Source organism: Amborella trichopoda, chromosome 4, assembly GCF_054954075.1.
Source record: "Amborella trichopoda isolate Santa Cruz 75 chromosome 4, AtrichopodaSantaCruz75HAP2 v2.0, whole genome shotgun sequence".
In the NCBI taxonomy this organism is placed as follows: Eukaryota; Viridiplantae; Streptophyta; class Magnoliopsida; order Amborellales; family Amborellaceae; genus Amborella; species Amborella trichopoda.
In genome coordinates, this window is record NC_142339.1 from 55,348,694 (window position 1) to 55,409,641 (window position 60,948).

A 60,948-nucleotide genomic window follows, 5' to 3' on the forward strand; every position below is an offset into this window, starting at 1 on the left:
TGAGAATAAAAACTCAACGAAAGTCAATTTTTCTTGCCCTTTTTTTTTTGTGTTCTTCAATGTTTCAGGAAAAATCCGACAAACTGCAGATTGTGGCGTTGTTGTTTTATTGTTTCTCGATCAAAATAGGGGGCTTTTGTGGATGACAGAGATGTTCAGACTATTGAACTCCTAATTTCATCGAAAATCATATATTTGGGGCTCGATTTTAGGGGTTTTTGATAAATTGGTTTTTCTAAAAAACAATTATTTCGCATATAAAACTATGCTTTATGATGAATATGAGAAGTGTTTTTCTTTTTTTTTTAATAAATTTATGTTGTTTTGATAAAATTACATTTTTTGATAAAAAAATATATTTTTGGATGAATATGACAAAAAATAGATTCTTCTATTTTTAATGTAAAAAAAAAAATGCATGATAATGCTGCTCGATTTTTTTTTGCCCGATATTTTTAATGTTTCAGTGCATGATAATGTTGCTTGATCTTTTCCTTAAATTTTTTTGTGCTCGATATTTTTAATGTTTTATTACTTTTGCTCGATTTTTTTTTTTCGTCAATTTTTTGCATGATATGTTTTTTTTTATATTTTTCTTAAGTGCAAGATATAACCAAAAATATGCATGCTGACAGAGGGATGGTAAATGAACTAAGACTATGTGATGCTCCCGATCTCTAAGATGTCTTCAAGATGTCAATATTATGACAGGTTGCAGTAACATAAAAATCTTTTTTGATCTTTACTTGAAACCTCTTCTCTCTCTCTATAATTGTATACCCATACTCTTATATTAGAATAATACGTATTGTATAAGTTGAAACTGGAGTGTGTACTTATATTTTTCAATAATAAATATAGGAGTTTTTAAGTTTGAAAGTTAAAGTTAAAACTTTTCTGCCTTTTTCAAAAATTTTATTGAGTGAACCCTAATAGCAAGACACAGCAGTACCTTAACCCCCCTAGCTACTCTCTTTACTACTAATATTGTTATTTATACTTTGTAACTCCATCAATTGAATTAATGTTAAATTATAAATTGTTTTACATATCTCCATAATATTCATATATTAATTTATATAAAAAATAAGGTTTCCGGTTCTGACCACTCCCAGCCCCATAATTGCACGCTAAGTTGCTGAATGATGTTTATGGTGATCCAATACTTTGTGTTCCCCCAGTTATTTGCTACTTCATGTAAAGGGAGGCTGTAGAACTTGGTTGTGAGGAGTGAGAAGTTGAGGCGTTCTTTTTGCTGTAATTGATGAGAGCTTGAGGCTTGCTTCATGGAAGTTTAGTCTGCCCTTTCCCTAGCTACATCCTGAATAATTGTAACAAGGTAACGTGGATAGAGAGAGATATAGAGAGAGCTACAATGAATCATAGATGAAACACCAATCGGCACATCGGATTTCTCAGAACCCCCATTTTTGTACGAAAAGCCATCATTCTGTGGAGCTTCATCTGAAATTTACAATGGTTGAAGCCATTTCTTATCACTTAAGATACATAGATCAGCAAAGTCCTTTTCATTTAGGTGCTACTAGAAACAAAACTGCAAATACATACAATCTTTCAAAAAACAGAAAAAAATCATCTCAGTGCCACAACTGCGACGAGTTTCAATGCTATTAACAGAGGACTCTAGTTCATCCTAGTTCTTTAGCTTTTTTAGAACCCAATCCTCAAGCTTTTCTCTGTACGATGAATAGGCCAATTCTCAAGCACTGAGAAAACCAGAGATAAATTACAGCAACCCAAGAGACTTCAACTGCTGAATGTGTTCTGGAGGGAGCTGGGGAGGGCTCCAATTAGGTTCCATCGGCTCACCATCCACATCCTGCACCACATATTCCTGCAAAAGCCGCCCAAACTCTAAAGTCAATGTTACTTGGTCTACAAATGAATCAAAGCAATTTTTCGAAACATTTCCATTTTGCACAAACTTTGTTGCATGACTAAGTCCTATATGGAATATTGTTATGAGAGAGAGAGAGAGAACAAAAAGCGAATACAAAAAGACCTCTGACTCACTTTTGTAAGCATCCTTTTGGCAAGAATATGGTAATGGCGCTGCCAAATCCTCTGCCCCACCATGGTAGCCACGAGCACGCTGTAAAATATCCCTACCACAGTGAAGAGCCCTAAGATGATGATCCCAACAATTAGTAGTATAGGAAGCCCAGCTTCACCAGCACCCCCTAAGCAGGTTCCACATTCCCCGACAGTGCTTGCACAGCTCTCAAAGCAAGCGGCACAATCAGTCCACATGCATATGGTGCCTGGTAAGTGGCAGTCAGCGCAAACTCTGCACAAAAGATACTATGTTTTCATTATATATTCAGCGGCAGTTAAGATAACATAAGAGATACAGTCAACTGTGGTATACGATGCTCCAAGCAATATCGAACATCTCTTTTGTTGTAGAACACTTGGCAATTTACTATCATTCTCGAGTAGATGTCTCCGTGGGCACACTTTCAATCAATCTCCAGCCATCCGTCAATTGGGGAGTTAATGCAAACTGAGAGTACCATATATATACCATGGTCCATTACACTGTGGTATGGTCACCCTAACAAAAAAAAGCATGAACCGCACTCCGCATAGAAGTGGGGTAAAACTAACAGTAGATGCCTGTACATATAAGGGGAGCTATAGAAAGTAGATCATTCCAACTGAAATAATAGTTCAGCAGTGAAGAGATTCATGATTGCATAAAAGAACATCTGAGAGAGTTCAAAGAAAAGAAGAGAATCAGGAATCATTTTTTCAATAGCTTAGAACAAGGATCATTAAAAAATAAGCATGAAATGCTAGGACAAGTTATATTCCCAACACTCCGCTTCTCCGTCTCCTGTTCCTGTTCCTGAATAAGCTGCCCCTTGTTCTGGTTCTCACCTACCGGTTCATTTACTTTACCTCCCTGAATATCCAGTTTTGACTCAGCGCTTGTGGAGGTTTTCACCGTGTTTTGAGAACTCTCTAAATGGGAAGATCAATTACATCCAAACTTTTGATAATCCTTTGAGCAAAGTTCCTTTAGAGAGATGTTTTGATGCCGGCCAGGGCTTATTTTCATCTCATCCACTCCCTGTCTGGGACTCCCTCCACTGTACCACAATTATTTTCATCTCATCCACTTCAGAGCCCCTCCCCTTTCTCCCCCCATTAACCACCGGCAAGTCTCCATTTCCATCCCTCCTCCTACCCTGCTGCCGTCTCAGGCTACCACCCCCCTCTCTCCCTATCTCTGATTCCATTAGATGCTCGCCTAACCCCCCCCCCCCCCCCCCCGTCAGAGATGACTTCAGAAGTATAAAAAGGTGGGCTCAGAAACTGTGAACCTTGGCTGCTGCCCTCTCTCGAGCGGTGATCTTCTATTCTCCTTCCCCTCCAGGGCTAGCTCAGACAGAACCCTACAATGGAAAAACCCTTCTTTCAAAGGAGTTTTTCTTTCGCTCTCCCCAAAGGATCTAGCTTCGGGTCACTCACATCCCTTCACAAGCCTGGCATCAATCGACTCTCAAGATTATTGATGCTTGTGGGACCTTCATTTCTACCCACTGGAAATCCCTAGGAATTCTTGCTCCTCGGATCCATCCAGATACTCATTGTTCCTTTGCCTCATTATTGAAGGCCTCTTCTTTCGCATATCCCTAACCTGGTACCCAGCCTCATCCTCTGCAATTCGCCATTTCTAGGACCACCATCCTGGACCACACAAGAGCCCCAAACCCGACCATAGTAAATTGGTTGATCCAGAAGGGTGGACTACCCGTAGGTGCAAGAAAAGTGCCCATCACAACCGTAGATCATCAGAATGCCCACATCGTGCCACCTAAGCTGCCCGTGGATGTGGCTCACCACCCTTCCCCTGCTCCTGCTGCCACGCGGAAGCCGTGGTCAACATGCCTTGTCTGCCTCCTGCCCACAATGCTCTGCTGCCATCGTCCCTTCCTCGAGCCCCTCTACCCATCCTATCCCCTCATCCTGGTAGCCCAATCAAAGTCGCTGTCCCACGTGCCTTTCCTTTCACACCCTGGCACTAGCCTGTCGTCATCCACTCTCCCCCCATTCCATCTCCTCATCCTACGGTGCTCCTCTCTCCTCCCACCCTTCCAATCCTGGTCCCTCCACGTGCCCATCAATTCTACCACTTGCGGGTCCCGGGAGCCCATTTGCCTCGGCCGCCAACCCTCCTTCTCTAATCTCGATCATCCATCCTAAACCTAGGGACTTCGCTCCTTGTTCTATTGGCCCCTCCTCTCTCTCCTCTCCTATCCTATCCTATCCTTCCCCTCTCTTTCTTCAACTGTAAACCCCAGCCAGAGACTATGCTCCCGCTCCAACACACACTCTCACCTGCTCCCTCTCCTTCCCCTCTCTTTCTTCAACTGTAAACCCCAGCCAGAGACTATGCTCCCGCTCCAACACACACTCTCACCTGCTCCCTCTCCTTCCCCTCTCTTTCTTCAACTGTAAACCCCAGCCAGAGACTATGCTCCCGCTCCAACACACACTCTCACCTGCTCCCTCTCCTTCCCCTCTCTTTCTTCAACTGTAAACCCCAGCCAGAGACTATACTCCCGCTCCAACACACACTCTCACCTGCTCCCTCTCCTTCCCCTCTCTTTCTTCAACTGTAAACCCCAGCCAGAGACTATGCTCCCGCTCCAACACACACTCTCACCTGCTCCCTCTCCTTCCCCTCAGTTGCCACTTCCACCCCCCCTTCTTGCCTCCCCATCCACCAACGGCTACATCAGCAAGCAGACTGCCTTGGCCTCACCCTGCTCCCCCCCCCCCCCCCCCCCCCCCTCTCGTCTGCTATCACACTGCTGGAAATCGCCTCCCTTCGAATGTTGCTCGCCTCTACACCTCTTGTGGCAGTGGGCTTATGGCTCGACAAATCTCCTCCGTATGTCGAGGCTCCCCAGGTTACCCCTACTTTGCTTGACAACCAGCCCAAGGTGATACCCCTTCCACCTCTCATTGACCTCAACTCTTCCTCCCCCCCCCCCCCCCCCATTTCCCCATCTCCACCCCTGAACTTGGAGCCCTGGTTCCCCCTTCTACTCCCCAACCCTCCCACCATCGCGATGAATCCTTAACCACCCCCCCTCTCTATCACGGACTTCTTTTATGCCGCACCTCTCCTTTTCTCACCCACCTTTTCTTGGCCCCGACTCCTTCAATGGCCTTCCCCCTCCCTTCCTTACCGAAGTTTATCCCTCTATCCTCTTCAACAACCCCACCCTCCCCCCCAACCGCTCCATACCAGGCTTTACTATCCATTTCAACCTCACCCTACCCAAACGGCTAAGTATGCCCTCTTCAAACCCTTGCTCTGCACCCCTCTTTCAGTCCCACCCCAGTCTCCATCTCCCACTCCCCCGACCCTGGGGCGTTCCTCCCCCCAAGATGACCCCCGTGCCACAGTCAGTGCAACCCAATCCCCATGCCCCAGCCCATCTGCAGATGGTTATACATCTAAGACCTATCCCACTTCTGAGTGATCTAGTTTCATCAAGGCACTGGATAATGCCCAAGGGGATGTCAACAAAGTTATGAAGGTTATGAGCCCCCAGTGGCAGCACCCAAGAGGTCCTCAAAGCATTCATCTTCCAGATGCCAACCGTCAACCCAAGATTCTTTTTGAAGGCAAAAGAGCGCAAGCCAACCTGGCATTTGGAATTAACTATGGCTCTGCTACAGACCTATATCAAGGGACCTCCTCAGTTCTCCCCCCCCCCCCACACACACACACACTCACACCTAGCGGTCCTCCAGACATGCACCCTCCCCCCGCCATCCATCATGAAGATTTTGACATGAAACATTAGGGGTTGGGCAAACCCCAGAAACGCATAAACGTCCTCAACAATATTTCCTTACTCTCCTGCCATCCTGGCTCTAATAGAAGCTAAACTCCTTGCCCCATGTCTCCCTCCTGTTTGTCGAGTCTGAGGGTCAAGACCTTGCCATTGGATGCCCAACGGGCCTTTGGAGGTATCTAGGTTATCTAGGATCCAACCCTCCACAATATCACTTCTTCAACCGTAGGTGCCTTCTCAGTCTCCATCTCCCTTGAGAGAGTGGCCGACGCCTTCCCTTGGAAATTTACAGATGTATATGGTCTCAATGCTTCCTCTCTCAGACCCCATTTCTAGGAGGAATCGAATAGGGAGGCTCTAGCTTCCCCCCATTGTTGGTTTGGTGGGGATTTCAACATCACCCAATGGTCATTCGAGCGAAACTCCAATTCCTTCATATCCCAATCAATGGCGGACTTTTTTGACCTCATGTCGCGGTTAGAATTACTCAACGTTCCACTTCAAGGGGCCTCTTTTACTTGGTCGGACCATTCTGCCGACCCCACTCACTCTAAGTTGGATAGGTACCTCATTTCCTTGGATTGGGATGATGCGTTCCTAAGGACCCATTCACTCACCCTCCCCAAACCCATGTCCAACCACTGCTCAATCTTCCTCGACACCTTCCCTGCCCCTCGCACCTCCAAACCTTTCAGGTTTGAGTTGGCTTAGCTAGAGGAACATAATCTTCCCTACCTCATTCACTTCTGGTGGACCTCTTTCTCAAACCAAATCCATAGTTGGGCAGGGTACCACCTCCAAAGAAAGCTTCAGCAGCTCAAGGGGTCCCTTAAAGCCTGGAGTGCTCAACTTTCGGGCAATTTTTGCACCCCAAAAGCATCCCTCCTCCACGATATTCAATAGTGGGATTCCACTGAGGAGCATCGCCCTCTCTCTCGGCTGATGAGAGAATGGCTCGATCCCTTGGCAAAGTTTGAGTTCCAACACTTGCTTAGGAAGGAGGAGATATACTGGTCACAGTTTTCCAGAGTTAAATGGCTTAAACACGGTGATCTCAACACTGAATTTTTCCACAAAATAGCCAACTAGATGAGGGACAACATCATCACCCAGATTAAAGTTGGGGAAGTAGTGCTCGACCAGGCACCTCAGGTTGAGAATGCCATTATAGACTACTTTCATAACCTTTTTGAGGCTTCCAGGGGGAGCTCAAGACCCACCATGGCAGACCTGATCGTTCAAACCATTCCCCCAAACTTGGCAGCCTGGCTAGAACGCTTCTTCGACGAGGCCGAGATCCTTAAGGCCATCTTTGACCTTGGCCAAGATAGAGAGGCCCAGGACCTGACGGCTTCACAGTAGTCCTATTTAAAACCTTTTGGGACTCTTTTAGGGGGGATTGCTTCGTCTTCTTCCAAGAATTCCATGCCAAAGGGATCATTAATCGAGCAACAAATTCTACTTTCATCGCACTATTTCACTAAAGATAAAAGAGGCCAAAGAACTCAAAGACTTCAAGCTGATTAGTCTCATCAACAGCTCATACATATACTCTCCAAAGTCATCGTTTCAAGGCTGCACGAGGTTCTTGGCTGGGTGATCTCTCACCCAGGGAGTTTTCATTAAAGATAGACAAATCCTCGATGGCACCTTTGTAGCAAATGAGGCCATCCATTCTAGGCATCTCGCCAAATCCCCTGGTCTAATCATCAAGCTCGACTGGGAGAAAACCTACAACCATGTAGACTGGTCCATCCTAAACGAAACCCTTCTTCGTATGTGATTTGGGGCCCGGTGGAGGACCTGGAGTAGAGGCCCTTTCTCCATTCTGATGAACAGTTCTCCAAAAGGCTTCTTCCCCTCTAAGGGGCTCTGCCAAGGAGACCCCCTCTCCCCATTCTTGTTCGCAATTGATGCTGAAATCTTCAGCAGATTGATCTCGAGAATGTACCAAGCCAGCGTGCTCAAAGGTTTCAAAATCAGCCCTTCGGGTCCACCGACTTCCCACCTACAATATACCGATGACACCCTGCTATTTTGCAAAACCTCTGCCGAACAGCTAGAGTCCCTCCACCTCGTCCTCAAACTGTTCGAGATGGGCATGGGCCTATCGGTGTGGCTATGGACCCTTCTCTAGTTAGAACTCTAGCCTCTCAATGGGGTTGCTCTTCCGATGGGTTGCCTTCCTCTATTTGGGCCTACCATTATGCCTTGGCAAACCTAGACTCAACCTTTGGAGCCACATTATAGATAAATTCGACTAAAGGTTGTTTGGAAAGGTAGATTCCTATCATCGGCAGGTCATCTTACCCTCATCAAAACCACCCTCTCTAGCATCCCTATTTTTCAGATGTCTATTCCATATGCCGTCCTCGATGGCCCAACTCATGAGGAACTTCCTATGGTCGAGCAATGGGGGTAAGAAAATCCATCTTACTTCATGGCTTAATGTCTGCAAACCCAAGTCTCTAGGGGGCCTAACTCAAAGACAACAACCTAGCTCTTCTCAGAAAATGGTGGTGGCACCTTGCCACTCAAAGCAACAACCTCTAGCAGGAAGTGATCTATTCTAAATACCGCAGTTTAGACATTTCTTGGGTGCCCTACCCCCACAGTAACTCCTCTAGAATATGGAAATCCCTACTGTGCTCCTATGACCACTTTCCGTCGAAGATTAGATACAGGCCTCGGCCTGGTGATAAAACTCTCTTCTGGCTCGACCCTTGGTTGGACCATCTTCCTCTGAAGGTACAATACCACAATCTTTTCCTACTGGCCTGAAACCCCAATGCTACGGTGGAATCTCAGTTTGAGAGGGTGGGCAACAGGAGGGTGTGGAGCCCCAACTTTAGAAGGCCGTTGACTGATTCCGGAGTGAAGCTCTATTTAAGCCTCTCTGCAACTCTAAAATCAACCTTCTTTCCTTTTCCAAGGCCAAGATAATCTTCATTTGGAACCCCAATCACTCTGTAAGCTTCTCGGTGGCTTCCTTCTACTCATCCTTAGCCCACCCCCAAACCCTAACCCTCAACCCCCCAGCCATTCCCATTGTGACCGAAGTTGGGCTTCCCTGGTTCCACCCAAAATCCAGTTTTTCAGCTGGATTGTTGCTTCCAAGAGAGCCCTCACAATGAATCTACTGCAAAGGAGGGGGATCCAAATCCCCAACAGGTGCATCATGTGTCTCAAGGAAGAGGAAAGCAACACCCACCTCTACATCCATTGCAAGTTGCCTCTTCCCTTTGGGCTGACCTCATTCAACCCTTCCATTGGCAGTGGGTAACCCCACCCAATGTTCCCCAACTCTTTCTCATAGCCTTCTCCCCTCCTTGACCGAAGGCTGGTAGACTGCTGTGGAGGGCCTCAGTGGCTGCCACCTTTTGGGTCATTTGGAATGAAATTAACGCCAGAATTTTCCGCATCCAACGGTCTACTATAGAGGTTTTGACACACAATGATTAAATCTTCAATCATCTTCTGGGCCACCCACCGCTACCTTTTCAAAAACCTTTCCCACTCTGACTTTCTCCATAGCTGGGTTGGGCTACCATTTTGACCTTTAGACCCCACAGAATACCTCGTTCATTGTTTGAAGACCACCTGATGAAGGCCAAATCAAATTAAATTTCGATGGGTGCACTTTCGGCAACCCTGACCAGCAGGTATAGGAGGTCTATTTCGCAACAAAGACAACACTACTCTATTCTCCTTCTCTCTCTCGATTGGGCATGGGCATTCATATTCTATCACCGCATAAGTACTAGCCCTTCGGGAAGGACTCAGGAAGTATGATCCTTCTTGGCGCCAATCCCTCAGTATCAAAGGCGACTCTTTCTGTGTTTCTCATGGGCCTCAGGCTCAGACTCCTGGCCTTGGAGACTCAATAATATTTTTGAAGAAATTACAGCTCAATGGGATCTCCCATAGCTCTTGGAGACACAATTGGAGAGAAGCTAATGGCGAACCGACACCCTCGCTAAGGCAGCTGCCTCACTTTCCCAAGCCAATTTTCTTACCACGCAAGCAACCGTTTGAGCACACGTTCCCCCATTCAGCTTTGGTTCTTACTATTTTTTGTTGTTAAAATGTCGTTGTAAAGCATTTGTCCAGCTAACTGTGAATTTTGAATAGGGCACCTGCGTGTGGGTAGCCTGTATTTTGGGCTGGAACCCGTTTGTGGGTGGCCAACCCCTTCGTTATGTTTCTCCCTTTGTACTTACGTTTATAGAGTTAACATATTAAAAAAAGAAAAAGAAAAAAGACTAAGTATTTAATGGAGCGAGCAGTTGACAATCTAAGGCATGGTCGTCAAATCCTCGTCATAACACAATAAGGGTTAAAAAATGCTACCCATTTTTATTAAGTACAAGTATAGAATATGATCATTTACTTTTGGTGCAAAGAGATTATAATTACCATTAGCCGTTGGATGTCAAATCGGATGGCATGGAAACTACCATTAATGGGCGCAAAGTCCAAAAGAAAGTTTTTGGAGACCCATGACATACTCCATGCTGTTGAATTTCACACCTTACAGAAAGGTTTAATTGTGATCTCTTTGTAATATAGGTGAATCCTCTTGTAGTATACAGTCCCTTATTTTCTGAAAATATATTTTGTGGCATGTTAGTAAGTTATACAAGGCATGCAGTGAAACTCTTATTGCATGACCATTTGAAACCAAGCACCAAACAACAGACGGCCAAGGAACAAAAGAAACTGTCAATCAGTTCAAATAAGTAGACGGAAAAAACCATACCCAGGATGGCAGCAACAAAGGCACAGTTCTCGACATGGTTGGGCGAGGTCATTCTGCACTCGTCTATCATAACAAGTTATAAAGCATCCAGATAACCTGAGAAAAAAGAAAAACAATAAAGCCCCTGCATCAATGCAAGAATCAATATAAAACATTATATCAGAACCACCAAAGACGGGAGAGAAACAACGAGGCTAAAGAATAAAATGCCTCAAAAGCAGTCAAAGTTAGGAACTCTAGCATCAATGTCATATGCAACATGCAATCCTATTTCTAGCACATGTCAGCTCATCAAGAAGGCCCTCGGAACCCAAGCCAAAGCCAGACAAAATACGCATCCAAAGCCAACAACAGAAGGGCAACGAGTCTTGAGGAGTTGCTAGCTGACTGTTTGAAACCTAAATGCCAGAACGGCATACAAAACCATAATTTAAATAAACCAAATAATGAATGGAACAATGTGACTCACTATGACTAGATGGATCTGATTTGTTTTTTTTTTTGAGGAAGTAGATGGATCTGATTTTCATGGCAGAATATCAAAAATATTTAGTATAGCAGTTGTGTTTCTTTGGCTGAAATGGGTGGTGCCAAGGGACGTAGATAGGAGGCAGTAGTACAATAAATATACACCTGCAATTACTTGAGAAAAGTGGTCGTTATTAAGGGAATAAACAGGCAAGGACTTGCGTAAAACTTAAGATTTTTTGCCTAAAATTTCAATGATCATGGACTCATGCACAATGGCTTCCATCACAGGAATTAGGAAGATCCATTACAGTGACTTGGAGCGGATCATAAAACCATCCATAGACTTCACCATCTACTATGGGCCATAACACCTAGGGCCCTTTTGGGTACCTGGAGAAGCCTGTCCTGAGGGCAGGCTTTTCCTGGAATGGCTTCTCTTGGAATTGGCTTGTCCCTCGAATAGGGGTGTCTGCTGTTTGGATAGCACCTAATAGGAAACATGGAATATGCCTGTCCACTGTTTGGATTGCCTAAAAGATGTGAATCCATGGAAATTCAGTTGCAGTTTTACTTTTTTTACCCTACATTTAATTTTATACAAATTAACTTCTCACATTCATTACAAACTTCGATATTATTTTTACCCTACTAGAATACATTTTTTGAAAATTATTTGACATAGCAAATGTATAATACAACCCTAAAGACATCATCATCTCCATTTATAGGCACATCACTAAACAAATCACTAAAGACAGACAAAGAACTTGTCCCCATATCATCACAAAGCACACCGAGGCCTTCAAACGCCAAAGCAAGAGAATGCCAAGACGACACTTCCTGTGATGTAATAGGAACATAAGGGACACACATATAAGAGTATGTATCTGTAACCAATTTTCTTATATAAAAGGTATGCACAAGCTCAAGCAAATGAAGTAGGTTCAAGCAACTGAACAAATAATTTAGTGCATAATAAGTTCGCAGCCTTGTAAAAACCAACTGACTCAAAAGCTATACATATGTCCAGCTTCCAGTAGACATATTATGGCCTTCTTAGGTATGTTGGGTCCGTTTGAAAGTACGTAACTCCTCATCTCAAAGTTTTGCTTGCCTACATAAAATGTGTTGAAAGGCTGTTTCTACTTTTTTTTACCATGGATTTTCTTTAGATTCATCATCAGATTACTTTGTACTACACTTTATTTCATGTTTCACTGCCAGTCCTCAATGGTTCTTCCCTAAATTGCCTGTGTTCAAAGGAAAAGCAAAAGTAACAGTTGCAGAGAGAAGCAAGCTGTCTCAGCGGTCTGTAATTTAGGGCTTCACCAAAAAGAGCTTCGTCGCAAAGAGAGAGACTTGCAGAGAGGAGCAAGCTTTCGTCTTTTTAAGGGCTTCTCTGTAATTTAGAGCTTCGTCACAGAGAGAGATTTTAGGGCTTCCTGGATTCTCTGTGATTTAGGTCTTCTCTGGTGATTTAGGGCTTCTCAAGGGATTCTCTGTGAGGGCTTCGTCACAGGGTATGGCTTTTGTTTTGGGCAGCAGACCTTAAAGAGGTCTTGATAAAATTACATTGGAGCGTAAAATTACGAGCGGAAAACATGGATAGGGTAATTCGTGGGACTATGTAATCCACACCATATGTGCTACCCAAACGGTGGAAAAGGCCCGAAATGTTGGGTAACCTTCTTCCAGAGAGCCCAATCCAGGTTGCCAAACAGGCCCTTACGGTAGTTTCAGTATTCTTCATGGCATCCTCAACTTTGACCTTCACTTCCTGTGTGTGAGTTTTTGTGTGCATGTGCATGCGCATGCATGTGCGTGCCTGTCATATAATATTTTGATTAAATTCAATCAACTGGCTATGGGAATAATGACTAACAATCAAAAAACAAATCATGACTCACAAAGAGAATTTATAGAGAAAAAAAAACAGTGTGTTGACCCATATCTTGAGCTTAGAATGGAAGGAAACATCACACCAAATATTACAGATCTTAAAATACTAAAGAATAGTCACAAGCAGAACATTTGTTTCCACTATAGGGCACCAGAAAAATGAAATATGCTGATACGAAGTTGTACTGAACGAAAGACAAACATTAATGAGGTACTAATAACTGATAACCAACATAAGCATGCATATGGATGGAAGTTCAGTAACTGCCACAAACAAGCAATTAGGAACTTAAATCACTTTTTTACTATAGGGCACCAGAAAGATGAAATACTTTGATAGGAAGATGTACAAATGTTAATGAGGTAAGCATGCATATAGAAGTTCAGTAACAGCCACAAACTAGCAAATAGGAACTTAAATCACTTCAGCTTCAATAGTGTTGAAAATATCCTCCCTTTATGAAAAATGCATCATGCATTTGCATACTAGAAGCACGAACTATGCCAACAAAAGGGTGGCCTGATGTACAATCAAATATTAAGAGAGTATAATTTAGATTGGGTTTCCAAAAATTACCGCATTTATAGTAAAAACCAACTTTACTATCAAAACCCCAGGCCAACCGTAGACAATCGTTCTGATAATTGTCAATTAAATACACCAAGTAAGCCAATGAAGCAATTACCTGCAAGTAACAATACAAGAATGAATTGCATCAGATAGAACCCAATTTAAATTTGAAAACTTGAGGCAACTACCTTTTGTTGACAGCAAACAAACATCAAAAAGGAGCAAAAAATAAAAAAGAGCAAGATTCGTATAGTATCCAGACTCTCTAGCAAACTTGGATAATTGAGCCCAATAAAATATCACTCCTTCAACAAAGAAATCATTGTATTACTCCGAGTTTGAACCATTGATTTCTTTCAAGCAAACCAGATGCTTGCCACTACCAAAGCCCAAGGGACAATGACAATGCGTGTAATCACATATAAGTTATGCTTGAATGGAATGGTATACATGAGATGAAAGGTACCTTAACCATTAAACAAATTATATCTGATTAATATCATATCTGATTTGTAGCATCGTGAATTAGTGACTCACAGTATAAAGCATACCTAAAAGCAAATGCCCTGAAGTCTCCAAACACTTTCTCATGAATAATGGTTTTTGAGAGCATTGATTTAAATCAAAAAGCTTGAAATATCGTCAAAGTGGTCTAAGTCAAACCTTGATTTATAGGGTAATATCTCCTCAGGATACATCAAAATCAACAAAAGGTTGCAAGGGGCCCTACAGCATTCTGTTGCAATATTCCTATCTTCGTAGGTTTCAGAGCTATTAAGCATCTTTCCGCCAATGAGAGGTTCACCAACCCAACTTCCAAAAAAAATTTTATTGAAGCAAGAGAGTGTTGACTGTGCAATTCATCCATAGGTTTCAAAACGTAACTAAATTTTAAAAAACCATTCAAAGCAAAGAATCAATAACTTTCAAGTTCAGCAAAAAGAAACATTACATCACGATTAACAAAAAAGCAAAACTTCAATGTTCGCCACTTTCTATCAGCAGGAACATGCACTCTCAAGTGGTAAGGAGACTTGCAAGTTGTACAATGAGCAAAAGCAAATCCTTCCTGCAGGAAATAAGACCATAAAGATCAACTCAGGTTATTAAAATCACATCTCCAGCACATTCGATTAAAAGAAATCATGAGAAAAAGCTAAAAATTAAACATAAGAAGAAAAGAGAAGGGGACGCAACAAAGCAAGAAATGTCAACAGTGTGCCCAAGCCCGCACACACATTAATGAATTAGACTCGACACAACTTGAATCCATATTCTACACACACTTGCACACACATGCAAGTGCACACGCACAAACAATTAGGTGTATAGGTGCGTGTAGAAATGATGATGTGCTCCTCCAAAGGCACACCTGTTGGTGCTACCCCACCTCATAAACCATATTTGAGGTGTGTGAAGAACCCAAGAATGACAAACATGAAGCAACACATGATTTTGAGTCCAAATCTATAGCCTGTTAATGGAAGATTCAACAAGTAAGAAATTTTAAGTAAAACTTAACTAATTAAAGCCCTACATAACAACCTAAGCTAAAATACACCTCCATTATGAAAGCATATCCCCTGAGAAAGAATTAAGCCTTGAATTTTATCTAACTAAAATAAAAAAGTAAGCAAATGAAATTATTGTACAATATATGGAAATACATGCGATATGCATGGGCTTGCACATACCTTTTATGGCTCGCCAATGATCCAAGCACTCACGATGGACATACTTGGAAGTTCCTTTGCACTTACATGGGGCGATGAAATCTCTTCCTGGAGAAAAAAATGCCATGTGTTTTAAACATCTTCAGAGGAGTAATGAAATATGCATAAACAGGCTCTTTTTTCATTATGATGTGCACATCCTTCCATTCCATCATATAGGATAAAGTCAAAGAACACGTAAAGTTAAAATGCATCCACCTTCCCTAAAACAGGAGAAAATGATTAGATCATGGAGAAAAGCGCTCTGCAAACCTTGTAAACATCATCGCCCAACAGTTACAACAATAGACCAACATGGTAATAAGTCCTCACTCACTGGCCAAATGAAGGTATACTTCTAAGCAAAGAGACTAGCATCCATTGGAGAAGTAGAAAAATAAGTGATGTAGGGAAAAATAACAATAACAAATAATAAATAATACAAATAAAAAGTTCAGAGATTAGACCCACTCTCTAGGTCTGTAAGGGAGCCCATCCCAAGATTTTTCCAGAAGATCTAACTCTTTCTTTATTCTCCGATCACTATCTTTACAAAAAATGGACTTCTTCCTTTTTAAATACAAACTAAAAAGAATAATAATAAAAAATAATAAATTAAACTCCATCTCTCCCTTATCTCTTAAAAACAAGTTTAACATATCTTAACCAACCAAACATGCTAATCCCTACCTATATCCATCTTTTTAAAAATAAAAATGAAAAATAAACTTTCAATTTTACCCCTTAAATATCTACAACTAAAAAAGATAAGAATAACACTAAAGAAAACTAAAAATTCAAATAACATATTTTCTAAGTCCTAAAAAATATGAATATAAAAGTATTAAAAAATTATATTTTATTTGCTTCATTCTCCTATACAATGGCAGCCTGATAAGCAAAGGGGAAGAAGTGATATGAGCTTTCTTTATACAAATGAGGCAACCATCAGTAAAAAGGGGGACTGCCTTGTCGAAGGTTGGGATATTGTGGAGCATCCAACGCTTCCGCCACGCCCCTCTGAGTCTGAAGATGTTGAGCATTGGACCAGAGCAATGTTTATTGATGCCACTAAAAGGTAAATGTTCCCCTTTTCTTTTGCTTTATCATGACACAATTGGTGTTTCATGAAATGTAAAAAGTGTACGATGTAATGAAAATAGCAGATATGGATATAATTGTTTGGCCACTCCTTTTGCTTGTAATGAAATGTGTGTTACAATATGCAAAATTAGACAGCGACGGAGTGAATGGGGTCCGGCTGGCATAGCTGAACATGAGCAAGCATTTCTAATTGGATCATGTTACAGGGGAATGAGGTTTTTTTCTTCTTTTTTTTCTTTCTTCCCCCCCCCCCCCTCCTTTTTTTTTCTTTATTCTTTTCACTGTTTTTACTATTTGATTGAGCAAATTCAAGTAGCTTGTGTACAGTGGCATTTAGCTGATAGAAAGCAATACCTTTGGAATGTAAGTTTCAAGCAGTGACATTGATTACCTGGTACCCATTTCCTGAAAAACAGATCAATCAAATTTCTTAGCAATGGCAATTATTTCCATTTTCCCAAGAAAGAAACCATTAAAAAGTGTTTCTCACTTATTATAACTGTGATTTATAAGTGGGTTATGCACAATATTATGATGTAGAAACCTTGGTTGAAATTATTTTCGAGAAAACTTCATAATCAATGGCATAAAGCTTCATAATCTATGGTATGCTCTAGTTCTTATGGTAAACTGTGTCCGGTGGTCCTAAATATTCGTTGATTTGAAAAAGAACACTTTCCCTTTGAGTTCTAATTGCTAATTAATTTGTATTTGGGAACTTTTTTGTCATTTAGTAAGGTATCTAATAACTAATGAAAAAGGTTTATATATCTAAGGGATTATATATTATAAGACCATTTACTTTAGGTCCAAAAGAGGTCACAATCATTTTGAACCATTGGATGTGCAATTAGATTGTAATGTGTCACAACATTCGAGAATATTATTTCAAAGTTTGTGCGTGCGTAGTCAATGACACATCTCAACTCGTTTGATTTCACCTTTTAACAGTTAATAATGATTATGACCTCTTTATATCAAATGTAAATGATCTTATTGAATGTATCTTTTAATATGTCATGTGCCAAAGATAAATAAAAAAGAATACTTTGGGATCAAAATTTTGAGGGTGTACTCCACTGATAATAGCAATCAAAAAGAAAAAGCTGAATTCACCTTCCAAACTTGTAGTACTTTCTTAAAAAAGTCCTATTGAATATGAACATCCAGTTTTGGGATGGTTAGATTTAGGTGTTTAAGAATTTAACAATCATGTTATTTTGTTATTCATTTGGTGAAATCAGATCAAATAACTGTAAAATCTAACAGAAGCAATGCTATACACGCCCAAAAGTAAAGTTGGATTCAGGAGATAAGGATTAATACATTGTTGGTAGATTTTGAAGCATTCCGTTAGCAATAGAAGCCTGATGGGTTAACTTAAGATCTATTCTGACCCTTCATGCTACAACTTAAATAAGGATTAAGTTTCTATAAAGGCTTTATGAAAACAAAATAAAGCCTCTTGTCAAGTCCTCATCTAGAATTCATGATGGATCTAAAATCAATTTTCAACTACAATAAAAGTTGAAATTCAAATAATGGTACAGATTTTGTGGATCTATGAATACTTATTTTTACGGTGAAATAGATGGTCTAGATAATTTGTTACAATATAAACCTTTTTTAGAGCTTAAAACTCTTTTTTTTTTGTCACAACTATAATGTTCAAGTCAAGATAATTGATGTAAAAGTTTTCCAATGCTAAGTTGTAAGTTTCGATGAGTCATGAGGCAAGGCTTCACTTATTTTAAATTTTTGAGAGAGAGAGATCTCTCCCTCTGTATAAGGGAGGGATGTTTGCAAATATCCAAAGTCTTTGATGTCAACTATATGTGAAGCATATTAACTTATTGATTTAAGCAGTTCAATTTAAATCAGTAGATATGATGGCTATACCCATTATAAGAAAAAGTATACAATGAAACCATTTATATTTAATACAAGATGGTCATAATTGATATGACATTTGGATGTGAAATTGGGTGGCTGCATTTATTTCATTGATCAAGTTCAAAGTTTAAAAGAAATCTTCTCAAACTTTGTGACTCATCCAAATAATCAAATTTTACAAGAAATCTTTTCAAACTGTGTGATTTACCCAAATAATCAAATTTCATAATAGAGGGTTATAAGCAATTGTAACCACCTTATGCCAAAGATAAATAGTTTCATTGTATACAAACCAATTAAATTTCACATTAAAGGGTTATAAGCCATTATGACATCTTTATGTCAAAAATAAATGATCGCATTGTATACAAACTCTAATCATAATGTCACAAGTTATCCTCTAACCCTAATCATAATGTCACAAAGTTATCCTCTAGTGTGTGATCGAAGATTTAGAAGTATGTCATATTTGATTTTTATTATTTTATAAAAAAGTTTGACAACAAATATGACGCTTGATTACTTGATGTCAAGCATGTCAACCATATATGAAGCATATTCAATTATTAGTTTCAGCCGTTCGATTTAAATCGGTAGTTAGGATAGCTTTAAAAATAAGATCAAAAGTTAGCCTCTAAATGTTTGACTTTAATCGAAGGATTTAGAATTATGTCATATTTGATTTTATTATTTTATAAAAAAATTTGACATCAAATATGAGGCTTAATTGTCACGAGAGTGTACCTAATGCAAATAACAAAAATATTTCTCATAAGAATAAATGACTAAAATACCTTCTTAACTTGCTCGGTATTTTGATTATTTTATTCTTATCGAAAATAAGATTTTTTTATTTTTATTAAGTGTGCCTCCTTGAAGATATTTGAGCATCGAAACAACCTCTTCTGATGAATTTTTTTATGTGCCCCTTAATTTGATTGTTTAAGCCCCTCATATAATATAGGAGCAAATAACCTCAAAAGAAAAAAAATATTTAACTTGCACTCTAAAATTCGACGTTTCAAGATTGCACAAGAATAATCCAACTTTTGGAAGAAAAGCTCTAGATGTTCAATAACTCAAAATTCATGTGTTTTCCGTTGAAACTAATTATTCAGTTATATTTAGAGAGAATAAAATAACACGATTTCTATGAGTCCATGTAGAAAACTTCTTAAAAATCTATTTTTAACACATATTTTTTGACCTAATTTTTAGCGGCATGTAATATCTAATATGGAGATCAGGAATATAAATACAGTAAACCTTCCGAACACTTGACAGTTATAATGAATAGTAAAATAGGTGGAATCTCAACCGTCAAATCTTTATCGAGTAGTTCAAAATACATAACACTATTTTAATATTAATTTTTTCTATAAATCTGATTAAAATGACATTTTGAGTGTATATACCTAACTTTATTGCGCACCATATAAAAATATAAAAAAATTATTTGAAGTAATTTAAAATTATTAATTTACCGCCATTATTTTTAGGGATATTTAAATCATTTTATATTTAAAAAATATATTTTATATATTTTTTAATTGTGCGTCTATTTTTTAGTACACACGTTTAAAATTTCATTATAATTTAATTTTTAGAAAAAATATTAAAATTCATATGATGATATGTTTTTTTAGCCACATGATGAAGATCTGACGGTTGAGATTCCACCTATATTACTATTCATTATAACTCTCGATGTTCGTTAGATTTTCCCATATAAATAAGTAAATATATTTTAAAATTAAAAATAATAAAAAAACATCTTAGTTTCAATTATTTTTAGATAAACCACCTATTACCCGGATGCTTTATACTTTGGGGACCACAAATGTAGAAATGCGGTCCTGCCGCATGAAGCAATTTTCCATAAATGCTCCCAAGCAGCTATTTTGTCTGATGGAGTTCTTTTCCAGTGTGCGCCCGCACGAACATGCTCTACGGACTGCATTTTACTCCTTTTCTAGGGTTCGAGCGTGTACGAGCAAAGGAGAGAGAGAGAGATTTGTGTACCTGTTGGGTTTAGAGAGAAAGTGCGCATTTTGGAGAGAGAGAGAGAGGGAGGGAAAAATAGCATTTGTGTCTGTTGGGATTACACAGACCTGCTGTTTTGCTCTCTTTTTGAATGTTTTGGGATTTTTTCCCCTCGCAAAGTATCAGCTTTTAAAACCCATTTTCTCTATTTGGAGGTTTCTGATTATTTTGCAGAAGATGAAGCAGCTGGATCTACCATTCTAAGTAAAAGAGGTATTTTTGCTCTCCTCTTTACATTACCATGCCTGGTTTTTCTGTTGTTCTTTATGTGCCCGTTGTTGGTTGAATGATGATGCTCCCAACCCTCAGAAAAAGCTTGGCTTTGGCAAAACCCCATTCTCTCTATAAGCCTCAATTCCTCTTTTCCCTTCCCTTCTCTATTTCTTCATCTCTCTCTTTCAATGATTATTCTTCTTCTCTCTCTCTTCCCCGTTTCACTTCTTCCTCCACCTCTGCTTCTCTTCCTTCCATTGTTACTCTTCTCATGGACTATGTTGGCCTCTCAATGGAATCAGCCATGAATGCATCTTCGTGTCTTCTCCACCTTAAAACCACTGAAAAACCCCTCTCTGTAATAAACTTCCTAAAAAACTCTGATTTCAGTGATACCCATATCCAAACTATCATCTGTAAACGTCCCCAGCTTCTTAAAGCCAATGTGGAGAAAACCCTCAAACCCAAATTCAGAGCGTTCCATGATTTGGGTCTTTTGGGGTGCGATCTCGGACACATCATCTCTGCAGATCCAGTCATTCTTACAAAGAGCACTGAGAAACAAATTCTCCCAAAAATTGAGTTCCTCAAGAACTATTTGCACACCAATGAGAAGGTTGTGAGAGCTCTCAAGAAATCTAGTTGGATTCTGATATTTGATATTCAGAAGAGACTAGTACCCAACATAAGGTTATTGGAGAGCTATGGAGTTGACGACTCACAGTTACATAAATTTCTTTTAAGACAGCCCAGATTCTTTACTATAGAACCAAAACGAATTAAGGAAATTGCAGAGAGGGTGAAGGAAATGGGTTTCGACCCTAATTCGAGGTTGTTTTCTCATGCGATTTTTGCAATGAGTTGTCTGAGCAGGGAGACATGGCAGGGCAAAGTTGAGTTGTGTAAGAATTTTGGGTGGTCCGAAGAGGATGTTATGTGTGCATTTCGAAGGTTTCCATATTTATTCACGTTGTCTGAGAAGAAATTGAAGATGGGTATGGATTATTTCATTAATGTATTAAAATTAGACAAGTTTTATCTTGTTTCGCATCCTGTGCTTTTCTCCCATAGTTTAGAGGGAAGGGTTATCCCCAGGCACCGAGTCTTGCAAGCTTTGAGATCGAAGAATTTGCTCAAGAAGGATGTCGAATTCACGTCGTTTTGCAAAAGAGCAGAAAATGTATTTTTGCAAAGATATGTGTTGAGTTTTGAGAATGAGGCTGAATACTTGTTGGGGGTTTATAAGGGGATCACTGAAAATTGAGGGCTTCTTTGGCTTTGTTAATATCATGGTTTTGCCACAGCATTCTTCACCATCAAAGATGGAAACGAATATTTCAAAAGTAAAAGATCAGTCCACATTAATGGTGAATTGGGGGCCTTGGTCTTAAAGATTAAAAGAATGGGGAGCTTAGTCTTGCAAAAGGTGCTTAGAAGATAGTTTTTAGCTCAATTTTGGTGCATTATATGCATACATAGGTGGCAAATAGCTAAGGATCTTTCACATTGAGGCCCTTTCATCTGATGCACATGATGAAGAAGAGTGCTTTGGCCCTGCTTGCCTTCTCCTTGGCACTGGGGCATTTCGATACCGAAATTTTGCATGCTGGGAAAATGGCGGAAAAACACTCAAAAGCTTGCCTTCTTTTTTTTTTGTTTTTTTTTCAGCTTTTTTGTTGTGGGTGGGGTTGGGGCGCTTTGCTTTTTCGTTATACTATTGTACTTTGAAGCCCAAATTCGTTTACAGTAGGATTTTTTGCTCTTTCTGCTTACCCTGGGAAATAGAGGGTGACTCTCATTAAGTGAGCTAGATGAGACTCGAACCATATGGTGGTTTGCGAGTATATTACTATAGTGTTAGGATGTGTTTCCCTCAACCCATCATCCTTTCCCGCGACTTTTTGTGGCCACCGAAACGGTGGTCTCTGGATAAAGGAAGGGCATCTCATGTTACTATCGTTTTAGGTGAGTAACTTCTTTTTGTCTCGGTTGCTTTGTAATCTGATTTACTTTACTTGTTTAGTTTTAGGTGAGTAACTTCTATTTGTCTCGGTTGCTTTGTAATCTTATTTACTTTACTTGTTTACGTTGTCTGATTATTTCAGTGTTTTCTGCTGTGTTTTATTTAATGGAATCTTATCATCAATCAAGTAAAAGAAAAAAGGAGGTTTTGCCTTTTATAATAGTAAATCAGGTTTTAGGACACTTTTATGGATAAGAGTATGTAAAATATGAAATCCACGGCCAGGTCGGATTAAGCTGTTGGGTTGGGGTTGAGATCATGATTGCATGAGAACATCCTCTACATGGAAATCTTGGTGCATTTTCTACAGAGATGAGGACATTTTCTTGTGGTTTCTGGGTGGGGTATTGTATATCCGAATTATGACTACTACCTTCTTTCTGAACCCTTGAACATTTTCTTTTGTTTTCTTTTGGGGACAATTTCTTGTGGTTTCTGCAGAGGGATTGTACCTCTGTATTATGACCTCCACCTTTTTTCAAAGCTGCATAGGAAAGTTACAACAGTTGCACCCCATTTCTTCATCATCTAACCACACTGATCAGTGAAATTTTTCATGGAGCAGCTTTATAAACAGTTCTGAGTAAATACAGCTTCAAAAAAACAGTACTTATAGCCCATCTTTAAGTAGCCACACCTGTGATGAAAGTTCCTCTATTTGTAGGGAGAGTTCAGTTACCACTTTTCGGAACCTAATTTCTAGTATTGAGAACTAGTGATAAACTACAGGAATTCAAGAAACTATAATTGTTGATTATGCTTCATGTACCATAATAAACTGAGTCAGGCATGTAATAAACTGAGAACCTAAGAATCAATGTTTGAAACTTGGCAATCTGGATCTGGAATTGGCAATCCTGATTGGTTTCAATGGGTGGTCAATCAGGGTCCCCTCCCCCAAAATGGCCCCAATTTTATTTTTCATTAGTTTAAACTGGTTTGACAATTTGGATTGATCGGCCTATCCAGATCGGTGGATGATCCAAAACACTATGCTGCATTTTGAAGGTTATGTTACATGGATTATGGGTGATCCAAAACACAATTCCTCTTTTCCCTTCTCATGGATTATGTTGCACGTGCATTTCGAAGGTTTCCAAATTTGTTTTTGTCAAAGAAGTTGCAGAGGGTCATGGAATATTTCACTAACGAAATTAAGTTTGGTAAGCTCATATTTCACTAAGAAAATTATGTTTTACAAGACCATTTGATGTGTAATCCTCGACCTTTTGGGATTAGTTTGGAGGGAAGGGTGATCTTTAGGCACAGACACCACAACCTTTGAGATCCAAAAATTGGTCAAAGGGATGCAGCTATGGTATCAGTTTGCAAACAAATAGAAGATGTTTTTGCAGAAGTTTGCGTACGATTTTGGGAATTTACAGGGGAATTTGCGAAAAGATGAGAGAAAGTAGACTTAGATGGGCTGGTCTTGTGTGGCTCAAACCTAATACAATACCGATTAGGAGGTGTAAGTTAATTCAAGTGGAAAGTTTAAAAAGGGCAAGGATAGGCCCAAAAGGATATGGTTGGAGGTAGTGAGAAGATATGTGGACTTATGAGCTCACTAAAGGTATGGTCTTTAATAGAGCCTAATGACGAACCAGGATTCGTATAGTCGATCTTAAGTAGTTGGAAAAAAGCTTTGACGATAATGATAGGGAAATCCCCAAAATATTGGATGGGTCTTAACTTTCAAAATTTGAGATCCATTCTTGTTTCCATTGCTCTAAACTTTCTAATGTTTCCTTCTTCCTTCTAGCTAGTTCTAATGGGGCTTTGTATTTCTTCCACTCAATGAATGACTTCTATTACTTTGTATGTAAGACTAATTGATATGTTATGTTGAATGGGTTTTGTGGGTTAGGTCCGGGTCCATTGCCACCCCTGATTTAAAATGACATGCAGAATGGCTTCATTTTTCCAGTTGTTTTTTAAGACAAGGAGAGAAGATCATTTGGGGTTTATGATTTGATAACACCATGGGAATAGACGTGCTCCATCTCATGTCCGGGCGGCGCCTCTTAGATTGGTGCATTGCGATTATGCTTTGGAGGTCTCTTGCTTGAAGCCTGAATATCCAAAATTCCTAATTTGCTCTTGGTGGATTTTGATGGTTGATATCAAGAAGAGATTACTGCTCAATATAAGGTTAATAATGAATGCACTCGAAGAAATCCGGTGTGATGGGAATGAAGTTATTGTTTCGTGGTGTATCATTTCTATTTATTGTTAATGGAAGGTTGTTATCTATTGGGAAAATAAAGAGATTCATCATTATCATCATCGGAGCCTCATCTCAACTATTTAGGAGAATCTTGTTTCGCTATTCCGCTCTATCAAAAATCATATCTTCATTGAGATTATAAGTTACCATTTCTCTTTTCATTATTTTAATCTATGCATTTTCATTGCCTTTTTAGAGTCTTCCTCTTGAATCAAATCGCTCCTTCTAACTGGTGTTAAGTTAGATCGACGCTATACATAGCCAAACTATTAAGTCTATTTTTCCTCTTCTTATTACATATTGGAGCCACAGCTGAATTTTCTTGGATCTTATTGCACACTGTGTTTTGTACTCTTGTGGAATATGTCCCCTTCCTTAGCAAATTTCCAACCAGTTCAAATACTATAGATTCACGAAATCTTCCATTTCTCATGGAATGCGCCTAAATTTACGAGTTGAGAGAGTTTCAAGTCTAGAAAGCTTATGGTCTAGTGAAGTCTAGAGGGGTACCATGCTCCCAAATTATAGCCCCTGCCTGTTGGTTGAATCTTGAATATCATTTAGTGCTTCATGGTTGTGTTGTCTCTTCTGATAAGTTGTGCTCCATGGTTTTGCTGGCCTTGAGTGTTCGTAAAACCGGCCGGTTAGATCTGAACCGTTAGGGTTCGGACTCCGGTTAAAGCTGGTTTTGGTGTTCTAACTTGTATATGAAATACCCCAAAAAATATCCTGTCCAAAATTCGTCGATATCTAGTCGAACAGGCCATTTTTATATTAAACCTACCGGTTGTTTGGCAAACCGGATCGGTTAGTTTAAAAAATGGTTTGTAACATAATATAATGGAGAAATAACGTATAATGTCTGTTATTTTTTATAGGGGTTTTATTTGATGCAGAAGTCACATGTTTCTCTTGATTGAACATTTGATTCCATTTTCCATGCATTTTCAGCCTTATACAAACGTTTGTAGCTAATAATTGATCGAAATTTTTTCTTTTCGCCTATAAATCAATCAATTTGAGATCAAAATGGCATCGAAATTCCACTTTCTTGGCTGTCATTTGGGTATGCTTCAAAGTTTTGCGAGAAATCTGCCAATCTAAAGATTTTGGCCTCTTTTTTTAATTTTTCTACATCAAAAAGGAGGGATTTTGTTGATGACAGACATATCAGCACTACTACACTCCTTATTTGATCGAAATCTAGATATTTCGAGCTCGATTTGAGAATAGGACTTCGGTTAGAAGAAAACAATGCAAGTTTTATCCTGAATTTTTTTTACTTTTTGTCCTACTTTTTCTCCCTCTTTTAGTATTTTTCAGACAATATTTTACTAAAGTTATTGATTGCATCCAATAAATAAACATATTTGAGGATAAATACTCAACGAAAATCTATTTTTTTTGTCTTTTTTTTTTTGTGTTCTTCAATGTTTCAGCAAAAATCCGACAAACTACAGATTGTGGCATTGTTTTTTTATCGTTTCTCGATCAAAATAGGGGGCTTTTGTGGATGACAGAGATGTTCAGATTATTGAACTCCTAATTTCATCGAAAATCAGATATTTGGGGCTCGATTTTAGGGGTTTTTGATAAATTGGTTTTTTTTTAAAAAAATTATTTCGCATATAAAACTATGCTTTATGATGAATATGAGAAGTGTTTTTCTATTTTGTTTAATAAAATTATGTTTTTTGATAAAATTACATTTTTTGATAAAAAAAATATTTTTGGATGAATATGACAAAAAATAGATTCTTCTATTTTTAATGTACAAAAAAAAGTGTATGATAATGCTGCTCGATTTTTTTTTGCTCGATATTTTTAATGTTACAGTGCACGATAATGTTGCTTGATCTTTTCCTTCAATTTTTTTTTGCTCGATAGTTTTAATGTTATATTGCTTTTGCTTCATTTTTTTTTCTCAATTTTTTGCATGATATGTTTTTTTTTATATTTTTCTTAAGTGCAAGATATTACCAAAAATATGCATGCTGACAGAGGGATGGTAAATGAACTAAGACTATGTGATGCTCCAGATCTCTAAGATGTCTTCAAGATGTCAATATTATGAAAGGTTGCAATAACATAAAAGTCTTTTTTGATCTTTACTTGGAACCTCCCCTCTCTTTCTCTAATTGTATACCCATACTCTTATATTAAATTAGTACGTATTGTAAAACTTGAAACTGGAGTGTGTAAACATATATGTATGTGTACTTATATTTATCAGTAATAAGCATGGGAGTTTTTAAGTTTGAAAGTTAAAGTTAAAACTTTTGACCTTTTTCAAAATTTTCATTGAGTGAACCCTGATAACTAGACACAACAGTACCTTTGCGCCCCTAGCTACTCTTTTTACTACCAACATTATTAATTAGACTTTGTAAGTCCATCAATTGAATTGATCTTAAATTATAAATTGTTTTACATATCTCCATAATATTCATATATTAATTTATATAAATGCAGTAAACCTTCCGAGCACTTGACAACTATAATAAACAGTAATATAGGTAAAATTTCAGTCGTCAAATGTTTATCGAGTAGTCCAAAATACATAACACTATTTTAATTTTAATTTTTTCTATAAATCTGATTAAAATGAAATTTTGAGTGTATATACCTAACCTTATTGCGCACCGTATAAAAATATAAAAACATTACTTGCAGTAATTTAAAATTACAAATTTACCTCCATTATTTTCAAGGATATTTCATCATTTTATATTTAAAAAATATTTTTTATATATTTTTTAATTGTGCTTCTATTTTTTAGTACACACATATAAAATTTCATTATAATTTGATTTCTAAAAAAAATATTAAAAATCATATAGTGATATGTATTTTTAGCCATATGATGAAGATATGACGGTTGAGATTCCACCTATATTACTATTCATTATAGCTCTTGGTGTTCGTTAGCTTTTCCCATATAAATGAGTAAATATATTTTAAAAATTAAAAATAATAAGAAAACTTCTGAACAGTTAGTTTCAATTATTTTTAGATAAACCACCTATTAACTGGATGCTTTATACTTTGGGGACCACAAATGTAGAAATGCGGTCCCGCCAAATGAAGCAATTTTCCATAAATGCTCCCAAGCGGCTATTTTCTCTGATGGAGTTCTTTTCCAGAGTGCTCCCGCAGGAACATGCTCTACGGACTGCATTTTACTCCTTTTCTAGGGTTCGAGCGTAGACGAGCAAAGGAGAGAGAGACGGAGATTTGTGTACCTGTTGGGTTTAGAGAGAGAGTGCGCATTTTGGAGAGAGAGAGAGAGAGGGAGGGAAAAATAGCATTTATGTTTGTTGGGATTACACAGGCCTGCTGTTTTGCTCTCTTTTTGAATGTTTTGGGATTTTTTCCCCTCACAAAGTATCAGCTTTTAAAACCCATTTTCTCTATTTGGAGGTTTCTGATTATTTTGCAGAAGATGAAGCAGCTGGATCCACCATTCTAAGTAAAAGAGGTATTTTTGCTCTCCTCTTTACATTACCCTGCCTGGTTTTTCTTTTGTTCTTTATGTACCCATTGTTGGTTGAATAATGATGCTCCCAACCCTCAGAAAAAGCTTGGCTTTGGCAAAACCCCATTCTCTCTATATGCCTCAATTCCTCTTTTCCCTTCCCTTCTCTCTTTCTTCATCTCGCTCTTTCAATGATTCTTCTTCTTCTCTCTCTTTTCCCCCTTTCACTTCTTCCTCCACCTCTGCTTCTCTTCCTTCCATTGTTACTCTTCTCATGGACTATGTTGGCCTCTCAATGGAATCAGCCATGAATGCATCTTCGTGTCTTCTCCACCTTAAAACCACTGAAAAACCCCTCTCTGTAATAAACTTCCTAAAAAACTCTGATTTCAGTGATACCCATATCCAAACTATCATCTGTAAACGTCCCCAGCTTCTTAAAGCCAATGTGGAGAAAACCCTCAAACCCAAATTCAGAGCGTTCCATGATTTGGGTCTTTTGGGGTGCGATCTCGGACACATCATCTCTGCAAATCCAGTCATTCTCACAAAGAGTACTGAGAAACAAATTCTCCCAAAAATTGAGTGCCTCAAGAACTATTTGCACACCAATGAGAAGGTTGTAAGAGCTCTCAAAAGATCTAGTTGGATTCTGATATTTGATATGGAGAAGAGACTAGTACCCAACATAAGGTTATTGGAGAGCTATGGAGTTGAGGACTCACAGTTACATAAATTTCTTTTAAGACAGCCCAGATTCTTTACTATAGAACCAAAACGAATTAAGGAAATTGCAGAGAGGGTGAAGGAAATGGGTTTCAACCCTAATTCGAGGTTGTTTTCTCATGCGATTTTGGCAATGAGTAGTCTGAGCAGGGAGACATGGCAGGGCAAAGTTGAGTTGTGTAAGAATTTTGGGTGGTCCGAAGAGGATGTTATGTGTGCATTTCGAAGGTTTCCATATTTATTCTCTTTGTCTGAGAAGAAATTGACGATGGGTATGGATTATTTCATTAATGTATTAAAATTGTACAAGTTTTATCTTGTTTCGCATCCTGTGCTTTTCTCCCTTAGTTTAGAGGGAAGGGTTATCCCCAGGCACCGAGTCTTGCAAGCTTTGAGATCGAAGAATTTGCTCAAGAAGGATGTCGAATTCACGTCGTTTTGCATAAGAGCAGAAAATGTATTTTTGCAAAGATATGTGTTGAGTTTTGGGAATGAGGCTGAATACTTGTTGAGGGTTTATAAGGGGATCACTTAAAATTGAGGGCTTCTATGTGGTTTTGCCACAGCATTCTTCACCATCAAAGTTGGAAACGAATATTTCAAAAGTAAAAGATCAGTCCACATTAATGGTGAATTGGGGGCCTTGGTCTTAAAGATTAGAAGAATGGGGAGCTTAGTCTTGCAAAAGGTGCTTAGAAGATAGTTTTTAGCTCAATTTTGGTGCATTATATGCATACATAGGTGGCAAATAGCTAAGGATCTTTCACATTGAGGCCCTTTCATCTGATGCCCATGATGAAGAAGAGTGCTTTGGCCCTGCTTGCCTTCTCCTTGGCATTGGGGCATTTCGATACCGAAATTTTGCATGCTGGGAAAATGGTGGAAAAACACTCAAAAGCTTGCCTTCTTTTTTTTTTGTTTTTTTTCCAGCTTTTTTGTTGTGGGTGGGGTTGGGGCGCTTTGCTTTTTCATCATGCTATTTTACTTTGAAGCGCAATTTCGTTTACAGTAGGATTTTTTGCTCTTTCTCCTTACCCTGGGAAATAGAGGGTGACTCTCATTATGTGAGCTAGGTGAGACTCGAACCATATGGTGGTTTGCGAGTATATTACTATAGTTTTAGGATGTGTTTCCCTCAACCCATCATCTTTTCCCGCCACTTTTTGTGGCCACCGAAGCGGTGGTCTCTGGATAAAGGAAGGGCATCTCAGGTTACTATCAATTTAGGTGACTAACTTCTATTTGTCTCGGTTTACTTTACTTGTTTACATTGTCTGATTATTTCAGTGTTTTCTGCTGTGTTTTATTGAATGGAATCTTTTCATCAATCATGTAAAAGAAAAACGGAGGTTTTGCCTTTTATAATAGTAAATCAGGTTTTAGGACACTTTTATGGATAAGAGTATGTAAAATATGAAATCCACGGCCAGGTCGGATTAAGCTGTTGGGTTGGGGTTGAGATCATGATTGCATGAGAACATCCTCTACATGGAAATGTTGGTGCATTTTCTACAGAGATGAGGACATTTTCTTGTTGTTTCTGGGTGGGGTATTGTATCTCCGAATTATGACTACTGCCTTCTTTCTTAACCCTTGGAACATTTTCTTTTGTTTTCTTTTGGGGACAATTTGTTGTGGTTTCTGCAGAGGGATTGTACCTCTGTATTATGACCACCACTTTTTTTTCAAAGCTGCAAAGGAAAGTTACAACAGTTGCACCCCATTTCTTCATCATCTAACCACACAGATCAGTGAAATTTTTCATGGAGCAGCTTTATAAACAGTTCTGAGTAAATACAGCTTCAAAAAAACAGTACTTATAGCCCATCTTTAAGTAGCCACACCTGTGATGAAAGTTCCTCTATTTATAGGGAGAGTTCAGTGTATGCTGGTTCTTACCACTTTTCACAACCTAATTGCTAGTATTGAGAACTAATGATAAACTACAGGAATTCAAGAAACTATAATTGTTGATTATGCTTCATGTACCATAATAAACTGAGTCAGGCATGTAATAAACTGAGAACATAAGAATCAATGTTTGAAACTTGGCATTCTGGATCTGGAATTGCCAATCCTGATTGGTTTCAATGGGTGGTCAATCAGGGTCCCCTCCCCCAAAATGGCCCCAATTTTATTTTTCATTAGTTTAAACTGGTTTGACAATTTGGATTGATCGGCCTATCCAGATCAGTGGGTGATCCAAAACACTATGCTGCATTTTGAAGGTTATGTTACATGGATTATGGGTGATCCAAAACACAATTCCTCTTTTTCCTTCTCATGGATTATGTTGCATGCGCATTTCGAAGGTTTCCAAATTTGTTTTTTTCAAAGAAGAAGTTGCAGGGGGTCATGGAATATTTCACTAACGAAATTAAGTTTGGTAAGCTCATATTGCACTAAGAAAATTAAGTTTGGCAAGAACCATTTGATGTGTAATCCTCGACGTTTTCGGATTAGTTTGGAGGGAAGGGTGATCTCTAGGCACATACACCACAACCTTTGAGATCTAAAAATTGCTCAAAGGGATGCAGATATGGTATCTGTTTGCAAACAAATAAAAAAGATGTTTTTGCAGAAGTTTGCGTAAAATTTTGGGAATTTACAAGGGAATCCCCAAAAAGATAGAGAGAGTAGATTTAGATGGGCTGGTTATGTGTGGCTCAAACTTAGTACAACACCGATTAGGAGGTGCAAGTTAGTTCAAGTGGAAAGTTTAAAAAGGGCAAATGTAGGCCCAAATAAAGCATAATGACGGACTAAGATTCGTGTGATCGATCTTATTTAGTTGGGAAAAAGCTTCGACGATGATGATAGGGGAATCGAAAAAGCTTTGACGATGATGATAGGGGAATCCCCAAAAAATTGGATGGGTCTTAACTTTCAAATTCGAGATGCATTCTTGTTTCCATTGCTCTTAAGTTTTCTAGTGTTTCCTTCTTCCTTCTATTTGGTTCTAATGGGGCTTTGTATTTCTTCCACTCAATGAATGACTTCTATTACTTTGTATGTAAGACTAACTGTTATATTATGTTGAATGGGTTTTGTGGCTCATTGGTGAAGATAGATGCCAAATTTTGTTCAACTCTTGACTCGTGAATGGAAATAATAGGCTAGAGGCTTAAAACAACTCTAATTGTAAGTAGTGCAGCTGATGAGAACGGTCTATTGAGATTGTTTTGGGCAAGAAAGAGAATTATGGCTCATTGGGCATAGGGGTGGCAACGGGTCTGGTCTGGACAGATCCAAACCCAAACACTATTTGGATCCAGACCCAACGCGCCTGGTCCAATTTTTGGACCTTGATCGGGTCTACCCCTAGAGTCCTGGGTCAGGTTCGGGTCCATTGCCACCCCTGATTGGAAATGAGATGCAGAATGGCTTCATTTTTCCAGTTGTTTTGAAGACAAGGAAAGAATATCATTTGGGGTTTATGATTTGATAACACCATGGGATTAGACGTGCTCCATCTCATGTCCGGGCGGCGCCTCTTAGATTGGTGCATTGCGATGATGCTTTGGAGGTCTCTTGCTTGAAGCCTGAATATCCAAAATTCCTAATTTGCTCTTGGTGGATTTTGATGGTTGATATCAAGAAGAGATTACTGCTCAATATAAGGTTAATAATGAATGCACTCGAAGAAATCCGGTGTGATGGAAATGAAGTTATTGTTTCGTGGTGTATCATTTCTATTTATTGTTAATGGAAGGTTGTTATCCATTGGGAAAATGAAGAGATTCATCATTATCATCATCGGAGTCTCATCTCAACTATTTAGGAGAATTTTGTTTCGCTATTCCGCTCTATCAAAAATCATTTCTTCATTGACACTATGAGTTATCATTTCTCTTTTCATTATTTTAATCTATGCATTCTCATTACCCTTTTAGCGTCTTGCTCTTGAATCAAATCGCTCCTCTTAACTGGTACTAAGTTAAATCGACGTTATACATAGCCAAACTATTAAGTCTCTTTTTCCTCTTCTTATTACATATTGGAGCCACAGCTGAATTTTCTTAGATCTTATTGCACACTGTGTTTTGCACCCTTGTGGAAAATGTCCCCATAGCAAATTTCCAACTGGTTCAAATACTGGATTCACGAAATCTTCCATTTCTCATGGAATGCGCCCAAATTTACGAGTTGAGAGAGTTTCAAGTCTAGAAAGCTTATGGTCTAGTGAAGTCTAGAGGGGTACCATGCTCCCAAATTATAGCCCCTGCCTGTTGGTTGAATCTTGAATATCATTTAGTGCTTCACGGTTGTGTTGTCTCTTCTGATCAGTTGTGCTCCATGGTTTTGCTGGCCCTGAGTGTTCGTAAATCCGGCCGGTTAGATCGGAACCGTTAGGGTTCCGACTCCGGTTAAGGCTGGTTTTGGTGTTCTAACTTGTATATGAAATACCCCAAAAAATATCCTGTCCAAAACCCGCCGTTATCCAGTCGAACCGGCCATTTTTATATTAAACCTACTAGTTTTTTGGCAAACCGGATCGGTTAGTTTAAAAAATGGATTGTAACATAATATAATGGAAAAATAACATATAACGTCTGTTATTTTTTATAGGGGTCTTTATTTGATGCAGAAGTCACATGTTTCTCTTGATTGAACATTTGATTCCATTTTCCCTGCATTTTCAGCCTTATACAAACGTTTGTAGCTAATAATCGGTCGAAATTTTTGCTTTTCGCCTATAAATCAATCAATTTGAGATCAAAATGGCATCGAAATTCCACTTTCTTGGCTATTATTTGGGTACGCTTCAAAGTTTCACGAGAATTCCGCCAATCTAAAGATTTTGGCCTCTTTTTTTAATTTTCCTACATCAAAATGGAGGGATTTTGTTCATGAACAGACATATCAGCACTACTACACTCCTTATTTGATCGAAATCTAGGGATTTTGAGCTCGATTTGAGATTAGGACTTCGGTTAGAAGAAAACAATGTAAGCTTTATCTTGAATTTTTTTTATTTTTTGTTCTACTTTTTCTTCCTCTTTTAGTATTTTTCTGACAATATTTTATTGAAGTTATTGATTGCATCCAATAAAAGAACATATTTGAGGATAAATACTCAACGAAAATCAATTTTTCTTGCCCATTTTTTTTGTGTTCTTCAATGTTTCGGGAAAAATCCGACAAACTACAGATTGTGGCGTTGTTTTTTTTATTGTTTCTCGATCAAAATAGGAGGCTTTTGTGGATGACAGAGATGTTCAGACTATTGAACTCCTAATTTCAACGAAAGTCAGACATTTGGGGCTCGATTTTAGGGGTTTTTGATAAATTGGTTTTTCTAAAAAAAATTTATTTTGCATATAAAACTATGCTTATGATGATTATGAGAAGTGTTTTTCTATTTTGTTTAATAAAATTATGTTTTTTTTATAAAATTACATTTTTTGATAAAAAAAAATATATTTTTGGATGAATATGACAAAAATAGATTCTTCTATTTTTAATGTACAAAAAAAAGTGCATGATAATGCTGCTCGATTTTTTTTTGCTCGATATTTTTAATGTTACAGTGCACGATAATGTTGCTTGATATTTTCCTTCAATTTTTTTTGCTCGATATTTTTAATGTTATATTGCTTTTGCTTCATTTTTTTTTTCTCAATTTTTTGCATGATATGTTTTTTTTTATATTTTTCTTAAGTGCAAGATATTACCAAAAATATGCATGCTGACAGAGGGATGGTAAATGAACTAAGACTATGTGATGCTCCCGATCTCTAAGATGTCTTCAAGATGTCAATATTATGAAAGGTTGCAGTAACATAAAAATCTTTTTTGATCTCTACTTGAAACCACTCTTCTCTCTTTCTAATTGTATACCCATACTCTTATATTAAATTAATACGTATTGTAAAACTTGAAACTGGAGTGTGTAAACATATACGTATTGTAAAACTCGAAACTGGAGTGTGTAAACATATATGTATGTGTACTTATATTTATCAGTAATAAGCATGGGAGTTTTTAAGTTTGAAAGTTAAAGTTAAAACTTTTGACCTTTTTCAAAATTTTCATTGAGTGAACCCTGATAACTAGACACAACAGTACCTTTGCGCCCCTAGCTACTCTTTTTACTACCAACATTATTAATTAGACTTTGTAAGTCCATCAATTGAATTGATCTTAAATTATAAATTGTTTTACATATCTCCATAATGTTCATATATTAATTTATATAAATGCAGTAAACCTTCCGAGCACTTGACAACTATAATAAACAGTAATATAGGTAAAATTTCAGTCGTCAAATGTTTATCGAGTAGTCCAAAATACATAACACTATTTTAATTTTAATTTTTTCTATAAATCTAATTAAAATGAAATTTTGAGTGTATATACCTAACCTTATTGCGCACCGTATAAAAATATAAAAACATTACTTGCAGTAATTTAAAATTACAAATTTACCTCCATTATTTTCAAGGATATTTCATCATTTTATATTTAAAAAATATTTTTTATATATTTTTTAATTGTGCTTCTATTTTTTAGTACACACATATAAAATTTCATTATAATTTGATTTCTAAAAAAAATATTAAAAATCATATAGTGATATGTATTTTTAGCCATATGATGAAGATATGACGGTTGAGATTCCACCTATATTACTATTCATTATAGCTCTTGGTGTTCGTTAGCTTTTCCCATATAAATGAGTAAATATATTTTAAAAATTAAAAATAATAAGAAAACTTCTGAACAGTTAGTTTCAATTATTTTTAGATAAACCACCTATTAACTGGATGCTTTATACTTTGGGGACCACAAATGTAGAAATGCGGTCCGGCCAAATGAAGCAATTTTCCATAAATGCTCCCAAGCGGCTATTTTCTCTGATGGAGTTCTTTTCCAGAGTGCTCCCGCAGGAACATGCTCTACGGACTGCATTTTACTCCTTTTCTAGGGTTCGAGCGTAGACGAGCAAAGGAGAGAGAGACGGAGATTTGTGTACCTGTTGGGTTTAGAGAGAGAGTGCGCATTTTGGAGAGAGAGAGAGAGAGGGAGGGAAAAATAGCATTTATGTTTGTTGGGATTACACAGGCCTGCTGTTTTGCTCTCTTTTTGAATGTTTTGGGATTTTTTCCCCTCACAAAGTATCAGCTTTTAAAACCCATTTTCTCTATTTGGAGGTTTCTGATTATTTTGCAGAAGATGAAGCAGCTGGATCCACCATTCTAAGTAAAAGAGGTATTTTTGCTCTCCTCTTTACATTACCCTGCCTGGTTTTTCTTTTGTTCTTTATGTACCCATTGTTGGTTGAATAATGATGCTCCCAACCCTCAGAAAAAGCTTGGCTTTGGCAAAACCCCATTCTCTCTATATGCCTCAATTCCTCTTTTCCCTTCCCTTCTCTCTTTCTTCATCTCGCTCTTTCAATGATTCTTCTTCTTCTCTCTCTTTTCCCCCTTTCACTTCTTCCTCCACCTCTGCTTCTCTTCCTTCCATTGTTACTCTTCTCATGGACTATGTTGGCCTCTCAATGGAATCAGCCATGAATGCATCTTCGTGTCTTCTCCACCTTAAAACCACTGAAAAACCCCTCTCTGTAATAAACTTCCTAAAAAACTCTGATTTCAGTGATACCCATATCCAAACTATCATCTGTAAACGTCCCCAGCTTCTTAAAGCCAATGTGGAGAAAACCCTCAAACCCAAATTCAGAGCGTTCCATGATTTGGGTCTTTTGGGGTGCGATCTCGGACACATCATCTCTGCAAATCCAGTCATTCTCACAAAGAGTACTGAGAAACAAATTCTCCCAAAAATTGAGTGCCTCAAGAACTATTTGCACACCAATGAGAAGGTTGTAAGAGCTCTCAAAAGATCTAGTTGGATTCTGATATTTGATATGGAGAAGAGACTAGTACCCAACATAAGGTTATTGGAGAGCTATGGAGTTGAGGACTCACAGTTACATAAATTTCTTTTAAGACAGCCCAGATTCTTTACTATAGAACCAAAACGAATTAAGGAAATTGCAGAGAGGGTGAAGGAAATGGGTTTCAACCCTAATTCGAGGTTGTTTTCTCATGCGATTTTGGCAATGAGTAGTCTGAGCAGGGAGACATGGCAGGGCAAAGTTGAGTTGTGTAAGAATTTTGGGTGGTCCGAAGAGGATGTTATGTGTGCATTTCGAAGGTTTCCATATTTATTCTCTTTGTCTGAGAAGAAATTGACGATGGGTATGGATTATTTCATTAATGTATTAAAATTGGACAAGTTTTATCTTGTTTCGCATCCTGTGCTTTTCTCCCTTAGTTTAGAGGGAAGGGTTATCCCCAGGCACCGAGTCTTGCAAGCTTTGAGATCGAAGAATTTGCTCAAGAAGGATGTCGAATTCACGTCGTTTTGCATAAGAGCAGAAAATGTATTTTTGCAAAGATATGTGTTGAGTTTTGGGAATGAGGCTGAATACTTGTTGAGGGTTTATAAGGGGATCACTTAAAATTGAGGGCTTCTATGTGGTTTTGCCACAGCATTCTTCACCATCAAAGTTGGAAACGAATATTTCAAAAGTAAAAGATCAGTCCACATTAATGGTGAATTGGGGGCCTTGGTCTTAAAGATTAGAAGAATGGGGAGCTTAGTCTTGCAAAAGGTGCTTAGAAGATAGTTTTTAGCTCAATTTTGGTGCATTATATGCATACATAGGTGGCAAATAGCTAAGGATCTTTCACATTGAGGCCCTTTCATCTGATGCACATGATGAAGAAGAGTGCTTTGGCCCTGCTTGCCTTCTCCTTGGCATTGGGGCATTTCGATACCGAAATTTTGCATGCTGGGAAAATGGTGGAAAAACACTCAAAAGCTTGCCTTCTTTTTTTTTTGTTTTTTTTCCAGCTTTTTTGTTGTGGGTGGGGTTGGGGCGCTTTGCTTTTTCATCATGCTATTTTACTTTGAAGCGCAATTTCGTTTACAGTAGGATTTTTTGCTCTTTCTCCTTACCCTGGGAAATAGAGGGTGACTCTCATTATGTGAGCTAGGTGAGACTCGAACCATATGGTGGTTTGCGAGTATATTACTATAGTTTTAGGATGTGTTTCCCTCAACCCATCATCTTTTCCCGCCACTTTTTGTGGCCACCGAAGCGATGGTCTCTGGATGAAGGAAGGGCATCTCAGGTTACTATCAATTTAGGTGACTAACTTCTATTTGTCTCGGTTTACTTTACTTGTTTACATTGTCTGATTATTTCAGTGTTTTCTGCTGTGTTTTATTGAATGGAATCTTTTCATCAATCATGTAAAAGAAAAACGGAGGTTTTGCCTTTTATAATAGTAAATCAGGTTTTAGGACACTTTTATGGATAAGAGTATGTAAAATATGAAATCCACGGCCAGGTGGGATTAAGCTGTTGGGTTGGGGTTGAGATCATGATTGCATGAGAACATCCTCTACATGGAAATGTTGGTGCATTTTCTACGGAGATGAGGACATTTTCTTGTGGTTTCGGGGTGGGGTATTGTATCTCCGAATTATGACTACTGCCTTCTTTCTGAACCCTTGGAAATTTTCTTTTGTTTTCTTTTGGGGACAATTTGTTGTGGTTTCTGCAGAGGGATTGTACCTCTGTATTATGACCACCACCTTTTTTCAAAGCTGCATAGGAAAGTTACAACAGTTGCACCCATTTCTTCATCATCTAACCACACTGATCAGTGAAATTTTTCATGGAGCAGCTTTATAAACAGTTCTGAGTAAATACAGCTTCAAAAAAACAGTACTTATAGCCCATCTTTAAGTAGCCACACCTGTGATGAAAGTTCCTCTATTTATAGGGAGAGTTCAGTGTATGCTGGTTCTTACCACTTTTCACAACCTAATTGCTAGTATTGAGAACTAATGATAAACTACAGGAATTCAAGAAACTATAATTGTTGATTATGGTTCATGTACCATAATAAACTGAGTCAGGCATGTAATAAACTGAGAATATAAGAATCAATGTTTGAAACTTGGCAATCTGGATCTGGAATTGCCAGTCCTGATTGGTTTCAATGGGTGGTCAATCAGGGTCCCCTCCCCCAAAATGGCCCCAGTTTTATTTTTCATTAGCTTAAACTGGTTTGACAATTTGGATTGATCGGCCTATCCAGATCAGTGGGTGATCCAAAACACTATGCTGCATTTTGAAGGTTACGTTACATGGATTATGGGTGATCCAAAACACAATTCCTCTTTTCCCTTCTCATGTATTATGTTTCACGTGCATTTGGAAGGTTTCCAAATTTGTTTTTGTCGAAGAAGAAGTTGCAGAGCGTCGTGGAATATTTCACTAACGAAATTAAGTTTGGTATGCTCATATTTCACTAAGAAAATTAAGTTGACAAGAACCATTTGATGTGTAATCCTCGACTTTTTGGGATTAGTTTGGAGGGAAGGGTGATCCTTAGGCACAGACACCACAACCTTTGAGATGCAAAAATTGCTCAAAGGGATGCAGATATAGTATCAGTTTGCAAACAAATGGAAAAGATGTTTTTGCATAAGTTTTCGTACGATTTTGAGAATTTACAGGGAATCTCCGAAAAGATGAGAAAGAGTGGATTTAGATGGGCTGACCATGTGTGGTTCAAACCTAGTACAACTCCGATTCGGAGGTGCAAGTTAGTTCAAATGGAAGGTTTAAAAAGGGCAAAAGTAGGCCCAAAAGGATATGGTTGGAAGTAGTTAAAAGTTTTGGAGACTTATGATCTCACTAAAGGTATGGTCCTTAATAGAGCATAATGACGGACCAAGATTCGTATAGCCGATCTTAAGTAGTTAGGAAAAGGCTTTGACGAAGATGATAGGGGAATTCCCAAAAAATTGGATGGGTCTTAACTTTCAAAATCCGAGATCCATTCTTGTTTCCCTTGCTCTTAAGTTTTCTAGTGTTTCCTTCTTCCTTCTATCTGGTTCTAATGGGGCTTTGTATTTCTTCCACTCAATGAATGACTTCTATTACTTTGTATGCAAGACTAATTGATATGTTATGTTGAATGCGTTTTGTAGCTCATTGGTGAAGATAGATGCCAAATTTTGTTCAACTCTTGACTCGTGAATGGGAATAATAGGCTAAAGGTTTAAAGCAACTCTAATTTTAAGTAGTGCAACTGATGAGAACGGTCTATTGAGATTGTTTTGGGCAAGAACGTGCTCCATCTCATGTCCGGGCGGCGCCTCTTAGTTTGGTGCATTGCGATGATGCTTTGGAGGTCTCTTGCTTGAAGCCTGAATATCCAAAATTCCTAATTTGCTCTTGGTGGATTTTGATGGTTGATATCAAGAAGAGATTACTGCTCATTATAAGGTTAATAATGAATGCACTCGAAGAAATCCGGTGTGATGGAATGAAGTTATTGTTTCGTGGTGTATCATTTTTATTTAATGGAAGGTTGTTATCCATTGGGAAAATAAAGAGATTCATCATTATCATCATCGGAGCTTCATCTCAGCTATTTATGGGAATCATGTTTCGCTATTCCGCTCTATCAAAAATTATATTCTCATTGAGATTATAAGTTACCATTTCTCTTTTCATTATTTTAATCTATGCATTCTCATTGCCTTTTTAGAGTCTTCCTCTTGAATCGAATCGCTCCTCCTAACTGGTGTTAAACTAGATCGACGTTATACATATAGCCAAACTATTAAGTCTATTTTTCCTCTTCTTATTACATATTGGTGCCACAGCTGAATTTTCTTAGATCTTATTGCACACAATGTTTTGCACTCTTGTGGAATATGCCCCCATAGCAAATTTCCAACCGGTTCATATACTATGGATTCACGAAATCTTCCATTTCTCATCGAATGCGCCAAAATTTACGAGTTGAGAGAGTTTCAAGTCTAGAAAGCTTATGGTCTAGTGAAGTCTAGAGGGGTACCATGCTCCCAAATTATAGTCCCTGCCTGTTGGTTGAATCTTGAATATCATTTAGTGCTTCACGGTTGTGTTGTCTCTTCTGATCAGTTGTGCTCCATGGTTTTGCTGGCCCTGAGTGTTCGAAAAACCAGCCGGTTAGATCGGAACCGTTAGGGTTCCGACTCCGGTTAAGCCTGGTTTTGGTGTTCTAACATGTATATGAAATACCCCAAAAAATATCCTGTCCAATATTCGTCGATATCTAGTCGAACCGGCCAATTTTATATTAAACCTGCAGGCTTTTTGGTAAATCGGATTGGTTAGTTTAAAAAATGGATTGTAACATAATATAATGGAGAAATAACGTATAACGTCTGTTATTTTTTATAGGGGTCTTATTTGATGCAGAAGTCACATGTTTCTCTTGATTGAACATTTGATTCCATTTTCCATGCTTTTTCAGCCTTATACAAGTGTTTGTAGCTAATAATTGATCGAAATTTTTGCTTTTCGCCTATAAATCAATCGATTTGAAATCAAAATGGCATCGAAATTCCACTTTCTTGGCTGTTATTTGGGTACGCTTCAAAGTTTGTGATAAATCCGCCAATCTAAAGATTTTGGCCTCTTTTTTTAATTTTTCTACATCAAAATGGAGGGATTTTGTCGATGACAGACATATCAGCACTACTACACTCCTTATTTGATCGAAATCTAGAGATTTCGAGCTCGATTTGAGATTAGGGCTTCATTTGAGTTAGAAGAAAACAATGTTCGTTTTATCCTGAATTTTTTTTATTTTTTTTCCTACTTTTTCTTTCTCTTTTAGTATTTTTCAGACACTATTTTACTGAAATTATTGATTGCATCCAATAAATAAACATATTTGAGAATAAAAACTCAACGAAAGTCAATTTTTCTTGCCCTTTTTTTTTGTGTTCTTCAATGTTTCGAGAAAAATCCGACAAACTACAGATTGTAGCGTTGTTGTTTTATTGTTTCTCGATCAAAATAGGGGGCTTTTGTGGATGGCAGAGATGTTCAGACTATTGAACTCCTAATTTCATTGAAAATCATACATTTGGAGCTCGATTTTAGGGGTTTTTGATAAATTGGTTTTTTAAAAAAAAATTATTTCGCATATAAAACTATGCTTTATGATGAATATGAGAAGTGTTTTTCTTTTTTTTTAATAAAATTATGTTTTTTTTATAAAATTACATTTTTTGATAAAAAAATATATTTTTGGATGAATTATGACAAAAAATAGATTCTTCTATTTTTAATGTACAAAAAACATTCCATGATAATGCTGCTCGATTTTTTTTTGCTCGATTTTTTTAATGTTACAATGCACGATAATATTGCTTGATCTTTTCCTTCAATTTTTTTTCGCTCAATATCTTTAATGACATTTCTTTTGCTCGATTTTTTTTTTTCTCAATTTTTTGCATGATATGTTTTTTTATATTTTTCTTAAGTGCAAGATATAACCAAAAATATGCATGCTGACAGAGGGATGGTAAATGAACTAAGACTATGTGATGCTCCCGATCTCTAAGATGTCTTCAAGATGTCAATATTATGAAAGGTTGCAGTAACATAAAAATCTTTTTTGATCTCTACTTGAAACCTCTCCTCTCTCTCTATAATTCTATAATTGTATGCCCATACTCTTATATTAGAATAATACGTATTGTAAAACTTGAAACTGGAGTGTGTAAACATATGTGTACTTATATTTTCAACAATAAGAATAATAAGCATAAGAGTTTTTAAGTTTGAAAGTTAAAGTTTAAACTCTTCGCCTTTCTCAAAATTTTCATTGAGTGAACCTTAATAGCAAGACACAACAGTACCTTAGCCCCCCTAGCTACTCTCTTTACTATTAACATTGTTATTTAGACTTTGTAACTCCATCAATTGAATTAATGTTAAATTATAAATTGTTTTGCGTATCTCCATAATATTCATATATTAATTTATATAAAAAGTTGGGTTTCTGGTTCTAACCACTCCCAGCCCCATAATTGCACGCTAAGTTGCTGAACGATGTTTATGGTGATCCAATACTTTGTGTACCCACAGTTATTTGCTACTTCATGTAAAGGGAGGCTGTAGAACTTGGTTGTGAGGAGTGAGAACATGAGGCGTTCTTTTTGCTGTAATTGATGAGAGCTTGAGGCTTGCTTCATGGAAGTTTAGTCTGCCCTTTCCCTAGCTACGCCCTCGATAATTGTAACAAGGTAACGTGGATAGAGAGAGATATAGAGAGAGCAACAATGAATCATAGATGAAACACAATTCGGCACATCGGATTTCTCAGAACCCCTATTTTTTTTACGAAAAGCCATCATTCTGTGGAGCTTCATCTAAAATTTACAATGGTTGAAGCCATTTCTTATCACTTAAGATACATAGATCAGCAAAGTCCTCTTCATTTAGGAGCTGCTAGAAACAAAGCTGCAAATACATACAATATTTCAAAAAAAAGAAATAATTCATCTCAGTGCCACAACTGCGACGAGTTTCAATGCTATTAAAAGAGGACTCTAGTTCATCCTAGTTCTTTCAGCTTTTTTAGAACCCAATCCTCAAGCTTTTCTCTGTACGACGAATAGGCCAATTCTTAAGCACTGAGAAAACCAGAGATAAATTACAGCAACCCAAGAGACTTCAACTGCTGAATGTGTTCTGGAGGGAGCTGCGGAGGGCTCCAATTAGGTTCCATCGCCTCACCATCCACATCCTCCACCACATATTCCTGCAAAAGCCGCCCAAACTCGAAAGTCAATCTTACTTGGTCTACAAATGAATCAAAGCAATTTTTCGAAACATTTCCATTTTGCACAAACTTTGTTGCATGACAAAGTCCTATATGGAATATTGTTATGAGAGAGAGAGAGAACAAAAGGCGAATACAAAAAGGCCTCTGACTCACTTTTGTAAGCATCCTTTTGGCAAGAATATGGTAATGGCGCTGCCAAATCCTCTGCCCCACCATGGTAGCCACGAGCACGCTGTAAAATATCCCTACCACAGTGAAGAGCCCTAAGATGATGATCCCAACAATTAGTAGTATAGGAAGCCCAGCTTCACCAGCACCCCCTAAGCAGGTTCCACATTCCCCTACAGTGCTTGCACAGCTCTCAAAGCAAGTGGCACAATCCGTCCACATGCATATGGTGCCTGGTAAGTGGCAGTCAGCGCAAACTCTGCACAAAAGATACTATGTTTTCATTATATATTCAGCGGCAGTTAAGATAACATAAGAGAAACAGTCAACTGTGGTATACGATGCTCCAAGCAATATCAAACATCTCTTTTGTTGTAGAACACTTGGCAATTTACTATCATTCTCGAGTAGATGTCTCCGTGGGCACACTTTCAATCAATCTCCAGCCATCCGTCAATTGGGGAGTTCATGCAAACTGAGAGTACCATATATATACCATGGTCCATTACACTATGGTATGGTCACCCTAACAAAAAAAAGCATGAACTGCACTCCGCATAGAAGTGGGGTAAAACTAACAGTAGATGCGTGTACATATAAGGGGAGCTATAGAAAGTAGATAATTCCAACTGAAATAATAGTTCAGAAGTGGAGATTCATGATTGCATAAAAGAGCATCTGAGAGAGTTCAAAGAAAAGAAGAGAATCAGGAATCATTTTTTCAATAGCTTAGAACAAGGATCATTAAAAAATAAGCATGAAACGCTAGGACAAGTTATATTCCGAACACTCCGCTTCTCCCTCTCCTCTTCCGGAATAAGCTGCCCCTTGTTCTGGTTCTCAACTACTGGTTCATTTACTTTACCTCCCTGAATATCCAGTTTTGACTCAGCGCTTGTGGAGGTTTTCACTGTGTTTTGAGAACTCTCTAAATGGAAAGATCAATTACATCCAAACTTTTCATAATCCTTTGAGCAAAGTTCCTTTAGAGAGATGTTTTGATGCCGGTCAGGGCTTATTTTCATCTCATCCACTCCCTGTCTGGGACTCCCTCCACTGTACCACAATTACTTTCATCTCATCCACTCCAGAGCCCCTCCCCTTTCTCCTCCCATTAACCACCGGCAAGTCTCCGTTTCCATCCCTCCTCCTACCCTGCTGCCGTCTCAACCTGCTACCACCCCCCTCTGTCCCTATCTCTGATTCCATTAGATGCTTGACTAACCCCCACGCCCCCCCCCCCCCCCCCCCCCTCCCCTCCCCCCCTTCCCCCCCAAATCCTACATCTGGCTGTCCTACCACCCCTAACCTCCTCCGCATCAGCTGACCAAACATCTCAGCTCAAACCCAGTCCCTTCAATCTTGCTTGACTGGGAAAATCACCCCCCCCCCCCCCCCCCTCCCCCGCAGAGATGACTTCAGACGTACAGAAATGTGGGCTCAGAAACTGTGAACCTTGGCTGCTGCCCTCTCTCAAGCAGTGATCTTCTATTCTCCTTCCCCTCCAGGGCTAGCTCAGACAGAACCTACAATGGAAAAACCCTTCTTTCAAAGGAGTTTTTCTTTCGCTCTCCCGGTGGACCACTGAGCTTGGAGCTACTCGTCCCCAAAGGATCTAGCTTCGGGTCACTCACATCCCTTTACAAGCCTGGCATCAATCGACTTTCAAGATTATTGATGCTTGTGGGAACTTCATTTCTACCCACTGGAAATCCCTGGAATTCTTGCTCCTCGGATCCATCCAGATACTCATTGATGCTGTGGACCCCAACCTTATTCCCTCTTTCCTTTGGCTCATTATTGAAGGCCTCTTCTTTCGCATATCCCTAACCTGGTACCCAGCCTCATCCTCTGCAATTCGCCATTTCCAGGACCACCATCCTGGACCACACAAGAGCCCCAAACCCGACCATAGTAAGTTGGCTGATCCAGAAGGGTGGACTACGGTACCCCATAGGTGCAAGAAAAGAGTCCCTCACAACCGTAGATCATCAGAATGCCCACATCGTGCCACCTAAGCTGCCCGTGGATGTGGCTCACCACCATTCCCTGCTCCTGCTGCCATGTACGCGGAAGCCTTGGTCAACACGCCTTCTCTGCCTCCTGCCCACGATGCTCTGCTGCCAGCCTGTTCGATCGTCCCTTCCTCAAGCCCCTCTACCCAGGTGTCCACCATCCTCTCCCCTCATCCTGGTGGCCCAATCAAAGTCGCCGTCTCACGTGCCTTCCTTTCACACCCTGGCACTAGCCTGTCGTCATCCTCTCTGTTCATCCCTCCCCATTCCATCTCCTCATCCTACGGTGCTCCTCTCTCCTCCCACCCTTCCAATCCTGGTCCCTCCACGTGCCCATCAACTCTACCACTTGCGGGTCCTCGGAGCCCATTTGCCTCGGCCGCCAACCCTCCCTCTCTAATCTCGATCATCCATCCTAAACCCCAGGACTTCGCTCCTTGTTCCATTGGTCCCTCCTCTCTCTCCTCCCCTATCCTTCCCCTCTCTTCCTCCAACTGTAAACCCCAGCCAGAGACAATGCTACCCCTCCAACACACACTCTCCCCTGCTCCATCTCCTTCCCCTCAGTTGCCACTTCCACCCCCCCTTCTTGCCTCCCCATCCACCAACGGCTACATCAGCAAGCAGACTGCCTTGGCCTCGCCCTGCTCCTCCCCCCCCCCCCCCCCCTCTCGTCTGCTATCACACTGCTGGAAGTCGCCTCCCTTCCAACGTTGCTCGCCTCTGAGCCTCTTGTGGCAGTGGGCTTATGGATTGACAAATCTCCTCCGTATGTCGAGGCTCCCCAGGTTACACCTACTTTGCTTGACAACCAGCCCAAGGTGATACCCCTTCCACCTGTCATTGACCTCAACTCTTCCTCCCCCCGCCCCCCCCATTTCCCCATCTCCACGCCTGAACTTGGAGCCCCGGTCCCCCCTTCTACTCCCCAACCCTCCCACCATCGCGACGAATCCTTACCCACCCCCCCTCTCCATCACGAACTTCTTTTATGCCGCACCTCTCCTTTTCTTGGCCCCATCTCCTTCAATGGCCTTCCCCCTCCTTCCTTCCCCAAGTTTATCCCTCTATCCACTTTAACAACCCCACCCCAAACCACCCCCCCCCCCCCCCCCCTCTATACCAGGCTTTACTATCCATTTCAACCTCACCCTACCCAAACGGCTAAGTACACCCTCTTCAAACCCTTGCTCTGCACCCCTCTTTCAGTCCCACCCCAGTCTCCCTCTCCCACTCCCCCGACCCTAGGGCTTTCCTCCCCCCAAGATGACCCCCGTGCCACAGTCAGTGCACCCCAATCCCCATGCCCCAGCCCATCTGCAGACGGTTATACATCTAAGACCTATCCCACTTCTGTGTGATCTAGTTTCATCAAGGCACTGGATAATGCCCAAGGGGATGTCAACAAAGTTATGAAGGTTATGGGCCCCCGCTACAGTAGCCCTCAAGAGGTCCTCAAAGCTTTCATCTTCCAGATCCCAACCGTCAACCCAAGATTCTTTCTAAAGGCAAAAAAGCGCAAGCCAACCTAGCATTTGGATTGAATTAACTATGGCTCTGCTTCAGACCTATATCAAAAGACCTCCTCAACTCTCCCCCCCACCCCCCCCCCCCCCCCACACACACACACACACACACACACCCACACCCACACCCACACCTAGCGGTCCTCCAGGCATGCACCCTCCCCCCGCCATCCATCATGAAGATTTTGACATGAAACATTAGGGGTTTGGGCAAACCCCAGAAACGTATAAATGTCCTCAACAATGTTTCCTTAGACTCTCTTGCCATCCTGGCTCTAATAGAAACTAAATTCCTCGCCACATGTCTCCCTCCTATTTGTCGAGTCTGAGGGTCAAGACCTTGCCATTGGATGCCCAACGGGCCTTTGGAGGTATCTAGGTAATCTAGGATCCAACCCTCCACAATATCACTTCTTCAACCGTAGGTGCCTTCTCAGCCTCCATCTCCCTTGAGAGAGTGGCCAACGCCTTCCCTTGGAAATTTACAGCTGTATATGGTCTCAATGCTTCCTCTCTCAGACCCCGTTTCTAGGAGGAATCGAATAGGGATGCTCTAGCTTCCCCCCATTGTTGGTTTGGTGGGGATTTCAACATCACCCAATGGTCATTCGAGCGAAACTCCAATTCCTTCATATCCCAATCAATGGCGGACTTTTTTTACCTCATGTTGCGGTTAGAATTACTCAACGTTCCACTACAAGGGGCCTCTTTTACTTGGTCGGACCATTCTGCCAACCCCACCCACTCTAAGTTTGATAGGTACCTCATTTCCTTGGATTGGGATGATGCCTTCCTAAGGACCCATTGACTCGCCCTCCCCAAACCCATATCCAACCACTGCTCAATCTTCCTCGACACCTTCCCTGCCCCTCGCACCTCCAAACCTTTCAGGTTTGAGTTGGCTTAACTAGAGGAACATAATCTTCCCTACCTCATTCACTTCTGGTGGACCTCTTTCTCAAACCAAATCCATAGTTGGGCAGGGTACCACCTCCAAAGAAAGCTTCAGCAGCTCAAGGGTTCCCTTAAAGCCTGGAGTGCTCAACTTTCGGGCAATTTTCGCACCCCAAAAGCATCCCTCCTCCACGATATTCAATAGTGGGATTCCACTGAGGAGCATCGCCCTCTCTCTCGGCTGATGAGAGAATGGCTCGATCCCTTGGCAAAGTTTGAGTTCCAACACTTTCTTAGGAAGGAGGAGATATATTGGTCACAGTGTTCCAGAGTTAAATGGCTTAAACACGGTGATCTCAGCACTGAATTTTTCCACAAAATAGCCAACTAGATGAGGGACAACATCATCACCCAGATTAAAGTTGGGGAAGTAGTGCTCGACCAGGCACCTCAGGTTGAGAATGCCATTATAGACTACTTTCATAACCTTTTTGAGGCTTCCCGGGGGAGCTCAAGACCCACCATGGCAGACCTGATCGTTCAAACCATTCCCCCAAACTTGGCAGCTTGGCTAGAACGCTTCTTCGAGGAGGCCGAGATCCTTAAGGCCATCTTTGACCTTGGCCAAGATAGAGCCCCAGGAACTGACGGATTCACAGTAGTCCTATTTAAAACCTTTTGGGACTCTTTTAGGGGGGATTGCTTCGTCTTCTTCCAAGAATTCCATGCCAGAGGGATCATCCATCGAGCAACGAATTCTACTTTCATCGCACTATATCAATAAAGATAAAAGAGGCCAAAGAACTCAAAGACTTCAAGCTGATTAGTCTCATCAACAGCTCATACAAATACTCTCCAAAGTCATCGCTTCAAGGCTGCAAGAGGTTCTTGGCTGGGTGATCTCTCACCCAGGGAGTTTTCATTAAAGATAGACAAATCCTCGATGGCACCTTTGTAGCAAATGAGGCCATCCATTCTAGGCATCTCGCCAAATCCCCTGGTCTAATCATCAAACTCGACTGAGAGAAACCTACGACCACGTAGACTGGTCCATCCTAAACGAAACCCTTCTTCGTATGGGATTTGGGGCCCGGTGGAGGACCTGGATTAGAGGCCCTTTCTCCATTCTGATCAACAATTCTCCAAAAGGCTTCTTCCCCTCCTCTAGGGGGCTCCGCCAAGGAGCCCCCTCTCCCCATTCTTGTTCGCAATTGATGCTGAAATCTTCAGCAAATTGATCTCGAGAATGTACCAAGCCAGCTTGCTCAAAGGTCTCAAAATCAGCCCTTCAGGTCCACAGATTTCCCACCTACAATATACCGATGACACCCTGCTATTTTGCGAAACCTCCACCGAACAGCTAGAGTCCCTCCACCTCGTCCTCAAAATGTTCGAGATGGGCATGGGCCTAAGGGTGAATATGGCCCAATCAAAGCTGCTCGGTGTGGCTATGGACCCTTCTCTAGTTAGAACTCTAGCCTCTCAATGGGGTTGCTCTTCCGATGGGTTGCCTTCCTCTATTTGGGCCTACCATTATGCCTTGGCAAACCTAGACTCAACCTTTGGAGCCACATTATAGATAAATTCGACTAAAGGTTGGTGGGTTGGAAAGGTAGATTCCTATCATCGGCAGGTCATCTTACCCTCATCAAAACCACCCTCTCTAGCATCCCTATTTTTCAGATGTCTATTCCATATGCCGTCCTCGGTGGCCCAACTCGTGAGTAACTTCCTATGGTTGAGCAATGGGGGTAAGAAAATCCATCTTACTTCATGGCCTAATGTCTGCAAACCCAAGTCCCAAGGGTAAGCTTCTTGGTGGCTTCCTTATACTCATCCTTAGCCCACCCCCAAACCCTCAACCCCCCAGCCATTCCCATTGTGACCGAAGTTGGGCTTCCCTGGTTCCACCAAAAATCCAGTTTTTCAGCTGAATTGTTGCTTCCAAGAGAGCCCTCACAATGGATCTACTGCAAAGGAGGGGGATCCAAATCCCCAACAGGTGCATCATGTGTCTCAAAGAAGAGGAAAGCAACACCCACCTCTATATCCATTGCAAGTTGCCTCTTCCCTTTGGGCTGACCTCCTTCAACTCTTCCATTGGCAGTGGGTAACCCCACCCAATGTTCCGCAACTCTTTCGCATAGCCTTCTCCCCTCCTTGGCCGAAGGCTGGTAGACTGCTGTGGAGGGCCTCAGTGGCTGCCACCTTTTGGGTCATTTGGAATGAAATCAGCGCCAGAATTTTCCGCATCCAACGGTCTACCATAGAAGTATTGACACACAATGATTAAATTCTCAATCATCTTCTGGGCCACCCACAGCAACCTTTTCAAAAACCTTTCCCACTCTGACTTTCTCCATAGCTGGGTTGGGCTACCATTTTGACCTTTAGACCCCACAGAATACCTCGTTCATTGTTTGAAGACCACCTGATGAAGGCCAAATCAAATTAAATTTCGATGGGTGCACTTTCAGCAACCCTGACCCAGCAGGTATAGGAGGGCTATTTCGCAACAAAGACAACACTACTCTATTCTCCTTCTCTCTCTCGATTGGGCATGGGCATTCATATTCCATCACCGCATAAGTAATAGCCCTTCAGGAAGGACTCAAGAAGTATGATCCTTCTTAGCGCCAATCCCTCAGTATCAAAGGCGACTCTGTGTTTCTCCTAGGCCCCAGGCTCAGCCTCCTGGCCTTGGAGACTCAATAATAATTTTGAAGAAATTACAGCTCAATGGGATCTCCCATTTCTCTTGGAGACACAATTGGAGAGAAGCTAATGGCGAACCGACACCCTCGCTAAGGCAGCCGCCTCACTTTCCCAAGCAATTTGCTTACCACGCAAGGAACCGTTTGAGCACACGTTCCCCCATTCAGCTTTGGTTCTTACTATTTTTTGTTGTTAATTTTGAATAAGGCACCTGCCTGTGGGTAGCCTATATTTTTGACTGGAACCCATTTGAGGGTGGCCAACCCCTTCCTTATGTTTCTCCCTTCGTACTTATCTTCATAGAGTTAACGTATTCAAAAAAAAAAAAAAAGACTAAGCATTTAATGGAGCGAGCAGTTGACAATCTAAGGCATGGTCGCCAAATCCTCGTCATAACACAATAAGGGTTAAAAAATGCCATCCATTATTATTACATACAAGTATAGAATATGACCATTTACTTTTGGTGCAAAGAGGTTATAACTACCACTAGCTGTTGGATGTCAAATCGGATGGCATGGAGACTACCATTAATGGGCGCAAAGTCCAAAAGAAAGCTTTTCGAGACCCATGACATACCCCTTGCTGTTGAATTTCACACCTTACAGAAAGGGTTAATTGTGATCTCCTCGTAATATAGGTAAATCGTCCTGTAGTATACAGTCCCTTATTTTCGAAAAATATATTTTGTGGCATGTTAGTAAGTTATACAAGGCATGCAGTGAAACTCTTATTGCATGACCATTTGAAACCAAGCACCAAACAACAGACGGCCAAGGAACAAAAGAAACTGTTAATCAGTTCAAATAAGTAAACGGAGAAAACCTTACCCAGGATGGCAGCAACAAAGGCACAGTTCTCGACATGGTTGGGCGAGGTCATTCCGCACTCGTCTATCATAACAAGTTATAAAGCATCCAGATAACCCGAGAAAAAAGAAAAACAATAAAGCCCCTGCATCAATGCAAGAATCAACATAAAACATTATATCAGAACCACCAAAGACAGGAGAGAAACAACGAGGCTAAAGAATAAAATGCCTCAAAAGCAGTCAAAGTTAGGAACTCGAGCATCACTGTCATATGCAAGATGCAATCCTATTTGTAGCACATGTCAGCTCATCAAGAAGGCCCTCGGAACCCAAGCCAAAGCCAGACAAAAGTCAACAACAGAAGGTCAGGGAGTCTTGAGGAGTTGCTAGCTGACTGTTTGAAACCTAAATGCCAGAATGGCATACAAAACCATAATTTAAATAAACCAAATATTGAATGGAACAATGTGCCTCAGTATGACTAGATGGATCTGATTTGTTTTTTTTTTTTGAGGAAGTAGGTGGATCTGATTTGTTTTCATGGCAGAATATCAAAAATATTTAGTATAGCAGTTGTGTTCCTTTGGCTGAAATGGGTGCCAAGGGAGGTAGATAGGAGGCAGTAGTACAATAAATATACACCTGCAATTACTTGAGAAAAGTGGTCGTTATTAAGGGAATAAACAGGCAAGGACTTGTGTAAAACTTAAGATTTTTTGCCTAAAATTTCAATGATCATGCACTCATGCTCAATGGTTTCCATCACAGGAATTAGGAAGATCCATTACAGTGACTAGGAGCGGATCATAAAATCATCCATAGACTTCACTATCTACTATGGGCCATAACACCTAGGGCCCATTTGGGTGCCTAGAGAAGCCTGTCCTGGGGATAGGCTTTTCCTGGAATTGGCTTCTCCTGGAATTGGCTTGTCCCTCGAATAGGGGTGTCTGCTGTTTGGATAGCACCTAATAGGAAACATGGAAAATGCCTGTCCACTGTTTGGATTGCCTAGAAGATGTGAATCCATGGAAATTCAGTTGCAGTTTTAGTTTTTTACCCTACATTTAATTTTATACTAATTAAATTCTCACATTCATTACAAACTTCGATATTATTTTTACCCTACTAGAATACATTTTTTATAAATTATTTGACATAGCAAATGTATAATACAACCCTAAAGACATCATCATCTCCATTTATAGGCACATCACTAACCAAATCACTAAAGACATACAAAGGACTTGTCCCCATATCATCATAAAGCACACCAAGGCCTTCAAATGCCAAAGCAAGAGTATGCCAAGACGACACTTCCTGTGATGTAATAGGAACATAAGGGACACACATATAAGAGTATGTATCTATAACCAATTTTCTTGTATAAAAGGTATGCAGAAGCTCAAGCAAATGAACTAGGTTCAAGCAACTGAACAAATAATTTAGTGGATAATAAGTTCGCAGCTTTGTAAAAACCAACTAACTCAAAAGCTATACAGATGTCCAGCTTCCAGTAGACATATTATGGCCTTCTTAGGTATGTTGGGTCCGTTTGAAAGTACATAACTCCTCATCTCAAAGTTTTGCTTGCCTACATAAAATGTGTTGAAGCCTGTTTCTACTTTTTTTTACCATGGATTTTCTTTAGATTCATCATCAGATTACTTTGTACTACACTTTATTTCATGTTTCACTGCCAGTCCTCAATGGTTCTTCCCTAAATTGCCTGTGTTCAAAGGAAAAGCAAAAGTAACAGTTGCAGAGAGAAGCAAGCTTTCTCAGCGGTCTGTAATTTAGGCCTTCACAAAAAAGAGCTTCGTCGCAAAGAGAGAGACTTGCATAGAGGAGCAAGCTTTCGTCTTTTTTAGGGCTTCGTCACAGAGAGAGATTTTAGGGCTTCCTGGATTCTCTGTGATTAGGGCTTCTCTGGTGATTTAGGGCTTCTCAAGGGATTCTCTGTGAAGGCTTCATCGCAGAGAATGGGCTTTCTCTAGGCTTCGTCTCTGGTCTCTGTGAGGGCTTCGTCACAGGGTATGGCTTTTGTTTTGGGCGGACCTCAAAAACGTCTTGAGAAAATTACATTGGAGTGTAAAATTTCGAGTCCTCAGGGATTAGCTTATGCCAAAAAAAAAAAGGATTGGGCTATTCCACCTTTTTAGGTGGAATTAGCAAATCCACCTTTTTTAGGGGAAAAAATGGATAGGGTAATTCGTGGGACTATGTAATCCACGCCATATGTGCTACCCAAACGGTGGAAAAGGCCCGAAATGTTGGGTAACCTTCTTCCAAAGAGCCCAATCCAGGTTGCCAAACGGGCCCTTACGGTAGTTTTAGTATTTTTCATGGCATCCTCAACTTTGACCTTCACTTCCTGTGTGTGAGTTTTTGTGTGCATGTGCATGAATGTGCGTGCCTGTCATATAATATTTTGATTAAATTCAATCAACTGGCTATGGGAATAATGACTAACAATCAAAAAACAAATCATGACTCACAAAAAGAATTTATAGAGAAAAAAAACAGTGGGTTGACTCATATCCTGAGCTTAGAATGGAAGGAAACATCGCACCAAATATTACAGATCTTAAAATACTAAATAATAGTCACAAGCAAAACATTTGTTTCCACTATAGGGAACCAGAAAAATGAAATATGGTGATACGAAGATGTACTGAACAAAAGACAAACATTAATGAGGTCCTAATAACTGATAACTAAAATAAGCATGCATATGGATGGAAGTTCAGTAACTGCCACAAACAAGCAATTAGGAACTTAAATCACTTTTTTACTATAGGGCACCAGAAAGATGAAATACTTGGTTAGGAAGATGTACTGAACAAAAGACAAATGTTAATGAGGTAAGCATGCATATAGAAGTTCAGTAACAGCCACAAACTAGCAAATGGAAACTTAAATCACTTCAGCTTCAATAGTGCTGAAAATATCCTCCCTTTATGAAAAATGCATCATGCATTTGCATACTAGAAGCACAAACTATGCCAACAAAAGGGTGGCCTGATGTACAATCAAATATTAAGAGAGTATAATTTAGATTGGGTTTCCAAAAATTACCGCATATATAGTAAAAACTAACTTTACTATCAAAACCCCAGGCCAACCGTAGCCAATAGTTCTGATAATTGTCAATTAAATACACCAAGTAAGCCAATGAAGCAATTACCTGCAAGTAACAATACAAGAATGAATTGCTTCAGATAGAACCCAATTAAATTTAAAAACTTGAGGCAACTACCTTGTGTTGACAGCAAACAAACATCAAAAAGGAGCAAAAAATAGAAAAGAGCAAGATTCGTATAGTATCCAGACTCTCTAGCAAACTTGGATAATTGAGCCCAAGAAAATATCACTCCTTCAACAAAGAAATCATTGTATTACTCCGAGTTTGAACCATTGATTTCTTTCAAGCAAACCAGATGCATGCCACTACCAAAGCCCAAGGGACAATGACAATGCGTGTAATCACATATAAGTTATGCTTGAATGGAATGGTATACATGAGATGAAAGGTACCTTAACCAATAAACAAATTATATCTGATTAATATCATATCTGATTTATAGCATTGTGAATTAGTGACTCACAGTATAAAGCATACCTAAAAGCAAATGCCCTGAAGTCCCCAAACACTTTCTCATGAATAATGGTTTTTGAGAGCATTGATTTAAATCAAAAAGCTCAAAATATCGTCAAAGTGGTCTAACTCAAACCTTGATTTATAGGGTGTTATCTCCTCAGGATACATTAAAATCAACAAAAGGTTGGAAGGGGCCCTACAGCATTCTGTTGCAACATTCCTATCTTCGTAGGTTTTGAAGCTATTAAGCATCTTTCTGCCAATGAGAGGTTCACCAACCCAACTTCCAAAAAAAAATTTATTGAAGCAAGAGAGTGCTGACTGTGCAATTCATCCCTAGGTTTCAAAATGTAACTGAATTTTAAAAAACCATTTAAAGCAAAGAATCAATAACTTACAAGTTGGACAGCAGCAAAAATAAACATTATATCACGAGTAACAAAAAAGCGAAACTTCAATGTTCGCCACTTTCTATCAGCAGGAACATGCACTCTCAAGTGGTAAGGAGACTTGCAAGTTGTACAATGCGCAAAAGCAAAGCCTTCCTGCAGGAAATAAGACCATAAAGATCAACTCAGGTTATTAAAATCACATCTCCGGCACATTCGATTAAAAGAAATCATGAGAAAAAGCTAAAAATTAAACATAAGAAGAAAAGAGAAGGGGACGCAATAAAGCAAGAACTGTCAACAAGTGTGCCCAAGCCCGCACACACATTAATGAATTAGACTCAACACAACTTGAATCCATATTTTACACACACTTGCACACACATGCACATGCACAAACAATTAGGTGTATAGGTGAGTGTAGAAATGATGATGTGCTCCTCCAAAGGAACACCTATTGGTGCTACCCCACCTCATAAACCATATTTGAGGTGTGTGAAGAACCCAAGAATGACAAACATGAAGCAACACATGATTTTGAGTTCAAAACTATACCCTGTTAATGGAAGATTCAACAAGGAAGAAATTTTAAGTAATTTTAAGTAAAACTTAACTAATTAGAGCCCTACATAACAACCTAAGCTAAAATACACCTCCATTATGAAAGCATATCCCCTGAGAAAGAATTAAGCCTTGATATTTATCATACTAAAATAAAAAAGTAAGCAAATGAAATTATTGTACAATATATGGAAATACATGTGATATGTATGCGCTTGCACATACCTTTATGGCTCGCCAATGATCCAAGCACTCACGATGGACATACTTCGAAGTTCCTTTGCACTTACATGGGGCGATGAAATCTCTTCCTGGAGAAAAAATTGCCATATGTTTTAAACATCTTCAAAGGAGCAATGAAATATGCATAAACAGGCTCTTTTTTCATTATGATGTGCACATCCTTCCATTCCATCATATAGGATAAAGTCAAAGAACACGTAAAGTTAAAATGCATCCACCTTCCCTAAAACAGGAAAAAATGACTAGATCATGGAGAAAAGCGCTCCACAAGCCTTGAAAACATCATCGCCCAACAGTTACAACAATAGACCAACATGGTAATAAGTCCTCACTCACTAGCCAAATCAAGGTATGCTTCTAAGCAAAGAGACTAGCATCCATTGGAGAAGTAGCAAAATAAGTGATGTAGGGAAAAATAACAATAACAATAACAAATAATAAATAATAAATAATACAAATAAAAAGTTCAGAGATTAGACCCACTCTCTAGGTCTGTAAGGGAGCCCACCCCAAGATTTTTCCACAAGATCAAACTCTTTCTTTATTCTCCGATCACTATCTTTACAAAAAATGGACTTCTTCCCTTTAAATACAAACTAAAAAGAATAATAAATAAAAATAAAAAATTAAACTCCATCGCTCGCTTATCTCTTAAAAACAAGTTTAACATATCTTAACCAACCAAACATGCTAATCCCTACCTATATCCATCTTTTTAAAAATAAAAATAAAAAATAAACTTCCAATTCTACCCCTTGAATCTCTACAGCTAAAAAAGACAAGAATAACACTAAAGAAAACTAAAAATTCAAATAACATATTTTCTAAGTCCTAGAAAATATGAATATAAAAGTATTAAAAATTTATTTTTTATTTGCATGATTCTCTCAAGATTGCAAGAAGCTCAACCTCGAGCTCATTGAACTCAAATATTTTAGAGGTCTTCTAAAAAGTTAATCATGCAGTCCCAACTTTCTTTTGGGTATTTTTTCTTATCCAAATAAACAATTGATCTAACACAATCTGTAGTGAAACTCTGAGATACAAAACCCTGGAATACCAAACTGAATCTTGATTTATCCTTCAGGCTCACAGGGTTGGATTTCAGACATTACATCCCACATGTCTCCTTCTTTATCATTGATTTTCAAAACTTCTTGTGATTTTGGGTAATTGACGTCTTCTTTTCCATTGAGATCTACCCCTTCATGTTCATTTTACTCTTGTTGTAATCTACCAAGTCGATCTTGTAGATATTGTCGTATCACCTTGCGAAGGTCTTCCATATGTCTCTGAAATTGGTGATCCAATTGCTCAAGTATTTGATCAAATCGATCCAAACACTTCATGTGTATGGATCTTTGATTTCAAGGTTCTAGTACCAACTAATGCAAGGAAAAATAATAATAAACACAAATAAAAAATACAAATAAAAGTTGAGAGATTATACCCTCTCTGGGTTTGCAAAGGAGTCCACTCCAAAATCTTTTCACAAGATCAAACTCTTTCTTTATTCTTCAATCACTCTCTTTACAAAAAAGGGACCTCTTCCCTTTAAATACAAACTAAAAGGCATAATAAATAAAAATAAAATGAAAATAGAAAAATAAACTCTTTCTATACCAATTTGATGCTGAGGAAAATTAATAATAAAATAAAAAAATAAAAAATTGAGTGATTATACCCTCTCTGGGTTTGCAAGGGAGTCCACCCCAATATCTTTTCACAATATTAAACTCTTTCTCTATTCTCCAATAACCCTTATCTCTTAAAAACAAGTATAATATATCCTAACCAACCCAACCAGACTAATCCCTATCCATATCCATCTATAAAAAAAACTAACTAAACTAAACTTCTAATTCTACCCCTTAAATCTGTACAACTAAAAAATATGAGAATAACCCTAAAGAAAAATAAAAATCCAAATAACATATTTTCTAAGTCCTAGAAAATATAAACATTAAAACATTTAGAACAATTTATTTTTTTATTTGCATCAGAAGATCCGTTGTCCTCAAGGAATGCTCAAATAAGTAAATGCTTATCAATTCATCAACGTGGCCAATAAAACTATTCCTGATGACATTTTAGCTCTGAAAGGAAAAATAGATTCTACTAATATAAAATTTCAAAAAAATAAAATAAATAAATAAATAAATTTTTTGCATTTTGAGAAAGTTTGCTTATCTATATTAGCTCGCAATGCTTCCACTAACTCTCAGACAATTCTTCATTGTATGGGTGTAACATCACAACCTCACCTACATGTAAATGCTGCAGAAAATAACGATCTTTGGAAGAAATCAAAGATGTTCGCCAAATAGCTAGATAAAAATTTTGCAAAGTTAATGACAGAAAGAAGAATGTTGGTCCAATTTTGTTATAACCTATATCTATATAATTTTTAAAAGTCAACAACAATTGGTCAACATTAGCATCTTACTGAATCCAATATCAACCACACTATAATTTAGAGTTTTATCGTCCAAAGAATACTGATTTCATTGATTCATGTTGGTTTGATTGTTGTAATAGAGGATTTTTGTCAATTGATAGGTCATTATGGCAATTTTATGAAGCAATGATACTTTATGAGGATAAGATTCATAGCAATATACATCTATATAAATGTTCAACATAATTTCGCAAACATCAAAAGAAGAAGCCCCTATCAGATCATTTAAAAAATAACAATAAATGTAATGCATGTATAATGCCCACAACCTGGCAGTATGGAGGTCCATGATTAGTCGACATGGAAAGCTTCTTCTTTTTTTTGACATGTAAAGTGATGTGCACTAGCGAGATTCAAATCCAAAATTAGTCTACATAGAAAGTTGCAGGTTCAAGTCGATCAATCTCGCATTTGGGAGTTTGCAGATCAAAGTGCCACAAACAAGTGCAGTCATTCAGAGCGTGGCAGTGGCAGATAAATTACCTGCACCTGATTTAATTAATTTACAAACATCAAATGCCAATAAATTTGCCAGTGTGGTGAGTTTGCTACCAACTTCGAAGGATGGTGAACTCTAACCAGATAAAACCAGATAAATAATAAGCAAGTAATTTAATAATTTCACAGGTATTCTGACTATGCCACCACGTTCACTTCCAGTGAGAAACTAAATCAAGCAGAATTGCTCATCTCATATGTACATTTTTTTTTATGCTGTTAACTGTTCTCATATGTACAATTTAAAACCAAATTTTCGTACCTACCCCATGAAATGGAAGTTAAAAAAACTTAACTAGGTTTTAGGTCAAACAATCAGTAAACAATTACAATTTCAACACAATATCTATCAAACTTCCAATGGGAAACCATAAAATTCCCAATAAATAAGAACATTAGATAAACCAATAAGAAAAACACTATAACTACTCATAAAAAGGGAAAATATGATTGCGAGTACCATCAGTTTCGAGGCAAATTCTGCATTGATTTTGTTCTCCAGGTCCAGCTTCGAGGTCAATCGAGTCCCTCTCCATTTGAATTCCAGATTCAGGGAGAACAGGTGGAGATATGAGAGGAGAAGAACTCAAAGGATCCGACATTGTTTTGCAGAAATCGCAAAAAATCAAAGTTTTAGAAGGGGCAAAAAAGAGAAGTTTTACAGTAATTCGATAGAATTACCTTCTGCAGAGGCCCAAATAAACCCTAGCAAAGACAGGTGGAGATATGAGAGGATAAGAAATCAAAGCATCGGCCATTTTTTGTTGCAAAATTTTGCAGCAAACAATCTAAAAGAGGAACAGGGGAAAATTACGTTGATTTTAATGAATTATCGGCTGGTAAAGACCAGAGAAACCCGAGCAAAGGCTATGCAAACCTAGCCATGGGTTTCTCTCTGTCTCGTCTCCCCTCTCTCTCTTCTTTGTAAAACTGATGAAATGACCGTCGAGGAACAAAGAGTGAGAAATACCCCCTAAATATATGTGGACTTCTATCTTGTCTAAAAGTCCTGTGATATAATATAACTTACCCCAAAAAAACACAAAGTCCTGTGATATGAACAGTAAACTGCGATAAATTGGAAGAAACGTCGTTGGGATCGTCAACCCCTCCCAATCAAACAATTAAAAGTAAAACACTATTTATTTTTAATGCAAGGTGGTTATAATTCTTCATATCCGTGGGATTTTAAATCAAGTGGTAATAAGTGTGTTATTGATTAAGTTAAAAGTTTAAAATAAATTATTTCTCAAACTTCATCAAATTTGATATTTAAACGCGAGGAATGACCTTGCCTCCTTGTAATAATAGTAAATGGCCTCATACTATACAATTCCAAATTCCCAATACAAGATGTAGTTTTTGGTGGCAACTTACTGGATATCCTACGATGACTTAAAAAAAAATTTACCCTTTTGATGCTAAATGTTAAAGTTTCAAATCTATAGACATTTTA

The 60,948-nt window shown here is 39.0% G+C and overlaps 5 protein-coding genes across 8 annotated transcripts; 3 read left to right on the forward strand and 2 right to left on the reverse strand.

The window, feature by feature from the left end:
* Positions 1–1,427: 1,427 nt before the first annotated feature.
* Positions 1,428–15,352, reverse strand: LOC105420571 (uncharacterized). Its single transcript, XM_088864665.1, has 7 exons — positions 15,232–15,352; positions 14,462–14,602; positions 13,921–14,003; positions 13,544–13,652; positions 10,597–10,720; positions 2,035–2,308; positions 1,428–1,855 (listed from the first exon to the last, which is right to left on the reverse strand). Exons 1-7 carry the CDS (start codon positions 15,335–15,337, stop codon positions 1,748–1,750), a joined length of 945 nt encoding a protein of 314 aa, XP_088720791.1. The 5' UTR covers positions 15,338–15,352; the 3' UTR covers positions 1,428–1,747.
* Positions 15,353–20,244: 4,892 nt separating this feature from the next.
* On the forward strand, positions 20,245–24,811 carry LOC18422158 (transcription termination factor MTERF8, chloroplastic). 3 transcript variants are annotated; one of them, XM_088865799.1, is made up of 2 exons: positions 20,245–22,467; positions 24,393–24,811. In XM_088865799.1, exon 1 carries the CDS (start codon positions 20,576–20,578, stop codon positions 21,764–21,766), a length of 1,191 nt encoding a protein of 396 aa, XP_088721925.1. In that variant the 5' UTR covers positions 20,245–20,575; the 3' UTR covers positions 21,767–22,467; positions 24,393–24,811. The 3 variants fall into 3 exon arrangements, with proteins under 3 accessions (XP_088721925.1, XP_088721927.1, XP_088721928.1); XM_088865801.1 differs by having other exon boundaries at positions 24,434–24,811; XM_088865802.1 differs by having other exon boundaries at positions 24,453–24,811.
* A 3,061-nt stretch (positions 24,812–27,872) lies between these two features.
* Positions 27,873–30,297, forward strand: LOC18422159 (uncharacterized). The gene has a single exon (XM_006826973.4). It carries the CDS (start codon positions 28,307–28,309, stop codon positions 29,486–29,488), a length of 1,182 nt encoding a protein of 393 aa, XP_006827036.3. The 5' UTR covers positions 27,873–28,306; the 3' UTR covers positions 29,489–30,297.
* Positions 30,298–36,436: 6,139 nt separating this feature from the next.
* LOC18422160 (uncharacterized) lies at positions 36,437–37,423 on the forward strand. The gene has a single exon (XM_088864666.1). The coding sequence runs from the start codon at positions 36,437–36,439 to the stop codon at positions 37,421–37,423; it is 987 nt and encodes a 328-aa protein (XP_088720792.1).
* Positions 37,424–43,143: 5,720 nt separating this feature from the next.
* LOC18422140 (uncharacterized) lies at positions 43,144–60,439 on the reverse strand. 2 transcript variants are annotated; one of them, XM_088865803.1, is made up of 8 exons: positions 59,953–60,439; positions 59,264–59,483; positions 56,519–56,604; positions 55,742–55,888; positions 54,821–54,929; positions 51,762–51,885; positions 43,767–44,040; positions 43,144–43,589 (listed from the first exon to the last, which is right to left on the reverse strand). In XM_088865803.1, the coding sequence occupies exons 4-8, from the start codon at positions 55,766–55,768 to the stop codon at positions 43,482–43,484; spliced, it is 642 nt and encodes a 213-aa protein (XP_088721929.1). In that variant the 5' UTR covers positions 55,769–55,888; positions 56,519–56,604; positions 59,264–59,483; positions 59,953–60,439; the 3' UTR covers positions 43,144–43,481. The 2 variants fall into 2 exon arrangements, with proteins under 2 accessions (XP_088721929.1, XP_006827038.1); XM_006826975.4 differs by lacking the exon at positions 59,264–59,483.
* Between the last annotated feature and the right edge of the window lie 509 nt (positions 60,440–60,948).

What these genes read in the sequence shown, in the direction of transcription:
- LOC18422160 (XM_088864666.1), top strand. Translation starts at nt 36,437, where the DNA reads ATGGACTATGTTGGCCTCTCAATGGAATCAGCCATGAATGCATCTTCG.
- LOC105420571 (XM_088864665.1), bottom strand. Translation starts at nt 15,337, where the DNA reads ATGGCATTTTTTTCTCCAGGAAGAGATTTCATCGCCCCATGTAAGTGC. An exon ending in TGGTTTTTACTATAAATGCG is followed by an intron (nt 10,721 to 13,543) that starts GTAATTTTTGGA and finishes GCATTGATGCAG; the next exon opens with GGGCTTTATTGTTTTTCTTT. An exon ending in CCAAAAGGATGCTTACAAAA is followed by an intron (nt 1,856 to 2,034) that starts GTGAGTCAGAGG and finishes CGGCTTTTGCAG; the next exon opens with GAATATGTGGTGCAGGATGT.
- LOC18422159 (XM_006826973.4), top strand. Translation starts at nt 28,307, where the DNA reads ATGATGCTCCCAACCCTCAGAAAAAGCTTGGCTTTGGCAAAACCCCAT.
- LOC18422140 (XM_006826975.4), bottom strand. Translation starts at nt 60,094, where the DNA reads ATGTCGGATCCTTTGAGTTCTTCTCCTCTCATATCTCCACCTGTTCTC. An exon ending in AATTTGCCTCGAAACTGATG is followed by an intron (nt 56,605 to 59,952) that starts GTACTCGCAATC and finishes TTTTTTCTCCAG; the next exon opens with GAAGAGATTTCATCGCCCCA. An exon ending in TTTTTGCTGCTGTCCAACTT is followed by an intron (nt 54,930 to 55,741) that starts GTAAGTTATTGA and finishes TGTTACTTGCAG; the next exon opens with GTAATTGCTTCATTGGCTTA.
- LOC18422158 (XM_088865799.1), top strand. Translation starts at nt 20,576, where the DNA reads ATGATGATGCTCCCAACCCTCAGAAAAAGCTTGGCTTTGGCAAAACCC.